The 72,089-nt window shown below is 43.7% G+C and overlaps 2 protein-coding genes and 1 pseudogene across 2 annotated transcripts; 1 reads left to right on the top strand and 2 right to left on the bottom strand.

Annotated features, from left to right (window-relative positions):
* The first annotated feature begins 24,408 nt into the window (after window positions 1–24,408).
* On the top strand, window positions 24,409–26,801 carry LOC127332993 (L-type lectin-domain containing receptor kinase IX.1-like). The gene has a single exon (XM_051359309.2). It carries the CDS (start codon window positions 24,417–24,419, stop codon window positions 26,583–26,585), a length of 2,169 nt encoding a protein of 722 aa, XP_051215269.1. The 5' UTR covers window positions 24,409–24,416; the 3' UTR covers window positions 26,586–26,801.
* Window positions 26,802–28,040: 1,239 nt separating this feature from the next.
* Window positions 28,041–50,620, bottom strand: LOC127332992 (insulin-degrading enzyme-like 1, peroxisomal). The gene is made up of 26 exons (XM_051359308.1): window positions 50,322–50,620; window positions 50,145–50,220; window positions 49,211–49,278; window positions 48,492–48,583; window positions 48,325–48,398; window positions 48,202–48,245; window positions 46,039–46,090; window positions 45,156–45,278; window positions 44,954–45,066; window positions 44,693–44,855; window positions 43,662–43,754; window positions 43,486–43,571; window positions 42,567–42,653; window positions 40,802–40,905; window positions 39,744–39,846; window positions 39,549–39,644; window positions 39,239–39,428; window positions 38,607–38,668; window positions 35,488–35,592; window positions 34,482–34,683; window positions 32,476–32,687; window positions 29,530–29,654; window positions 29,382–29,433; window positions 29,225–29,311; window positions 28,993–29,115; window positions 28,041–28,437 (listed from the first exon to the last, which is right to left on the bottom strand). Exons 1-26 carry the CDS (start codon window positions 50,502–50,504, stop codon window positions 28,186–28,188), a joined length of 2,967 nt encoding a protein of 988 aa, XP_051215268.1. The 5' UTR covers window positions 50,505–50,620; the 3' UTR covers window positions 28,041–28,185.
* Window positions 50,621–52,277: 1,657 nt separating this feature from the next.
* Window positions 52,278–53,911, bottom strand: LOC127330078 (myricetin 3-O-rhamnoside 1,2-glucosyltransferase UGT709G2-like; annotated as a pseudogene).
* Window positions 53,912–72,089: the final 18,178 nt, after the last annotated feature.

Here is a 72,089-nt window from a genome sequence, read left to right as displayed (position 1 = left end):
TGCACGAGAAGAATTTCTCTCAATACAAGGCTAGGCTAGCAAGGTTGTTTGAAGCAAACTCAAGTATAAAAGGTGCAGCAAAGCTCACATATGAACATATTGTAACTATTATAAGACTTTACATTGTCTCCTTGTTGTTCAAACACCTTAACCGTAAAAATATCTAGACTCTAGAGATCAATCATGCAAACCAAATTTTAACAAGCTCTATGTAGTTCTTCATTAATGGGTACAAGGTACATGATGCAAGAGCTTAAACATGATATATATGAGCACAACAATTGCCAAGTATCACATTATTCAAGACATTATACCATTTACCACATGCGGCATTTTCTGTTTCCAACCATATAACAATGAATGAAACAGTCCAACTTTCGCAATGAACATTAAAGATAAAGCTAAGAACATATGTGTTCATACGAAACAGTAGAGCGTGTCTCTCTCCCAAACAAAGAATGCTAGGATCCGAATTTATTCAAATAAAAACAAAAACAAAAACAAACAGACGCTCCAAGTAAAGCACATAAGATGTGACGGAATAAAAATATAGTTTCACTAGAGGTGACCTGATAAGTTGTCGATGAAGAAGGGATGCCTTGGGCATCCCCAAGCTTAGATACTTGGGTCTTCTTAAAATATGCAGGGATGAACCACGGGGGCATCCCCAAGCTTTGACTTTTCACTCTTCTTGATCATATTGTATCATCCTCCTCTCTTGACCCTTGAAAACTTCCTCCACACCAAACTCAAAACAAACTATTAGAGGGTCAGTGCATAATTCATATATTCAGAGGTGACATAATCATTTTTAACACTTCTGGACATTGCACAAAGCTACTGAAAGTTAATGGAACAAAGAAATCCATCAAACATAGCAAAACAGACATGCGAAATAAAAGGCAGAATCTGTCAAAACAGAACAGTCCGTAAGGACGAATTTTTTTGAGGCACCAGACTTGCTCAGATAAAAATGCCCAAATTGAATGAAAGTTGCGTACATATCTGAGGATCACGCACGTAAATTGGCAGATTTTTCTGAGTTACCTACAGAGATCCATGCCCAAATTCGTTACAGCAAGAAATCTATTTCTGCGCAGTAATCCAAATCTAGTATTGACTTTACTATCAAAGACTTTACTTGGCACAACAATGCAATAAAATAAAGATAAGGAGAGGTTGCTACAGTAATAACAACTTCCAAGACTCAAATATAAAACAAAAGTGCAGAAGTAAAATAATGGGTTGTCTCCCATAAGCGCTTTTCTTTGACGTCTTTCAGCTAGGCGCAGAAAGTGTGAATCAAGTATTATCAAGAGATGAAGCATCAATATTACCTCGGGCTTTATGCCTACCCTTCTTATTCTTTTTCTTACTCTTTGGTTTAGGGAATACATGTCTACCTCCCGGTGTAGAGGTGAATTTTAGGGTGCCTTCTCCCACGTCTATGACTGCTCCCAATAGTTTCAGCAGGGATCTTCCAAGTGTGATTTGTCCTGTTCCTACACATTCAATAACAAGATAATCAGTGGATACTGTTCTTCCAAGAATGGTTGTATGCACACCCTCAGCTATTCCCTTAGGAATTATAACAGAGTTATCAATAAGAGTTATTCCTTCTCCCCCTTCAACGAGTCCCCAAAGTGTCAAAGATTCATAAATACTCTTAGGCATAAGGCAAAATTCAGACATAATATCACAATGGGCATGAAAAGTTTCACCACCAATAACAACTTTAATAGTAGGGTCCCATATTGAAGGTTCAGAGTTCACTAAAACTTGATCAAGACGGTTACAAAAATAACTATAATTTTCTTTCAAGCAAGATGCACTTATCTCAAGAGTGTTTAATCTATTATAAATGCTAATAAGAGCTGAATCAAAGTTATTAGCTGAACTATGTGATGCAACCAATTTTTTTATGGCATTAAAAGCTTGATCCCCGTTGCAATGAAGGAAATCTCCTCCTACTATAGCATCCAAGGCATATCTGCATAAGCCCAAAATAAAAATTACTAAGGAGCAGGCTTAGAGTCATTTGAGGTTCAGCTTTACGATAAGAATCAAAAATTCTAGACCAAGCGTCTTTAAAACTCTCCTCATCCCCTTGTTTAAAAGTAAAGACTAATTCCTCAGGTGAAGAAGTAACAGGTACAGAGCTAGACATGATAACAAAAGTAAAAATGCAAGTAACTGATTTTTTTGTGTTTTTTTGATATAGAGAACAAGACAGTAAATAAAGTAAAACTAGCAACTAATTTTTTTGTGTTTTGTTTTAGTGCAGCAAACAAAGTAGTAAATAAAATAAAGTAAAGCAAGACAAAAACAAAGTAAAGAGATTGGATGTGGGAGACTCCCCTTGCAGCGTGTCTTGATCTCCCCGGCAACGGCGCCAGAAAATATGCTTGATGCGTGCAGTTAACACACGTCCGTTGGGAACCCCAAGAGAAAGGTATGATGCGTACAGTAGCAAGTTTTCCCTCAGAAAGAAACCAAGGTTTATCGAACCAGTAGGAGCCAAGAAACACGTTGAAGGTTGTTGGTGACGGAGTGTAGTGCGGCGCAACACCAGGGATTCCGGCGCCAACGTGGAACCTGCACAACACAATCAAAGTACTTTGCCCCAATGTAACAGTGAGATTGTCAATCTCACCGGCTTGCTGTAAACAAAGGATTAATTGTATAGTGTGGATGATGATGATTGTTTGCGAAGAACAGTAAAGAACAATTGCAGTAGATTGTATTTCAGATGTAAAGAATAGGACCGGGGTCCACAGTTCAATAGTGGTGTCTCTCCCATAAGATAAACAGATGTTGGGTGAACGAATTACAGTTGGGCAATTGACAAATAAAGAAGGCATAACAATGCACATACATATATCATGATGAGTACTATGAGATTTAATCAGGGCATTACGACAAAGTACATAGACCGCTATCCAGCATGCATCTATGCCTAAAAAGTCCACCTTCAGGTTATCATCCGAACCCCCTCCAGTATTAAGTTGCAAACAACAGACAATTGCATTAAGTATGGTGCGTAATGTAATCAACACAAATATCCTTAGACAAAGCATCGATGTTTTATCCCTAGTGGCAACAGCACATCCACAACCTTAGAACTTTATGTCACTGTCCCAGATTTAATGGATGCATGAACCCACTATCGAGCATAAATACTCCCTCTTGGAATCACAAGTATCAACTTGGCCAGAGCCTCTACTAGCAACGGAGAGCATGCAAGAACATAAATAACATATATGATAGATTGATAATCAACTTGACATAGTATTCAATATTCATCGGATCCCAACAAACACAACATGTAGCATTACAAATAGATGATCTTGATCATGATAGGCAGCTCACAAGATCTAACATGATAGCACAATGAGGAGAAGACAACCATCTAGCTACTGCTATGGACCCATAGTCCAGGGGTGGACTACTCACACATCGATCCGGAGGCGATCATGGCGATGTTATAGGCTTTGACACCACGTACATGAAAGAAAAGCTACCATGAAGGCTAAAACTGCATTTTTTTTTTTGGGAACATAGAGGAGACAAACCTGAACACCAAACGGTGGAAGGAAAACTGCAGCACTGCCAGACCGCTCCTTAGACGCACTGAATAGATACTTTAACTTGCAAATTTCTCTGTCGTGTCAAATTTTGATTGGAAGGAAAGCTACCATGGACAGTACCCAAAATTATAAGATTTTAGTAAAGTGGATCAGCTTTAATATATGTTTTTTGGGAACATAGAGGAGACAAACCTGAACACCAAACGGTGGAAGGAAAAGCAAGATCGCTGCACCGCTTTGACCGCTCCTTAGACGCATTGAATAGATACTTTAACTTGCAAATTTCTCTGTCGTGTCAAATTTTGATTGGAAGGAAAGCTACCATGAACAGTACCCAAAATTCTAAGATTTTAGTAAAGTGGATCAGCTTTAATATATGTAATGTAATAATGTACCGATTACGATAGGACCTTACACTTATCCCATTAATTTTATTGTCATAGATATGTCAATTGATTCTCATTGTCCGATTATTTTTGGAAGAACATTTCTAAACACTGCAGGAGCTAATATTGATTGTAGGAAAGAAATTATCTCCCTTTAGTTTGGGGAGGAAGTAATGAGTTTCCATTTCTCAAATTTTGTTCATAGACCAATAATCGAAGATTTTGAAGAGGGGGAACCTGAGGAGGAAGGTAATCTCGCCGATCTCTCCGTAATACTTTATGATACTTCTGGAGATGATTTGGATGCAAGTTTACTTGGAAATGAGGATGCTATGAGAGAATTACATAAAAAATGATATCGATAAATATTTAGAAACCTCTCCTATGGTTGATAGTTCAACTAATGAGAATTATGAGACACCTGAAAGAAAGGGAGATGAAGATTTACCACCTCCAGAACTGAACATGTCCCACTAGATTTAAAGTATAGGTTCCTAGATGAAACAAATAAATATCTTGTTATTGTGAGCACTAACCTTTCAAAAAAGGAAGAAGAACACTTAATGATGGTGCTTAAAATTCACTGTAAGGCCTTTGGGTATTCCTTGGATGACTTGAAAGAGATCAGTCCCTCAATAGCCACTCCAGAATATTTATGGAAGATGGAGCCCAAGCTGTGGCTGATTTTCAAAGGAGACTTAAACCTGAGATGAAGGAAGTGGTGAGAAAAGAAATCTTATGCCTCCTTGATGCAGGTATCATTTATCATGCATGTCAAAGAAAGTGATTGGGTAAGTCATCATCATGTCCCTAAGAAAGGAGGATTTATTGATGTACCCAATAAACACAATGAAATGTCCCTACTAGAACTGTTGTAGGATATATAATGTGCATTGATTTCAGAAAATTAAATATAGATACTAGAAAGAATCATTATCCACTAGTCCACTACCCTTTATAGATCAAACTTTGGAAAGGCTTGCTAGACATTCTTATTTCTGTTATCTTGATGGATATTCTGGATTGTCTCAAATAGTGTTCATTCGGAAGATCAGTTGAAAACAACTTTCACTTGTCATTTTGGATTATATGCTTATCGTAGAATGCCTTTTGGTTTGTACAATGCAACAACTACCTTTCAGAGATGCATGACCTCCATATTTGTTGATTATATCGAGCACATAATGAAAGTATTCATGGACGACTTTTCTGTCTATGGAACTTCATTTAACCATTGCTTACGGAATTTTCATAAGGTTTTGCAGAGATGCAAAGATACTAATCTAGTCTTGAATTGGGAAAAATGTCACATCATGGTTCAAGAAGGGATAGTAATTGGTCACAAGATCTCGGAAGAGGCATAGAGGTTGACAAATCGAAAGTGGATGCTATAGAGAAAATACCACCTCCACGAGATATAAAAGGTATAAGAAGCTTCCTTGGTCACGCTGGATTTTATAGGAAGTATATTAGAAAGTTTTCCAAAATAGCAAGACCTCTGACTAATTTATTACAAAGTTGTATTAATGCTTTCAATATTCTTAAACAAGCTCTCCTTAAAGCTCATATGATAAAACCACCTGATTGGAGAAAACCATTTGAGTTACTTTGTGAGGCAACCATGAGTTTGTCAGAGTTGCTTTGTGTCAGCGGGATGGTGATGAACTTAATATCATTAATCATGCTAGTCGTACTCTCAACAATGCACAAATAAACTATCCTTTGATAGAAAAATAATTCTTCGCAATTGTGTTTGCATGTGAGATATTTAGATCTTATATCACTGACTCAAAAGTAAGAGTCTACATTGAACGTACATGCTTAAAAGAAATCCTAGAAAGGACGAATGTTAAGAGTATAATGATTCGTTGGATTTTTTTTTTGCAAGAATTTAATTTGCAGATTATACAGAGAAGTGAAGAACAACTTGAAGATCGAGAGTCTGTGGCTGAAGAAGTACTGCCGCGTAATCTATCCATAGTCTTTGTACCCCAGGTACTCTTCGTTGTCATGAAGATGTTTCTCTTATTCTTTGTGATGGTGCTAGCAAGCACTTGCTACCCACCATATACAGAGGAAAAGAGGGAGCAATATGAGAATCAATGAGTTAATAAAACCTTACTCAAAACCATTGTAAATAATTTTGAGATAATATTATTCTTATGAATTCGAAGTCTCCAGTTTTTCGTCTGTTTGTATGCATTTTCGGGCTCTTTACATTTTTATGAGTTAAAAGAAGGTTTTCCAACCCCGGTATGGGTGGGCGGTACGACCGCACGCGCCTGTACAGGTAACCAGCTAGCAAGGGCTCACACGAGCAGAGTCAAAATGAGATATGTAAGGCCACCAAACGTGCACGAAAATCTCCCACGAACAACCAAACAACTTGCATGTCACCACGAGCAATGAGCTATGTAAGGCCCGGACCTTATTTGTAACTGGCTGAGAGCCATGGAGCCTGCCCCAAAAAAGCCTTATAATCGTCTCAGACTACCAAACACGTCTCTAAGGGCATCTCTACCGTTCCAACGCAAACGAAACAAACATATCTGTTTGCGTCTACGTAGATAAAAAGAAATGGGTCTACCTCCAGCCAAACGGCTAAACACATAATGACTAGCATGTTTATGCCGACACATTTCTGGACCAAATCCGGGTCACGTTCCACGCATCTGTGTGGCCATCACATGGTCTGCTTGACCCCTCTCTCTCCTCCTTAAATTAATGTATGGCTTATTGCTAATCACACAAAAGACATCTCGCTCTCTTATTTATGCATTGGCTGTACTAGCAAACGGATCAAAACGAACATAAATCTTTACTATTAAATTGCAATAGGTGGCTGCCTGGTGTCACAAACGGGCTAGATATTATTTTTTTCGGCAGGATTAATGAGCGCACCACACCTGCAGTCGATCTGACACCGGCCGATCAACACATCGATGTTGCTAGCTGCTCCGTGTGATGGCTTGAAAACGAAGTGGGCTACCGGCTACGCATGTTTTTTTGCATGAAAAACTCCGCACCTACGTACTCGATCGCATCCATCCTAGCTCGCCGTTGCGCCAACTTCGCCGAACGGCAGAGGAATCCCGGGGCCGTTATTTTAGGCACTGTAGTCTAGCTAGCTCGGGGCGTCTGAATGATACAACTGAAACATAATAACCTGACCCTGCCCTTAGATACAGCTGAAATATGTTAGAGCATCCCCAATCAGAGGATCCAAATCGTGTTCTGAATTCTAACACATTTTAGCCGGACATCACCTGGAGATTGCCGGACAGGCTTTTGCAAATGGGGGACGGTCTTCCAGCGGCACCCCAGATAGAAACTCGTACGTCACAAAGTCCCATGGCCGGGAGCTACCCCGACCTCGTGCACGCACTCTCGTAGTCCCGTCGGCCTCGAACAAGCGACCGCGGCCACCATCCATGCGACGCGCGTGTTGAAGGTGTAGGCTCCTCGCGGCCCAGAGTGAAGCGCAGCAACGACTGATGCGTGCAATTAACACACGTCCGTTGGGAACCCCAAGAGGAAGGTGTGATGTGTACAGTAGCAAGTTTTCCCTCAGAAATAAACCAAGGTTTATCGAACCAGTAGGAGCCAAGAAGCACGTTGAAGGTTGTTGGTGACGGAGTGTAGTGCGGCGCAACACCAGGGATTCCGGCGCCAACGTGGAACCTGCACAACACAATCAAAGTATTTTGCCCCAATGTTACAGTGAGGTTGTCAATCTCACCGGCTTGCTGTAAACAAAGGATTAATTGTATAGTGTGGATGATGATGATTGTTTGCGAAGAACAGTAAAGAACAATTGCAGTAGATTGTATTTCAGATGTAAAGAATAGGATCGGGGTCCACAGTTCACTAGTGGTGTCTCTCCCATAAGATAAACAGATGTTGGGTGAACGAATTACAGTTGGGCAATTGACAATAAAGAAGGCATAACAATGCACATACATATATCATGATGAGTACTATGAGATTTAATCAGGGCATTACGACAAAGTACATAGACCGCTATCCAGCATGCATCTATGCCTAAAAAGTCCACCTTCAGGTTATCATCCGAACCCCCTCCAGTATTAAGTTGCAAACAACAGACAATTGCATTAAGTATGGTGCGTAATGTAATCAACACAAATATCCTTAGATAAAGCATCGATGTTTTATCCCTAGTGGCAACAGCATATCCACAACCTTAGAACTTTCTGTCACTGTCCCAGATTTAATGGAGGCATGAACCCACTTTCGAGCATAAATACTCCATCTTGGAGTCACAAGTATCAACTTGGCCAGAGCCTCTACTAGCAACGGAGAGCATGCAAGAACATAAATAACATATATGATAGATTGATAATCAACTTGACATAGTATTCAATATTCATCGGATCCCAACAAACACAACATGTAGCATTACAAATAGATGATCTTGATCATGATAGGCAGCTCACAAGATCTAACATGATAGCACAATGAGGAAAAGACAACCATCTAGCTACTGCTATGGACCCATAGTCCAGGGGTGGACTACTCACACATCGATCCGGAGGCGATCATGGCGATGAAGAGACCTCCGGGAGATGATTCCCCTCTCCGGCAGGGTGCCGGAGGCGATCTCCTGAATCCCCCGAGATGGGATTGGCGGCGGCGGTGTCTCTAGAAGGTTTTCCGTATCGTGGCTCTCGGTACTGGGGTTTCCGCGACGAAGGCTTTAAGTAGGCGGAAGGGCAGGTCAGGGGGCGTCACGAGGGGCCCACACAATAGGCCGGCGCGGCCAGGGCTTGGGTCGCGCCGCGCTAGTGTGTCGCCACCTCGTGGCCCCACTTCGTTTCCTCTTCGGACTTCTGGAAGCTTCGTGGAAAAATAGGACCCTGGGCGTTGATTTCGTCCAATTCCGAGAATATTTCCTTACTAGGATTTCTGAAACCAAAAACAGCAGAAAACAGCAACTGGCTCTTCGGCATCTCGTCAATAGGTTAGTGCCGGAAAATGCATAATAATGACAGATAATGTGTATAAAACATGTGAGTATCATCAATAAAGTTGCATGGAACATAAGAAATTATAGATACGTTTGAGACGTATCAAGCATCCCCAAGCTTAGTTCCTACTCGCCCTCGAGTAGGTAAACGATAACAAAGATAATTTCTGAAGTGACATGCTATCATAATCTTGATCATACTATTGTAAAGCATATGAGATGAATGCAGCGATTCGAAGCAATGATGAAGATAATGAGTAAACAAATGAATCATATAGCAAAGACTTTTCATGAATAATACTTTCAAGACAAGCATCAATAAGACTTGCATAAGAGTTACTCATAAAGCAATAAATTCAAAGTAAAGGCATTGAAGCAACACAAAGGAAGATATAAGTTTCAGCAGTTGCTTTCAACTTCAACATATTTATCTCATGGATAAGCATTCAACAACAGTTAATATTCTCATAAGCGGTTGAGGATTGATTGTCCGAACTGAAACTTCCACCATGAATCATGGCTTTAGTTAGCGGCCCAATGTTCTTCTCTAACATTATGCATACTCAAACCATTTGATCATGAAAATCGCCCTTATTTCAGACAAGACGAACATGCATAGCAACTCACATGATATTCAACAAAGGTAATAGTTGATGGCGTCCCCAGAAACATGGTTACCGCTCAACAAGCAACTTATTAAGAAATAAAACACATAAGTACATATTCTTCACCACAATAGTTTTTAAGGCTACTTTTCCCATGAGCTATATATTGCAAAGGCAAAGAATAGAATTTTTAAAGGTAGCACTCAAGTAATGTACTTTGGAATGGCAGAGAAATACCATGTGGTAGGTAGGTATGGTGGACACAAATGGTATAGTTTTTGGCTCAAGGATTTGGATGCACGAGAAGAATTTCTCTCAATACAAGGCTAGGCTAGCAAGGTTGTTTGAAGCAAACTCAAGTATAAAAGGTGCAGCAAAGCTCACATATGAACATATTGTAACTATTATAAGACTTTACATTGTCTCCTTGTTGTTCAAACACCTTAACCAGAAAATATCTAGACTCTAGAGATCAATCATGCAAACCAAATTTTAACAAGCTCTATGTAGTTCTTCATTAATGGGTACAAGGTACATGATGCAAGAGCTTAAACATGATATATATGAGCACAACAATTGCCAAGTATCACATTATTCAAGACATTATACCATTTACCACATGCGGTATTTTCCGTTTCCAACCATATAACAATGAATGAAACAGTCCAACTTTCGCAATGAACATTAAAGATAAAGCTAAGAACATATGTGTTCATACGAAACAGCAGAGCGTGTCTCTCTCCCAAACAAAGAATGCTAGGATCCGAATTTATTCAAACAAAAACAAAAACAAAAACAAACAGACGCTCCAAGTAAAGCACATAAGATGTGACGGAATAAAAATATAGTTTCACTAGAGGTGACCTGATAAGTTGTCGATGAAGAAGGGATGCCTTGGGCATCCCCAAGCTTAGACACTTGGGTCTTCTTAAAATATGCAGGGATGAACCACGGGGGCATCCCCAAGCTTTGACTTTTCACTCTTCTTGATCATATTGTATCATCCTCCTCTCTTGACCCTTGAAAACTTCCTCCACACCAAACTCAAAACAAACTATTAGAGGGTCAGTGCATAATTCATATATTCAGAGGTGACATAATCATTTTTAACACTTCTGGACATTGCACAAAGCTACTGAAAGTTAATGGAACAAAGAAATCCATCAAACATAGCAAAACAGACAGTGCGAAATAAAAGGCAGAATCTGTCAAAACAGAACAGTCCGTAAGGACGAATTTTTTTGAGGCACCAGACTTGCTCAGATAAAAATGCCCAAATTGAATGAAAGTTGCGTACATATCTGAGGATCACGCACGTAAATTGGCAGATTTTTCTGAGTTACCTACAGAGATCCATGCCCAAATTCGTTACAGCAAGAAATCTATTTCTGCGCAGTAATCCAAATCTAGTATTGACTTTACTATCAAAGACTTTACTTGGCACAACAATGCAATAAAATAAAGATAAGGAGAGGTTGCTACAGTAATAACAACTTCCAAGACTCAAATATAAAACAAAAGTGCAGAAGTAAAATAATGGGTTGTCTCCCATAAGCGCTTTTCTTTGACGTCTTTCAGCTAGGCGCAGAAAGTGTGAATCAAGTATTATCAAGAGATGAAGCATCAACATTACCTCGGGCTTTATGCCTACCCTTCTTATTCTTTTTCTTACTCTTTGGTTTAGGGAATACATGTCTACCTCCCGGTGTAGAGGTGAATTTTAGGGTGCCTTCTCCCACGTCTATGACTGCTCCCAATAGTTTCAGCAGGGATCTTCCAAGTGTGATTTGTCCTGTTCCTACACATTCAATAACAAGATAATCAGTGGATACTGTTCTTCCAAGAATGGTTGTATGCACACCCTCAGCTATTCCCTTAGGAATTATAACAGAGTTATCAATAAGAGTTATTCCTTCTCCCCCTTCAACGAGTCCCCAAAGTGTCAAAGATTCATAAATACTCTTAGGCATAAGGCAAAATTCAGACATAATATCACAATGGGCATGAAAAGTTTCACCACCAATAACAACTTTAATAGTAGGGTCCCATATTGAAGGTTCAGAGTTCACTAAAACTTGATCAAGACGGTTACAAAAATAACTATAATTTTCTTTCAAGCAAGATGCACTTATCTCAAGAGTGTTTAATCTATTATAAATGCTAATAAGAGCTGAATCAAAGTTATTAGCTGAACTATGTGATGCAACCAATTTTTATGGCATTAAAAGCTTGATCCCGTTGCAATGAAGGAAATCTCCTCCTACTATAGCATCCAAGGCATATCTGCATAAGCCCAAAATAAAAATTACTAAGGAGCAGGCTTAGAGTCATTTGAGGTTCAGCTTTACGATAAGAATCAAAAATTCTAGACCAAGCGTCTTTAAAACTCTCCTCATCCCCTTGTTTAAAAGTAAAGACTAATTCCTCAGGTGAAGAAGTAACAGGTACAGAGCTAGACATGATAACAAAAGTAAAAATGCAAGTAACTAATTTTTTTGTGTTTTTTCGATATAGAGAACAAGACAGTAAATAAAGTAAAACTAGCAACTAATTTTTTTGTGTTTTGTTTTAGTGCAGCAAACAAAGTAGTAAATAAAATAAAGTAAAGCAAGACAAAAACAAAGTAAAGAGATTGGATGTGGGAGACTCCCCTTGCAGCGTGTCTTGATCTCCCCGGCAACGGCGCCAGAAAATATGCTTGATGCGTGCAGTTAACACACATCCGTTGGGAACCCCAAGAGAAAGGTATGATGCGTACAGTAGCAAGTTTTCCCTCAGAAAGAAACCAAGGTTTATCGAACCAGTAGGAGCCAAGAAACACGTTGAAGGTTGTTGGTGACGGAGTGTAGTGCGGCGCAACACCAGGGATTCCGGCGCCAACGTGGAACCTGCACAACACAATCAAAGTACTTTACCCCAATGTAACAGTGAGATTGTCAATCTCACCGCTTCTTGTAAACAAAGGATTAATTGTATAGTGTGGATGATGATGATTGTTTGCGAAGAACAAGAAAGAACAATTGCGGTAGATTGTATTTCAGATGTAAAGAATAGGACCGGGGTCCACAGTTCAATAGTGGTGTCTCTCCCATAAGATAAACAGATGTTGGGTGAACGAATTACAGTTGGGCAATTGACAAATAAAGAAGGCATAACAATGCACATACATATATCATGATGAGTACTATGAGATTTAATCAGGGCATTACGACAAAGTACATAGACCGCTATCCAGCATGCATCTATGCCTAAAAAGTCCACCTTCAGGTTATCATCCGAACCCCCTCCAGTATTAAGTTGCAAACAACAGACAATTGCATTAAGTATGGTGCGTAATGTAATCAACACAAATATCCTTAGACAAAGCATCGATGTTTTATCCCTAGTGGCAACAGCACATCCACAACCTTAGAACTTTATGTCACTGTCCCAGATTTAATGGATGCATGAACCCACTATCGAGCATAAATACTCCCTCTTGGAATCACAAGTATCAACTTGGCCAGAGCCTCTACTAGCAACGGAGAGCATGCAAGAACATAAATAACATATATGATAGATTGATAATCAACTTGACATAGTATTCAATATTCATCGGATCCCAACAAACACAACATGTAGCATTACAAATAGATGATCTTGATCATGATAGGCAGCTCACAAGATCTAACATGATAGCACAATGAGGAGAAGACAACCATCTAGCTACTGCTATGGACCCATAGTCCAGGGGTGGACTACTCACACATCGATCCGGAGGCGATCATGGCGATGAAGAGACCTCCGGGAGATGATTCCCCTCTCCGGCAGGGTGCCGGAGGCGATCTCCTGAATCCCCCGAGATGGGATTGGCGGCGGCGGCGTCTCTGGAAGGTTTTCCGTATCGTGGCTCTCGGTACAGGGGTTTCCGCGACGAAGGCTTTAAGTAGGCGGAAGGGCAGGTCAGGGGGCGTCACGAGGGGCCCACACAACAGGCCGGCGCGGCCAGGGCTTGGGCCGCGCCGCCCTAGTGTGTCGCCACCTCGTGGCCCCACTTCATTTCCTCTTCGGACTTCTGGAAGCTTTGTGGAAAAATAGGACCCTGGGCGTTGATTTCGTCCAATTCCGAGAATATTTCCTTACTAGGATTTCTGAAACCAAAAACAGCAGAAAACGGCAACTGGCTCTTCGGCATCTCGTCAATAGGTTAGTGACGGAAAATGCATAATAATGACATATAATGTGTATAAAACATGTGAGTATCATCAATAAAGTTGCATGGAACATAAGAAATTATAGATACGTTTGAGACGTATCAACGACAACCAGCATCGAGTAGGCGTGAGAACATGGAGGAGCACATCAGTGGCGGAGCTAGAACGAAATCTTTGGACGGGCCAAACAAAATATAATCAGAAATTTTTAATCGACTAACTAAGAATTTGGAAAAATTTGAACGAAAAATCATGCTATTAAACCACTGACTAAGAAATTGGGAAAAGAGAGAAATTTACACATGCTAGACTAGGGAAGATACATGATCTAACAAATATAACTGTTTGTTACCAGTAGCATTTTTTTTAGGGTACGTGTCTCCTTTTATTACTCGATCGACATTGTTACAATAGAAGTATCTGGAATATTTAGGAGCCACCACTGGTGACCATGATCTAGAGAAATAAAATTACGAGCAAGATTATGAGCATGAATATTATGGGCACTTCTCTTATGACTAAAAGTAACTGAATCAAAAGAGGATTTGCGTTAGGGAATCTCACACAAAAAATCAGCGAGCAGCCAGAGGCCTGAGCAGCGCCATATGTCTTCTTGGACCATTTTTGTATTGGGCTTCCCCTTACAGCCCAAGATAGCAGGCAATTGGAGGTCATTGTATGTGAATCTCTACGAGCCTGCCTGGTTTTTGTACCGGTTCTAGCAGATTGGGCCAACAATACATAGATATATAGGCTTTTGGCGAAAATCCTGGGCGGGCCACGGTCCAGGTCGGCCCCTACATAGCTCCGCCAGTGGAGCACATACGTGTGGAAGAGGTGCAGACTAGAGATGCAGGTGGTACACCCTCTACCTTTTTAGTCCAAAAAATTTAAATCTTTTGTCCATGATATTATCATTTTAGACAAACTTCGTTCGTTTTTTTAGACTGAAGAGGGTGGAGGATACCCTTATGATCGGCCACTTGCATATATAGTGTAGACTTCACGCAACGATGACCACCATCCAGCGGAGGCGCACGAGCTTGAGGCGAGTAGCATGGAGGCGATGGGGGGCGCCTCCAGCTTCGGGCTCGACCATGAACGCCACCCCTCATCGAGCTCGAGCGTCGTCCAGCCGTGGAGATGCCCTTGGCGAGGTGGGTGCGCGCCTCGGTGAGGTCCCTGCAGTGGCGTGTGGAGGGAGGGCGGTAGGTGGAGAATATGTGGAGGAGGGAGGAAGCTATGTCAAAGAAAGAGAGAGAAAAGAAGAGAGAGAGAGAGAGAGAGAGAGAGAGAGAGAGAGGAATGTCAATGTTAGGTGGCCCTAACCTGACGTGGTCGAGAGTGGAGGTATGTCTAACACCCCCAATCGAGACCTAATACACCAGGGTAGGGTTGAGACGCCAGACAATATTTTTTTTCGATAAAGGGAATATATTAATATCAAGAAGATACCAATTACACCCAGCCTCTGCAACAACGCACCGCCCTAATGGCACTACGGATGCACACAGCCAAAAACAAGAAAAGAAAACTAAGAAACAAAAGTCCCGCTACAGTATCCCGGGCCTAACAACAACAATACATCCACCGCCAAGACAACACCTGAATTACAGACTCCCCAAAAACGACGCCTCCAAGAAGGGAACAGTGCTCAAACACCGCCGTCGCCCGACCAAAGATCTTAGGTTTTCACCCTGAAGATAGTCCCCGCTCTCAAAACAATGCCTCCACCAAGGTCATTGCCAGGCACAACCAATTAAGGCCAGACCTTGGGTTTTCACCCTGAAAGGTAGGACTCTGCACTTCACCTGTGTTGTCGCCCCCACTTTCATACCGCTGCTGTGAAGCCCGGAACACCAAGCAAGTCCCTCAACAGCGCGGAGACTTGAACCTCCTTAGCTAGTCCTCCCCTCTGGCCTTCATGAAATTCTCTTCTTCCGACTTTCATCATGGATCCATAGTCACTTGATGTCAACACAGAAAAAGAGCTTCGCGCCGCTCCCTCCAGAACCAATCGGTCGGAATAAAAGCATGGGTGCGCACGACCGAATACCTCCGATCCAGCAAACTCCAGGCAAAGCACTGTTACATTCACCGGCGGAGCTTTCTGGAACTCAACCCCCCGGCCAGATCACGAGTTCAGGCCTCCGGTAGGTCCTCCTCTTCACGCAAGAGAGGCCCTAGGACCGCCGTCTTTATTCAGGTCGGACCCCCACGTCGGCGACCATCCCGGGCTGGCGAAACCAACCCTCCACCGGCGACACCATCGCCGGCTTCCATGCACCTCCATCTCGCCGCCGGATCGCGGTGATAGATCAAAAGATCCACCACCATCAACCGCAAGCCGACCCTCTCCGGCGAAGAAGAGGGTCACCTCCTCCGTCGAACCCAAGGCTGCTGCCCCGGGCGCCCTCGTGTCGCGGAAGAAGCCCGAGATCGCCTCCTCGCACCGATGAGAGGCGGGGGGGAGGGCATGGCGCAGACCGAGGGCCTGGCCGCCGCCCACCACCAGCCCCTACCGGTGTGCTGCGGGTGGAAGCCTTCGGGAGGGAAGGGGGACCGCAGCAAGAGCCGCCGCCGCCCATCACCATCCGCCGCCGCCGCCGTATGCGTCGAGGAGGGGAGAGCCCGTCCGCCGTCCCCCACGACGGCGAGGAAAGGCCCCCGCCGCCGCCACGCCCCGAGGGTCTTTGCCCCGGCGGCGCTACCGGCGGCGGCGGCGGTTAGGGTTGGGGAGGGGTCGGGAGGAGGAGGGGTTGGGGAGGGGTCAGACAATATTTAAATTCACGTCACACAAGTTATATTCCCTTGAATTCGTTTGAGGGAGCCCTTAAGGCATGTGATTGTGATGCTCTTAGATATGATTTCTCCGTGCTGTAGAGGAGCACGGACAATGTGCTAGTTATACGTAGTATTCAAAATACGTTGGAGATACCCTAATTGCTGGCTTCCGTGCGAAGTCGTTATTTCCTGTACAGAAATCCAGGGACGCACGTACGGTGCTAGCCACGGGTGCGAGGTTGTGGACTTGCGGTGAGGAATCGGTGCTACCTAATCTAGGGATCTGAAAGTGGTCTGTGTCGTTGTCTTTAATCTGCCGGTGATTGCTCGTGTGGGGTTTGCGCCGCTTGACCCCGATCGAGAGCGGTCGTCGCCTACGCTAGCCGCTCACGGCAACCAACCATGCATGCAAGTGGTTGGACGCACACGCAATTGACTTTTTTTTGTTTGAACGGGTACGCTCAATTGACTTGATGACCAGTTCCGTGAGCTCACGTGGGACTGTACGAACTATGGTAGTCGGGACACTGACCCGTGAGAAAACTAGTTGAAAGGTGCACGGACTACTACATACACTGTACAAAACACGTAGACGGTTGTGCTGCGCTAGGGGTCGGTTGCCCGATCCACGAGCCCCGGATCGTACCCGTTGATCTGTTATTGTGCGGTAGGAAATCAATTTATTTCTTGCTCACGCGGTCTGGTCTCTCCCGGGTTCTGCGCTGTGTCAGGTCAGAGGAAGTCATGTCGCTTTCATTGTCTGGTTCCTGTGTTGCCTTCTGCCCCACTGGTTGAGGTGACGTGGACATTGTGTGTGGAGTCCGCCATGGATTGAGCTACTTTGCCGGTCCACAAAGTCACTGACTTTGAGTACCTGACCTCACTTGTAAGTGACACAAAGTCAGTGACTTTGTGGGATGGCAAAGTCACTGAAGCTCAATCCGTCCGCCATGAGGTGCATTCCATCTCTCTCCTATGTAATACAGGGAAATGTTACTACTTTATCCTATTCATATTATTTACCGCTAAAAAGGATGTATCTACATTGAATCTGAGGCACTATATATTACTACCTCCATTCCAAAGTTTAAGGATTATATTTTTTTTAAGTCAAACTAAGTAAAGTTTGACCAAAATTTTAGAACAATCTATCAACGAATATAATAGTTTATAGATACCATATGAAAATATATTTTATTATCTATTTAGTAATATTAATTTTGTATTTTGTATGTTAATGATTTTTTGGTAAAAGCGTAGTCAAACTTGACATAGTTTCGCACATGGGACCAAGTCCCCGACGTTGCCGCCAGCGGCCGTTGTTTGAGATCCAGTCAGAGCATCGGTGGAGATGAAGAACATTATCGCTTTTCAGTTTTCCCACATGGGGTCCTTGTTGTAAAGTATGAGGATCAATGTGTCTTTCTTGTAATAGTTAGGGTCCTCTACGTAATTTTACCCATCGCTTAGTGGAGCTTCTGGGGATCTTCGGGCCTCTTTCCGTTCAAAGAAAACATAAAAAAATCTAGGAGAACACACAAACTTATAGCATACACTATAAAACCTAGCAACATATCGCGCTTGCTTTCACAACAAAATTTACATATGATTTTGTTACATTTTCAATGCATGTAAGCAACATTTAAAAATTCGCTAATATCATCGTCCATGGCGGCCCGACAACATAAAAAATTCTATAATTACTATAAGTATAGCAACATGATAGAAAATTAATAACAAGAAGTTAACTACTAAATGAGCCTCGCAATTAACATATAGGGTGAGGTTATTAAGCCTCGCAATTAACCATGTCTCAGGATGTAGTACGTAAAATACTATAGTGTACAGTGCAGGCAAAAAAAATAACATTGTTCATGCCCCAGGCGAGCATGCAATAAAAGACAGGAACATCCGACAAAAGGAGCAGACGAGCATGCAAGGAAAAAACTGCGGGCAGGGGCACGATAGAATATCAGCAGGCGCGCGCAGTGTGAGGTTGGGGGCAACCAGACAGAAAGAGAGTTGTTAGCATATCACATTTCTTGCTAAATGTTGATTTTGGTACACTTTGTGATTTGGAGTTAAAAACTACCACATTTGCCGATATTTTTGTAAATCAATCTTCAAAATTTCCGGTAAGAGCCTACTGCTTTGGCCTCCGGTGGTATATTATTATTTCTAAAAATTTGTAAATTGATGTATTCTTTTTAAAATTCAATAAAAAATATTTAAAAATTTCCTCAGTGATCATCTTGATGACAGGTCAGAAGATAAGAGGAGATCAGATAAGCCTCACACGTGCAATTGCGTATGTGCACGCAATTGCATATGGATATGTAATTACATATTTGTGTAATTTTAAACTTTATATACTCTTTTTGAGATTTTTTTTTTATGGATTTGCTACCTTAGGACTCAGTAGACTTTCTAACGCTAAATTATGCATGAAGATTCGTGCGAACTTTTCTTTTCCTTGTGTTGTTTTGCGTGGGCTTCAAACAGTGCTGAGTCCTGACCGGCCTAGTAAAATAAGAGGGTAAAGGGTTTGTTAAATAGTTGATCAAGCATCACTATAATATAAAGTGTCGCATTTTTTTCCATGTTTTACACTTTTTTATTTTCATTTTTTGTTTTGTGCATAATTAACTACTTAAGTTTGATGCGACATATAGAGTAATGACTTTTTTTCCAGTTGCAAATGTGGTTGCAACTGAGATTTTCTTATGCAGTTACAATTGAAGTTGCAACTGAGAGTTTTTCTAGTTGCAAGTGTCGCTGCAACTGTGACTTTTTTCAGTTGCAAGTGTGGTTGCAACTGAGACATTTTTCAGTTACATGTATGCTTTTCAACCAAGATTTTCTCTAATTGCAAGCGGGGTTGCACCTGTAATTTTTTCAGTTGCAAACGAGGTTGTAACTAATATCTTTGAGTTGCAAGTGAGGTTGCAACTGATTTTTTTTCTATTTATCAATTGTGTCGCGACTGATATTTTCAGTTGCAACTGTGATTTTATCCCATTACCAATGAAGTTTCAACTAATTTTTTTAACAAGAAATGATTTTTTCGTTAATAAGCTGGTTGTAACTATTTTTTTTGTACTTTGCGACGGGATCGACCGCTGAGATTTTCCTTGCAGAAAGAACTTGAAGCCATGATTTTTTCCAATGCAAAGCGGAAAAGAATCATTGGACGAGATCGGAATAACCGTTTCTGGATCAGATGAAACGTATTAAATGTTGCACCCACCATTTAAATACGCTACTCCATTGATCGGAGTATCTCTCTGCCCTTCCATTTGCTAGCCTAGACCTGGTGCATGCGTACAAGATTCCCAACCATTTTTGCAGCAAAAAATAAAGATTGCCAACCATTTAAACAGGCTATCTCTCTGTCCTCCTACTACGTACTGCATTTGCTACCTAGTGGCCGGCCTGGTGTATGCCGCATGCGCACAAGATTTCCGTCCGGGATCGCTAAGCAGCCCCGGCCCTGAGGGGGGGGGGGGGGGGGCAGGCGGGGCGGCCGCCTCGGGTCCCCAAACTCAAGGGGCCCCAAGTCCCGGTTAGCTAAGGCATAGGCATAGGCATACGCACCAGCGGGCAGCGGCGGAAGTTCATCTGGCGGCGCCATTAGACCATCTCCAGACGCTTCTCCCAAAGCGTCCCTCAAAGCAATTTGGGGCGCGTCGGATAAAAAATGCGTTCCAGCTGCGTTTCCCAAAGCCCATTTTTGTCCGACGCGCCCCGATACGGTGTCCAGCCCCGAGCCCGTCCCCGTCCCACCGGGGACGCACCGGGAACGCACCGGGGACGCCGGACGCACCGAAAAGCGAGGCTTAGCGACGCGGGCCCGACCCGTCAGCGGCACAATAAATTTTAACCTAACCGTCGCCTACCTCGCGACGGAAGTTATTGGCGCGCAGCGACGGTTCCAACTATGTATTAGTTTATGGAAACCACGTACCCAATTATGTATTAGTTTGTGGAAATTGAAATAAAAATGCCAAAAAAGTATTTTAAATGTTTGGGGGAGGCGTTTGGGGGACGTGGCTGGGGAGCGACGTCCCCCAAAGGCGACACGAACAAAACACGTCCCCCAAACGCTCAATCCGGCGCGGTCTGGGGGACGCGGCTGGAGATGAGCATGTCACTCTCGTGCCGTTCAGAGGAGGAGGACGAAGCGTTATTCTATCTAGTGGGCTGGAAATTCTTTTCCCTGGTACGTTGGGCTTTTTCCCCACTTGATCACTTTAGGCCTTTTCGCATTAATTAGCAATGAGGGGATTGAGTGGGTGTGGCCTGTCGAGGTAAATCAACACTTTGCATGGAGGATATAGCATGTTATACACGCACATCACACATAGATATCAGTTTCAGAAATCACGCTAAGTAATCACTTTTTGAAGTGAAGGATTCTGTTTCTAGCATGAGAAAACGAGGGTCAACAAGGGCGTATGCTTGCTCTAAAATCCCTATATGATGATGTAGGTCCTCATACTTGGCTAGTAATGGCGTAAATTATTATCATTAGTGTCTTTTAAAATAAAATTATCATTATTTCAATCAAAAGATCATTATATTAACATATATATTATTGGCATACCATAATTTGTGACTTTATAAATCTACTTCCTTCGATTCATATTAAGTATCATTAATTCAGTATAAAGTTATGCTAAATCAGCGAGACGTAGAAACATTGGATTGGATTCTTTAAGACAACAAATATAAATTTAATATAAAATTTTCTTCTGTAGAATTTAAATGTTTATCATTATGATTTCATATGTATATATGTGTGTATAAATTATTCTTTGAGATTTCTAGGGCCCTATATTTTTGTTTCGCCCCAGGTCCATGAAATTTTAGGACCGGCCCTGTCGCTAAGCCAAGTCAACAGCCGGTGTCATGCAGGATGAGTTTAGTGATGCGACTGGTACATGGACGGGTGGCTGACGTCATCTACTAGAATTTAGCTTAATTCTCAGCTAGGGCATGTACAATGGTTATATCTTAGCAGTGCCACGTAGGATAAACGCTGATGTGCAGGAAAGAGAAAGATGAAAAAAGACTTTGACTTCTCTTAGCTAAGAGATGATCTCTTACCCAATATCTCTCACCACAAATTTAGGATGTCTCGTTACTAAAGATAAGACTAAAAAACAACCCATTGTACATCATATTTTATTGTTATATCTAGATTACGTGGCAGAGTTAAGATAAGACAGTCTTATCAACCATTGCACATGTAAGACTAAGACAGACCCTTTATTTTATCATAACTTGTAACTGGTCTAGAAGTTATTTTATTTTTGATTTTGTTATTGGGCTTCTAATTACACACTGGAAAAAGTCTAAAAAGGAAGAAGCTCTGGATCTCTCATCAATCGATGATGACGTAATTAGAGTTCTTTTACGGTACACTTTACTAGTCCTATAGACTAGTAGTATTTTGGTTAATTTACATGGTAAGAAAATCATGATAGAGATTTGAGTGTATTTGTTACCATCTAAATGCAATTACGCCAGGCTCAGAGTTTGTTATCGCGATGCTACCTCCCACGCATGCAGGTAACACGATTTGAGCCATCACTATTTGCTTGTCCACTAGTAGATTTTAACCGACTCACACCTAGCACATGGAGCATATTTTAGGTTCAAGGTTATTCTTGTATTAAGCATCAGGCATCTCCAACGGAACGATACAAACGGATGCTTTACGACTGTTTGCGACCGCGCGATTAAAAATGCGTCGGGGACCAGACCAAGCGGCTCGATGAATAGTGATCGGGCCTCGGATGCGTCCCCGTGGACGTTGCACGGTCGCGCCAAGTGTCCGCGTGCTTTTCTCACGGGCCCGCATAGCAGCGACCTGTTTCGAACGCATCGCTTCCACGGCCGTTGCATCGGCGGTCATTGCTTCCGCGTCTGCGCTGCAGCCTTCGCCATCAATGGCGGCGCTTCCCCTTCTGCACCAGGACTGGTAGACAGCGGCTGGACTTCTGCGCCGACATCAATGGCATCGTCTCCCACGCGCGCCCGTCCTTTAAAATGCAAGGGGCATTGTCCCTGCCATTGCCCATATCACCGACACGTCTGCCCACCACTGCCCGCCGCCACATCCAAAGGAAAAGCACGACTCTGAGGCGTCCGGCTGCGGCAGAGGACACACAGGCAAACAGGATGCCGCTCCTCATCGATATGGCGCGGGTGCTGCATGCCAACTGATTGACGTGCAATCGATGGAGGGACGTGCACCTTCCTGGCGGCGGCTAGCGGCTCAGCTACCGCCGGGTGCCTGTCCCACCGATGCCGCGTCGCGAGCCGAAGAGGAGCACCGAGATCCTACGTAGGCGGGCTTACCTGCCACCGGGCCTCCACGACGATCCAGCCTTCGTCGTCAGCTCAAAGCATTGGCACACCTGGCGTCGTACCGAGACTTCCCATTCGCGCACCCATCGCCGCCTCGTCATCGAACACGGCACCCACCCGCGCCTCCACAGGACGACGATGCCGAGGAGGATGAGGACGACGCTGCAGAACTCGACCCCGCACCCGCCGCCGCCTCCGTCTCCGTCGTTCAACCCATGGGGTCCTCGACCTACAATAGGCGATGCAGAACTCGGCCCCGCACCCGCCGCCGCCTCCACCTCCATGGTTCAACCCATGGGGTCCTCGACCTCCACCTCCACCACCGGCAACACCGGCGTACGTTCCGCCATTTGCCAACTGGCCGTTGCAGGTACCGGACTTTGTCGTGCTTGACGATGATGTGGAGGAGTAGGCTAGGGCTTTAAGTTTTTATATTTTATATTTTCTTTTTTATCACTATGTAAATTATGTTTAAACAATGCGAACCCAAAAAAAATCATCGTGCCGCCTACACAAATTGATACACGGTCAGTTTCGACCATTTCGATCGATGCAAATGGATACGCACGGACAATTTAGACGTCTGTTTTGCTTATCCCGTTGGAGATGCCCTCAGGCAGCCAAAGATGTGCAAGCAATCTGCAATTACGTTGAATTTTTTTCGCATGAATTTACTAGTACTGTTTTCACTAGGCTGCAACTGAATTATTAATTATACTTGCTTTGAAAATTTGAGGAAATTTCATGTAATGTTTTTAAAATTGACCAAGTTCTTGGTCGTTATTTTGGCACTCTATTTCTACTTTCTCTATTCCTGTTGGCGATATATATATTTCTCTATATTAAATGTAATTAGATTCAAATTCTCTAGCACATGCACGGAATGTTTGTAAAGGAATAAAATAAAGAAGATATCATAAGCTTCCCTAAAAAGAAAATCTATTATAAGAAATGCTAAGCAAAGGAAAGTTTTTTTTGTTTGATGTGTGCCTACCAAATTAGCTCTTGGGTGGGAAAATACTACTCTTGGAAACGAGTAGTATTGAGTAAATTGGACCATCGGATCTACTGATTGGACGGCTAATATTTTCTAGTCCCTACCGTAAAAAGCCCCCGTAATTAACTGAGAACTAGCATAATTTCCGGCCGATCGGAGACTAGGCGTGTCCTAATATTGTTTCTGAAAATTTGTAAATCGGCGTATTACTTCTAAATTTGAGAATATTACTGGTTGTCCTGATGAGTGATGACACAGGTCAAATCAGGTAGGAGGGATTGATGTGTGTGGTCAACAAGGGGGACAAGTAGCTGCATACATTTCCACTATACCTATCAAGTAGCTACACGCATCTACTCCCGGTCTGAAAAAATCGACGCGGAGCAGCTATCGCTAGCGTATAAAGGTACCGGCTGCGTCGATTAAATACGACCCGAGGTACTAGCGTATAAAGGTACCGGCTGCTTCTTGCTCCTGGCTGGCGCGCGCCATTTGTGTTTCGTCCCCAATGGTAGTGGCAATGAATGCCCTGAGCTCAACAGTCCATGCAGTTGTACTCCTCACCTCGCTCTTGTTCATCTCCACGCTACCTCGCTGTAGACCAGTGTCATTCAGCTACAACTCCTCCGATTTCGATCGTTCCAACATCGCACTTGACGGAAGCGCGACTCCTTCTCAACGAGATGGCCTCATCGAGCTCACCCAGAATCCTGACCCAAAAGCGGAAGGAATTTTCAACACGATGGGCCGGGCGTCATACAGCAAGCCGGTGCTCCTCTGGGACAAGGCCACCGGCGAGGTGACAAGTTTCACCACGCGCTTCTCCTTCGCCATCAAGGCATCAAGCCAGGGCATGTACGCACCCGGCGACGGGATCGCCTTCTTCCTCTCGCCCTACCCGTCGAAAATACCACCCGAGGATGGTGGTGGTGGACCTGGTGGTGGCTACCTCGGCCTCTTCGTCAACAACAGCACCGCCTCCACTCCGGTCGTGGTGGCGGTGGAATTCGACACGTACCAAAATGGTTGGGACCCGAGCACCGATCACATCGGGATCGATGTTAACTCCATAAACTCGACGGCGGTGAAGGTGCTGCCGAATGGCATTCTCGCTAATTGTACGGAGCCGATGATTGCATTGGTGAGCTACAACAGCAGCACAAGATTGCTCGCCGTCGCCCTACAGCTCGACATGAGAGATGGAGGCATGAGGTACGAGATGAACAGCACAGTTGACCTCAGGAGTTTGCTCCCCGCGGAGGTGGCCATCGGGTTTTCTGCTGCTAGCGGGTGGTCCAGCAATCTGCACCGGGTGCTCACCTGGTCCTTCAACTCAACGTTGGTGGAGACGGTGCCTGTGGTGGTAGAAGAACCGAAAGGAAATGAAGGGGCGCGCAATAAGGCGGTCCAGACATTCCCCTCAAAAGGTATGGTCTTGCCGGTAGCCGGAGCGGCTAGTGCCGTGTTTACTGTCGCCTGTGTGGGTTCATTGATCTGGTTTCTGATGATGAGGCGCCGGCGGCGGATGAGCGGGGAGCAAGAGCACGAGATGGAGGACCTCGAGGTTAGCAGCATGGACAACGAGTTCGAGAGCGGCACCGGCCCGAGGCGATTTAGCTATGGCGAACTGGCCGCCGCGACGAACCACTTCTCCGAGGACGGGAAGCTCGGAGAAGGTGGCTTCGGATCGGTGTACAGGGGGTCCTTGAGCGATCTGGGCCTTGAAGTCGCCGTGAAGAGGATATCCAAGAGCTCCCAGCAAGGGAGGAAGGAGTACGTCTCCGAGGTCACCATCATAAGCCGCCTAAGGCACAGGAACCTAGTCGAGCTGGTCGGCTGGTGTCATCGCAGCGGCGAGTTCCTGCTCGTCTACGAGCTGGTGCCCAACGGCAGCCTCGAGGCTCACCTCTACGGCAGTGGCAAGGCGTTGACGTGGCCGAGCAGGTACAAGATTGTACTCGGGCTCGGCTCGGCACTGCTCTACCTGCACGAGCAGTGCAAGAAATGCGTGGTGCACAGGGACGTGAAGCCCAGCAACGTCATGCTGGACGCCTCCTTCGCCGCCAAGCTCGGCGACTTCGGGCTGGCCAAGCTCCTCGACCACGGCAGCAGCTTGGAGACGGCGTTTCTAGCAGGGACCATGGGGTACATGGACCCGGAGTACGCCGCCACCGGCAGAGCGAGCACCCCGTCTGACGTCTACAGCTTCGGCATCGTGCTGCTGGAGATCTGCTGCGGCAGAAGGCCGCGGCTGCCCCGAGACGAATCCATCAAGTCGTCCCTCCTCGAGTGGGTCTGGGACCTCTACAGCCGGGAAGAAACTCTCGAGGCAGCCGACAAGAGGCTGGACGGCGACTTCGACGACACGCAGATCCAGCGCGTGCTAGTCGTCGGGCTCTGGTGCGCGCACCCGGACCGAAGTGCGCGGCCGTCCATCAAGCAAGCGCTAGCCGTGCTTCAGTTCGAGGCTCCATTGCCTCCTCTCCCTCCGACGATGCCCGTGCCGACATACACGACGAGCGTTGCAGGTTCGTGGAGCGGTGATTCATCCAGTGCCGGAGTTCTTTCTTCCAGTGGGGGCGAACTTTGGACGACGACGAGTTCCTCCACAACTCCCCTGGTTGGCCATCCAACGGTTCTCCTCGCGCCACTTAAGCCCCAAACTGCTGCCGCCTAAGTCGTAACCATCATGGTGTTGGATATCAGAATTTCTCCCTTTCCAAACTCAATAATGAGGTTGCAGCTTGTTTTCAGATCTTGTTTTTTATTTGTTTCCTTCCGCAAGCGTGATGCAGATTTATTAAGATTTATGTAGCTCTGGTGTGGGGTGGTGTACTGGTGTAGCCATTCCGTCATGGATTTTCTTATACTCCGTATATATTCTATAAATATGATACCCTCTTCAAGGACATGTATATTCTATAAAGAAAACAGCATAAATTGTGAGGCGTGTAAGCGCTTAAGAGATTAAAATGGGTAAATTCTAATCACTTATCATCTCGTCAGTTGCATCTGGCAGTGTACTGTTTCGAGCAATGTGGTTTAGTACTACCTCAGTTCTAATAAATAAGGCTTATATATTTATTAAAAAGTCAAGTTAAGTACAGTTTCTACGGTTGATGATTAGTAATAGATCGGTGGAATTTTCGCGAAGTTAAGTACAGTTTAATCAAATTTGTACGAAAAACAATCAACAACTATAAAATTATATAGACATCATTGAAAAATATATTTCATGATGTATCTAACGATATTGATTTTGTATTGTACATGCTAATATTTTTTCTATAAACTTGACCAACCAAAACTCTATATAGGTTTAAAAAAATTGAGAATACACTCTAGAAGGTGTATTAGATATATAGAAAAAAGGGCAAAGAAGCCCGAGGCGACGCCTCAAGTGGCAAGTTCATGATGCCGACATGGGGCGACAACTCCCAACACTAAGCCTACTCTCCTAACTGCCACCACAACTTCACCGGTTCTAGAAAGCCAAAGCTATCAGTACGAAAAAAGCCTACCTAGACGTCACCGCTCGAACTCCTCCTTGATCTTCTTCTTCAAAAAAAACACATCCTTGATCTCCGTCTTGATCACCAGGATGGTTGGGTTAGCAGCATTGAAGACCACATCGTTCATGTACCTCCAAATGAACTAGAAGACCAAAATAATCGTAGTCCAAAGATCCCGCTGCGCAATGCCCTTGCGGCTTTGTCTCGAGGTCCACCAACTGACCAGATCAGAATTTTCCACCACAACCACTAGCGAACTAACCTTGTGGCTCGCCACCGAGACTAGCAGGCACATAGTCAGTTTAACTTTTAGAAAAAGTATAAGTCTTATTCATTGAAGTTCATCGAAGTGGAGGTAGTATTATTTTTCTAAACAACGGCTTATATTTTAGAACAGAGGTAATATTGCATTAGCAGATTCAGGGTTAATCGCCGCGGGACTCCCCGTACATATACTTAGCGCTACCTACCCTTCACGTCAATTTAATCAGACCAGAGGAAGTACTTCTGACTTGTACTTGACGGGTTGCTAACTAGAACCTCTGATTCATGATATAAATAGTTTTCAAAATTATGTCGTTCAAACACTTAGGTTTCACCATCAGTATAGGAAAAAAATATTAACTATAAAATGTCAAATTGATATTGCTAGAGTTGTTATGAAATGTATTCACACTAGCCAAAGGCAACAACATTTCTCCCACTGAATATTTTCTTTAGGAAAATTACAAGTTACATGTAAAGATGACTCCAAACAAAGTTGTCCTATAGTTTCATTTGGCCAGCACCTCCTTTGAATGAACCATATAAAGGTCTCGACCTCCTGAAGCTGAATATATCAGTTATTCCATGCCAATGAGGTGGTGGAGCATCATGAAGTATCTTTTCGTAATCGGAGGAATGAAGACAACCGTAGACTTGTATGCTAAGGATCTTCTTTTCTGGTGCGCCAACCTTGACATGATTATCGAAGAACTCTATGAGCTCTTCCTTCTTAAGCTCCCGCAGCGCAGCAACCTGCAATTGCAGAAAGATCAAAGCGTTAAAAAGGACACTCCAAAGCACGCACTGAAGAAAGGAAAAAAGGGTCTACTTGACCCCCTAAGGTTTGGCTGCGCCACAACATGACCCCATGTACGTCAAAACCAGGTGACCAGCCCCCTAACGTTTGCAAAATGGTCAAAATACCCCATCAGTCCACTATATCCTAAGCTGTTTCACAGGGTGGTTTTGCACACATGGTATGAAAGGTTGCGCAGTATGCCATTTGTCAGTCTTCCTCCACGGCATGTTTCCACGGCCAACTTGCCACAACGCCTGTCTTGGATGACGGTGTGCCACACCACGACCATTTGAATCGCATCACCCAGGCCATTTCATTTTTGCCATCCCCCTCCTTAACCTCTGTCAAGCTCCAGTAAGCTAGCAATGATGCTCTCCTTCCATGCTCCGTATCTCTAAAGGACCGGGGGTGACTGATTACCTTCTTTCATAATTCAGAGGGTTATATGTTGTTGTTGCATAAAACAGCAAGGGTAAAGTAGAACTTTTCCTCGAACAAATACGACATACCTCTGCTTCCTTTCTGTCAAATTTCAGTGTTCCTTCAGAAATCTCCCCCCAAAAGAATGCTGATTCCTCCCTTATATTCTTGTATTTCTCCAGTTTCATGTCAATGAGAGCATTGACATTACTCTGCAGGTTGGACCATATGATGTTTAAGATAAATGTATAGACCAATCAAATAGAGCTACAGCATGCTGTAACAGATATCAATGAGTACTAATGCCAGGGTTCATCTAACCTTGAACTCTGCATCAGGCATTTGGTGCAGAGTGACTTCAAACATCTTGAGGAAAGCTTCAACCCTGGCATCCAGATTGAATGGATCCTGTCAAGCAAATTTATTAGCAGAGGACAATAGCTACATGAAAGGAATTATGACGAGAAGATATATGTACCTTCACAGTTGACTGGATTATAAACTGCAACCCCCGGACTCCCGAATCATTTCTGGGTAGACAGAATTGTGTGGCAACTAGAATAAAACATTTATCTCCAAAACCAAAGCAACGAGCATAGTACATTATTAGACTAAGGACACCATACCTCTGTCTAAGCAGTGCTATATAGCCAAGTTGCTCAACCGAACGTAATTGGTGAAAAGCTGGTTGCTTGGCAACAAGAGCAAGCAACTGAAGTAGGACATTTTGTTTGAGATCGTCCTGATGAATCTGCAGCGATGGAACCATAGTTATAGCATTTGTAGTGTGTCCTGTGTTGGTCTAGTCTTTTCAAGGAAAGACTAGATTTGAGGTAATACAAAACAAATTTATATCACAAAAGAACTGAAGTTCGGGGAGTAAAAATAAAAAGAGAAGTCACAAATTCAAGAGTAAATTACACTTTCAACCGGTTAAGTGACAGACTCGGCTCTTTGCCCAGCTGTTGCAAAAAACAGGCACATAGCACCAGCGGGTCAAGGATAACATTGCCTAACAGAACAGGTTTGCTTACATTCTGTGGCAAGGGATATTCCGATTCGGAAGAGCTAGGGTCGCATAAAGGAAAGCGCATCGGCCCATTTGCCAGAGCGCTAGGTCTCTTAGTTCAAGGCTGCCACTCATCAACCTTGATCAGAGGTGCACTATGTTGCCACCACTGGTCTGAGCTGTAGTTCTAGAGCACCTATGAGTCATTGCCGCGACGATGTCATAGGCCCTATGTTACTGCCACCTGTGCAGTGTTGGTCACTTTGGGTGGCTCACAAGCATGTGGCAGCACCAGAGTTGCCAGTAACCGGTTAACCTACTTGCTTTGGCAAGGGTGGCAAAACGTCCAACTCGAACCATGGCTGACTACTCAACGAGCTCCTCGTCTGTCTTGGTTCAGCTTCCCATGGTAGCAGCGGGACCAGCAGAGCCCTATCAGCTGTTCTGCCACTACAGATAGATTCATCGATGCCCAATAGGGACAGCCATCCATCGCTACACACTGCGGAGCTACTCAGGGGCCAAACCGGGCCGTGGCATGCCCAGCATTTGTGCAAAAATATCTATATCTAAGCATAATCAGTGGTCCAGTTCATTGGCAGTAGCAGACGAGCAAGCAGGCCAGCAACCTCGCAGCGAGCACCGAGAGCTCCTAGGTACTCAGAAGAAAGCCCATGTTGCGTTCACTGCTTGTTTGTTTTTCTCTGATAAAATTATTGTCGTTCATATCTAAAAGCTACGTAGCTAGCTTTGTTAGTCAATTCTAAAAAAAAAAGCTAGCGGTTAGTCAATTTAGGAGATCATTAATCTTGGCTAGAACGATTTTTTTTCTTCTTTCAAATTCTTAGTTACTTATTTGATGGGAAAATTAATATTTTACAGAAATTTACTTTGCATTTACCAAAAGAACACATTTTAAATTGTTAAAAAATTCCAAAAAAAAATTGCGCTTCCAGCTCCACATTCTATATGCTCACATAAATTTTCATGAAAAAACGATATTTGTTGGTCCGTCTAAAAAGAAAAAAAATATGTCTCGGCCTTATTTTAGAACAGAAAATTGTTTCTTTCTACAGAGCCACGAAAAGTCGATTTGTTGTGAAACAACTTTGTGCGCCAATAATGCAGAAATGTAAAAGGCCTTATTTTAGCACCGAAAATTGTTTCTTTCTACAGAGCCACGAAAAGTCGATTTGTTGTGAAACGACTTTGTGCGCCAATAATGCAGAAATGTAAGCGCCAATATTTTTTCGGAATTTTTGACATTTCAAAAGGTGTTTAAAACGCAGACCATATGCATCTAAGAGCCAGAACTCGCCGCGTCCAATGTTTCACTCTATTTTCTCCAAAAATTGCTAGTCAATAAAATGTGCTATCCTTTAGTTGGCCCGCCCAGCTATTTCTTTGAAGCTCTGCCACTGTCGCTACCCCTTAGTGAAGAACTGGAGCTGGATCCTTGATTGGGCAGCTACCACACATGCTAGCGGATTTGTTGACTGCAACAAAGATCAAAACCAATTCTTTCTTCCCACAACCGTTATCTCTCCAGAGGCTCATCATGGCCCGAGGATACCAGCCAGCTTGGCGAACTCAATGCCTACAGCCATAGGCAAAGAACTTGTCGTGGTAGGATGAGCAGCTTTCGAGCGAGGCAGCCGTAGCTTACCATAAGATATAGATGCAAACGCCGGTTGCTACAGCTTGCTAGCGACACCAACCTCGACTTGTGACCCAAACGGACACGTCGATGACATGTTTGCAAGAGTCCAAGTTGTCTGTTGTATCTCATTATGGTGTCTCTATAACTCTAGAAATAGATTTTATCATTTTGATGGTTTTACGATTTGTTAACGTCGGATACTAGAGGGGCATTGTCATTGCATGAATAGGGAGACTTTAACTTCACAATGTCCATATGTAAACCGATAGTGTCATGACATTAGGCTCTCCCACCTAGAAGCTGTCTGGGTAATTGACTTGCATGACCACCCAAAGGACGATGCCGACAAAGGTTGATGTTGGAGATTTGTCTAAATTCGGATGTATCTATACACTAAAAAGTGTCTACATACAACTAAATTTAGAAAAACTCACGACAATCTTTTATAGACAGGTAGTATTATAAACCTTGCTTCTCTTAATGGAAATCATGAACATAATGTAGTCTTCTTCAGCAGTAGTAAGTCTTTCACTCTAATCTCTTCCTGTTTTAATTTAATGCGCTCACACTATGTTTGAACTTTCAACAATCATATTCCCTCCATTCCATATTTATTGTCGCAGATTTGTCTAGATACGCAGGTGTCTAGACACGTTTTAGTGTGTAGATATATGTGAACAGAGATACTATTTTATTTTGCTTCTGCCACTTCTGCCCAGCCACAAAACCGGCACATCTTTAGAGACATGAAGTCCCATATTTGTTATTTTATGCTACAACAGAAACCAATGAACAGTGCTTTACCACGTGAAGCAGCAGTTTGAACTAATATTAACCTAAATGTGCATGAAATTAGATTAAAAGAAATAACTTCAAAGAGCAAGCAGGTGCAAGAAAGTATACCTGAATATACTGCAGAAGCGAAGAATTTTTTTCGTCCTGGTGATTTAAGCACATTGCTGGATAATAATACTTCAAACCCCTTTCAAGCTTCACAATTCGCTTTGTAAGATGCTGTGATGGTGCTAATGATTTGCAAACACTGATGGACGAATTAAATAAGGTGCCTTCAATATGCTGGACAACACTTTTTGCTTCGCTTGGTTCAATATTCCCTATAATCGGTTACATATGCAATTAATAGGCAATACAGAAGTGCAGATTATTCTTTTTAGTAAAAATACTACATTTCAAAAAAGAGAGTGGATTTGGTAACCACGTGTATACGTGAGCACGCATCCATTAGCGTTGGATTTGCTTTAAGATGCGTGCCTCACAAGTCACAAACGGAACCAAACGGCGCGGGGCAAACAAACTATCTCTTCCGCTCCTCCCCTGGCAACCACCACGTGAATGCTCTCACCTAATCCCCTGGTCGCTAGCCTTATCCACGCTGAGTTGCTATGAACAAGAAGCGCCGCGCCGGAGAAGCACGTGAGGAGGATACTGTAGCCGTCGGACGCGCAGCGGGGATTCCGCCGCCAACGACCGCATGGAGGCGTGCGCGCGAGGAGGTGGCGTCAAGGACGCCGCAGACAAGCACAGGGAACCGTGCACGCGAGGAGAATGCGTTGAGTCCGCCGCTGCCGAGCTCAAGGACGCGTGCACGCAAAGGAGGAGGCCTCTGCATGACGAGCGCCTGGAGGCGTGCTCAGAAGAGGAGCCATTGAGGTCGCCGCCGCTGACGAGTTAAAGGAGGCCGCCGCGCAAGCAAGCGCCGTTCCGGCCGCCGCGGCAGGAGCTCCGACGACCTCCATCCCACCATAGCCGCCGCCGAGGGAGCTCAACCTCCATCCCGCCATGGACGCTGCCCAGGGAACTCCGGCCTCCCTCCCCCTCCGAGACGCCACCTAGCGAGCTCTTGTAGCCGCCAGCTACACGGAAGGGTTCGCCGCTGGTGCCTAATTTCTGCTCGAGTTCTTCGTGAAGGTCTGGCAGCTAGTGAAGCAGCCGATTTGAGAGCGAGCGGCGGTCGATTCGTGGCTTCATCGATCTGGGAGAGGCATTGGAGTCCACCCATGCTGAAGGCGACTCAATCTCTGCTCCATCTCTTCACCAAGCGAGTCAATCGCTGAAGGCTGTGCTCAAACGAATCGGACGAGGACACCACGGTTGGGCGGTTGCGTGACTGAAGATGAGGATAAGGCCACCGCGCGTGACGCCTGCCTCCGGTGGCTGAGCTGATCTCCCAGAAGGTAGGTGTTTGTGCTAAGAACGGGATGGGCACCGGCGGCGTGGATGGTCCCATGGGTGGCGCGGCCGTGCTGAAGCGCTGCATCTGGTGGAAGGGGGAAGGGGATAAAGTGAGCCGCTTTATTTTAGGACCACACGCTCGTTCCATCTGTCACAGATTCGCACAGATTTCACAGACTAACGGTAGAGCAAACGACGTTAGACACGTGTCAAGCAAGAAACGCGTGCTCACGTATGTAAGGCTCATTTCAAAATGTAAGGCTCGTTTTGAAAGAACATAGATTAAGAAGACATAAGTTGGCAGGATGAAAGACAATGCTGCCTTTTAACACAAATGACATTGTTTTCTGCATATATATATGCTTTCGAGTTAATAACAAGAGAGGTGAAACAAAAGAGGGGTGGGTTGATTGGCATGGGGATGTGAACAAAACGGTCAGATGTGATGGGATTAAGGACTGCTGTGTGGTGGGAATAGGAACCATCTTTCGTAGTTAAGAGTAGAAAGAAAATATAATTAGAATGGTAAAAACAGAAGCAAATGCTAAAAGCTGCTTGGGATGTTCTGTGTGTCCTACAAGTTAAAAGACTAGAAAGTGTGCCAACAATATAATGGAGAACTAAAGAAAGCTGGAGAGAGCAACAAAGGCACCAGCAGAATTATCAAATAAGTTAATGAGAAAGTACAAAAACATTCAAGCCTAGTATTGACAAACCTGCAAAATAGCACTCTATAAATGTCTTTGCTAGCATATGAGGCAGGAAATTCTCAAGATCACTAACTTCAAGATTAGAAAGTGCAGCAAGTTCTTCATCCCAAGGCCAAGTTTGCTCCTCTAATATCAATCTGCAATAGTACATCGCTTGCTGATATGGCTGCTGAAATTTAAAATTCTCATACCCCTTTGCCATAGTTTCCTGACAACAGCAACAAAAGACAAACCCTTTCACATCATACAAAATACATATAATTCTAGCTTGCATTGCAAGCAAACAGTAAAAATTCACAAGATGAACAAAATAATGTCTGAGGGCTCATTTGTTGCTCTTTTAGAACATCCTAGACTAACCAAAATTATGGCATGCCTAATCAAGTTTAAAAAATCTACGGAATATCAGGTACACATATATGATTGGGAGCACTATTATTTCCTTCTCCTGCTCATAGCTACCCAGTTCTGTATTATTTGAGTGGAAATATGGTTAACACAGAAACACATGTGCCCATCTATATGCCACTAATTGTATTGCATATATACTCAGTTTTGGCCACCAAATTACAACCTTGAATCAAAATAACAGCGTCAGTTGATAAGTATTGTTTTCATCTTTGTAAGATCAAATAATGCACCAGATATAGCAGTAAGAGGATTAAGTAAAATCCACATGTTCACGGTAGTGTAATATTTTTGAGGATTGGTCAAATACTGCATTCACTCTCAGCTAGAACAGTTTCTATACGGAAGGCTTCGAAGACAATACATGGTTTTTTCCCAAGTCCACTTTGCCGAAGTATTAACAATAATACACAGCACGACAATATTATACATCTCATTACTGCATTTTCCACAACAGAAGTAATTTTGGCATGAATTAGGGAATCACGTACATGTTCTCCAATTTCCCTACCCAGCCAAATAACTAAGAACGGAAGTTACTTCCAGAGGAAACCTAACAAACAAGAGTTAGAGAACAACTTCATAGTGTAGCGCTGGCCATTACCTTTATCACAGAAAAACGGTCAACCTTAACTTCAAAATTTGCGATTTTGCCAATAACAGTCTCCAAAAGGGTTGTCATTTTGTCATTATAGCCAACCATAGTAACCTATAATCAAACAGAAATATTGGATGATCAGAAAACAATAATAGTTTAAGTAAGGCACATCTCATATCATGTCATGAGTTCTGACCCCTGTCCACAAGATGAAAGTTGAACAATAAATGCTGAAACCATTATCAACTTCTACGGACAGGCAATAGTGTGGGCTTGAAACACACATGACAAGTGAAGAAAAAAAAAAGGTGCCCAGAAAATATTATATCTTTGTTATCAAGAAACAAAGCTGTCTCTAGTGACCGATCGTTTGCTCTCGCTCTTCAGCTTTGTAAATATAATAACATTTATAATTCACAAGCAATCATCACAAAATGGAGCCTCTTGTAACATACACAAAATATTATATAGTGTGCATCTTGTAAATTAAGATCCAATACCAATGAGGCCTTAAAAAACAATCCCCAGTCAAAATTTCAGTATAGCACATCCAGTTAAAAGAAATCCATCTGAGTCATTGTGTGGCAGTTAGAAGGAAAATATTTTGTCCGTACTTTAGGAGGTGTTTGTTTGGGCTTTTTTCAGCTTTCCAAAAGCAAAAGCCAGCAAATCCAAACAAACGGGTAGCTTTGAGAGGTAGCTTTGCCAAAGCCAAAGCACCTAATAGGCAAAGATGGAGAAGCACGTTTTGAGGTGCTTTAAGGTGCTTCCCGCAGCTTTTCCACTAACAGGCGAACCGTTATTTGCATTTATCCATTTCGTTTGGAGTATTTACGGATGATTGCCACCTACAGACCGAATCGTTTTTTCAGCACAGAAGAGAGAGCCGCCCAAGGGTTTGACCCGTACGCGCCGCCAACCCCAAATTAGGCCGCCCCGCTGCCAACCCCAAATTAGGCCGCCGCCGGCCGCCACCACAGCGCCCGCGACCCTCCGCCTCCGATGTTCCCCTCCGTTTCCGGCTCGTTCTCACTGTCCTTGTCTCATTCCCGGCCTCCCAGATCGAGCGCGCCAAGCATGGAACCAGAGCGAGCCAAGCAGCAGGCAGGCAGCCGGCGGTTGGCGCAAGCGGCAGGCACGGGAGCAGCAGAAAGCGGTGGCCAGAGCATTCGCTGGATGCGTGCTCTTCCTGGGAGAAATCCATATTTTGTCGTTGGCGCGGATCTCTAATTCCTTTTACATAGTTATTTTCACTTGCTTGGATGAAACGAACTAGCAAAGCTAGCTACCTACGGCAGCCTCTGAATACGAGCCTGGCGTTGTGCTTGCTGTTTGTCTCTGTGCTAACGAGTGTGCGCACATGATTTGATTGATATACAAACAAGGAACAGTGTAAATCTGGTATTAGACCGTCCTAACCAAATATGATTTTCAAATATGATTTTCTATAAACTGATTCGTTGCCGAAAATTAAGTAAAACTCGTATATGTTTTATATAGTAACAAAAAATAGTAATGTTCTTCGAGTTGTGGGTATTTCAGACAATTCATCTGTCATAGCCAAACAGCCAGCCAGACTACCAAACACTAAAATTTGAAACAGCAGCTTTCCCTGCGCAGCAGCTTTTCCTGCACAGCAGCTTTCTCTGCACAGCCAGCCAGCCACAGCCCAAACAAACAGGCCCTTAGACACTTTAGACCAGAGAGATGCTGCACTAGGTCCATTTCAAGCATCCACAAGCAATATCAAGCAAGAATTCAACTGCAAATTGTTTTAACATGAAGCATCTTCTAATGCATAACGTTATATCTTATTAGCCCAAATATGCAATTACAGCACATGCTTTAGGAGAAATTTAAATCTACACAGATCAGCACTGCTGGTCCTGAAACACCTCAAAGGCAGAGCTCAGCCCACATCAAGAATGATATTTGGAATGCACACTTGCTATCATGCAGGGAGGCCTCTTTACAAAATCATACCATCAGTCCGTAACTAGTACCAGCACAAATTAATACACAAGCATACATATATTGGTTAGTGAAAACATGATTTATGCCAACAAACATGATCTCTAATAAAGTAAGTGGAGCAAGATTGTACCATTGATGCAAACATGCAGTATGTTCCACAATAACACAAACTATGACACATGTCAAAATAATCTTGATTAAACATGGGATCCGTAACCGAATGATGGTTCACCATACCCAGAAGCCCCAGGCCACTATTGACTCTTACAGAGAGACAGTGATAGCAATTCATACATGACGAGTCATCTAGTCCATACAAACTGAATTCTGGACAGTTTTCAGGCAACAATAGACCTGAACCCAGAAATAAGTAACTTCCATTATTGTTTCCTGGGATTTATAACATATTGAGTCCATTTTTTCCAACTTAAATTGGGTCAGTTTTGATATCTATTTGCGTACTTCGGAAACAGGACATGTGGTATATGTCTGTCATCACCACCAACTACTTTAAACCCTAAACCATAAGCTAAAGAGTTCGTTATCTCCATCCTGCATCGAACTCGAAGTGCTAAGCACATTGGAATTTGCATCTCACCAGAACGTGATACGAATAACAAGAGTGAAGTGACTCCGGGGATTGGCTAGACTGCATTCATTCACAGGCTATAAGGTAGGGGATAATACCAAGATGGGTTTAGGGTTAGGGTTCCATTATAGCCTCTGGGCCTATGTCACATAATACTGATAACAGTAGTACAAGTATCGATTTTCTGTCAAATACTGCAAAGATACAGAAAAAGAAGTCTTCTGATTGGTTTGTAGCCCAGTATATAAATAGACATGGATGTGAGAACTAGGAGAACAGAGGAGAGAAACATTTTTATTGTTTATTTCATATATGGATACACTGCTATCCATTTTATATGGATCAGTATGCTTGACAAGCTAAGAAATGATCTGCAAGAGAAATTAAGCCCAACCAACAAGGAAACTGACTCAAATGCCCAACTAAATCTATACCAGCAGCCTAGTTAACAATGTCATATTGTTGCTACAACACCTAACAGTAACTGTTGCACCATATTATTATCTGGATCAGCAATGAAGGAACAAATAATTTCTTCTACAAATTGAATAGCATAACTAACCTGAAAACCAGTGTCGTTTGGCACAACAGCATAATACAGGCCAGCAACTTCAGCATCATAAGCTGAAAGCAAAACAAAAAATAGTGGGTAACTGCAACAGGAGAATGAACCAAAGACAAATTAATCAGGAGATGGCTCTGCAGAACATGAAGCAAGCAGTCACAAAGTGACTATGTGATTTACACATTAAGATTTCACTATATACATAACAGTCTTGATATGTAACTGACATATAAGGATATGGATCAAACAGCTTCTAGGCTGTAGGTACAAAACAAATCTCATCTCCACTTGTCCCTGTCTCCTCCCACAATTTTTATACTTCCTGCACTCTCACTTGTAAGATAAGAGTGGATGATGGGCATAGAGTGAAAACTAGCTAGCATGAGCTGCAGTTTGGCGCAATAGGAAATATAAAGCTACCACAGAGAAACAAAAGAAAAAAAATCCCTAGTTAACCGGAGTCTTATAGATTAGTATAGTTGTATATGCCCTATCTGAAATTAAATATATGCATATCGACATGAGATCCTCGTATAAATAGAAATCAAGAAATTACTGTTGATCAACTGTAACAACTTAATCAATTGTGGCATAAGAATCATGCAAAAACCTCAATTATTGATACATACCATAATCATTCAAATAATCCATCAGTAACCTAGTAAATACACCAGTAAGAACTGATGATTCAGGAGAGCTATGGGACAGAGGACAATGGAAATCCATCTTGATGTAGACCTTGGGTGTGAAAAACAGTGTGTCGGGCTTGTACCATAATCTGGAAAAGGGTGTTTTCCTCAGCATGCAAGGGAAAGTTGTCTGGACAAGCCAAAGAGATGAGTGATCAGTTTAGGGCATACCCAGTGCTGAAAGCTCCCACACATGAGTGATCAGTTCACAATACCAAAATTAGGTAGAGACTTTGCTGAAAGTAAATACCTTTTCCTCAACTTTTTTCAATGAAAGATCAGTTGGAATGAAAATATTAGGTTTTGGCAGGTGTAAATCTTCGTCGGGAGCCTTTTCTACCCATTTCTGTAATACAAATCTTTACCATAAGAAATTGCATATTTTTCTGGATCTAGGAATTGATGAAGAATAAGCAAAATAAGTGCATAACATCGAAAGTTGTACCTGCATAGTGGAAGGAGGCACTGCTTCAACACAATATGACGTACCATACCATGGTTCTGTTAGGTTTGTTTGCCCTTCAAATGATTTTGATTCCCAGAATATTCTGAAGGGAGATACGGAAGATGGTCAATTAAATAAATCCCATAAGAAAATATATAATTGGACAGGGAAAATAAGAAAAGCAAAATAAAAGGAGTAGATTCATGTTGCGGAAAAGGAGAGAAGAAAAGCACATGACCCTCAGCCGGATCAAAGAAGATTTGGGACTCTCATGGATTTTTACAATTAAATAACAACATTCTGTTCACTTTTTTGTGAGCATAAACATCAAACTTATGGTAATTGGAAATCATCTTCATTGCATCATCTTTCTGGCTATAGTTTCTCTTGCTACAAGAAGGCCATACCAACATAAAAAGACGTTTTTTAATGTTCATTCTGTCAAGAATAATCATGAATCTTGACAAAAGCTACATGTAATAATCTCCTATATTGTTTGTCAAAAGCTGGAACCCAACAGTTGAAGAATAACGCGAAGAGAAATACAGGACCTAGTTGTTGTTGAGTGTTGACCACTGAAATGTGCAATTGAATCACAGTGGCTGGTATCCAGTTCCTCCGAAACGTATTTATGCATCAGACTATCGTCATGAACCAGTATAACTGACATGTAAGTTATAACTGGCACACTTTATTTTAGTTCAGCTACTGATTCGAAAGTTTCTATTGGATATTGGCTACAAGATGTGCTTTCATGTGTGCTCTCAATAAGCCTCGGAAAGTATATCCTTTGTATACAGGAAAAAAAGGATCTTTAGACATGGAGATGGGGTACCCTTTCAAATCATCAAACACAAACGATTTTATGAATAAGGAATTATGAGGCCAATGAGCTCCAAAAGATAAAAGGGAGAAAAAATTAAGGACGTGGTTTGGCATAATACTGAGGATAAGAGCATTTGACTGGAGAATAACCAACTTACGAAAATATCAATAACTGGAAATACGAATTCAAACAGGAGAACCTGATATGGCACAAAAATGCACTCATGCACTACCTAACATTATCTGGAGTCAATTCGTTTAGCACCCTCTGAATAGCATCTGGCGAGAACTTTGATGGTACAGATGACGCAATCAGCCAATCTTCTGGTGGAAAAATCTATAATAGAAGAATGAGGAAATAACATGAGAAATGGCAAAAGCAAGTAAAATTCATGTCATATAAGGAATAATTAGAACGGAATTAAAAAATCCACTTCAAAATAATATCACGATGCCTGACATTCTGCACAATTTTGTTATGTGCAACACTGCAAGAGTGCCTACAAACATAACTCAAGAAAGAGCTTCAACATTATTTATCGTGTGCCTACACTGCGAACGCCATATGAACCGGAACCTAAATGTGTAGCACATGCCACTAGATTATTTCCCAGTAAAGGCCATCCAACAAAGAGCTTCAACCAAATGATGGGTGGGTTTGCACTATGTTCTTTCCGCACATAAACACGCGACTGACAAAACAGAATGGTATGGTACAAACTGGTAGTAGAAAGAATGAGAAAGGCATATTGAAGCAAATGGAAAAAATTGAGCGAGGTTTTCTCTGGGAGAGACGTGCCACTGCCAATGGCGGCAGTTGCTATGTGAACTGGGACATCCATGGCACCCAAACAAGGGACATCCTCAGTGGGCCAGGGACATCCATGGCACCCTCGGTGTCCATGAGGTGGGGCAGAAAATCCACCTATGGCAAGTGATTGAACACACTCAATTGAGCATAGATGACGACAAGCTGCTCTGGAACTGGCATGGTACCGGCAACTATACGGCGAAATCTGCCTACCTGGCGACATTCCAAGGTTCTACCAACTGCGCCTCCTGGAAACTAATTTGCAAAAGTTGGGCCCCAAACAAGGTCAGGTTCTTCCACTGGCTTGCCAACATGGACAGATGCTGGACATCGGAAAGGCTGGCTAGGCGCAGGCTTCAACACCATCCCAGGTGCCTGCTGTGTGATCAGGCAATGGAGACCATCCACCACCTGTTCATCACCTGCCTGTTCTCCCGGCAAATCTGGCATGAGACCCTGTCTTGGCTTCACATGACCTGCAACACACCCTCTGTTGAAAACCGTCTGGTCGACTGGTGGCATGCAGCCAAGCAGAACACTCCAAGGCGATGCAAAAAAGGACTGGCCACTGCGACGCTGCTGGTGCCCTGGATGATCTGGAAGCATCGCAACGCTTGTGTCTTCGAAGGAGCGTCGCCGTCCGCCCGAGACCTAAGTGCCAAGATCAAGGAAGAGGCAAGGTCTTGGGCCACGGCAGGAACAAAGGGGGCTCAAGGATGTTCTGCCTGTAACCTGGGATGTTCACTAATTTCAGACCCTGTAATATCACTATGTAAACCTCTTAGAAGGCGTGTAACAACTTCTATCTTTTCAATGATTGCGCTTTCTAGAAAGAAGAATGAGAAACGCATCAATCTGTATATGCATTAGCATTCTCATGGAATTAGCAAAGCCCAAATCCATCTGATTAGAATATATCCAAGTAATAAGGATTTGAGTGAGTCACTTATCTTGCAGTCACAGAATGACCACACTCTTAAGGTGGAACTGTTTACCCGAAGACAAGAAAGAAGATATCTAGTGCCCATGTGCACCCAGCAAGAAATATGAAATTGAATAGCCAATACACAATGGAATTTGATTGTGTCAATTTCTAACTCTGTACATGCACATATGAAGGGTGTAGGGGAGATGAAAATTATGACAACCAGGCAACGGACATGACCATGGAAATAACTGGAATATACCTGCATGTTTGAGGAAATGCTGGCAACATAATTCATTGGAGGGCTCTTGTCTCGATAGTTGAATCCTGTCTCACAGATGGCTAGAAGCTTCACAGTTACAAAGAAAGTAAGACAGTTAATAAGCATCAGGCTGAGCAGAATCTTTTTAATCTATGTGATGTCTAAAATCTGTTAAGTAATTAGTATTTACCAGTAAAATGTTTCATGTTTTCTCTTTTGCTAAAAGTTTAAATAGTAGCAACACAAAATAAAATGTTTGAAGGCAGCATACATGTTTCATTAGAGTAACACGAGAAGTCGAGAAGAGGTGCAACTTGTATTACCAGGAGGCCAAAGGCCACAATATATGGTACTCCCTCCTTGCCAAAATGTAGTGCATATAAGATAAGATTTTTTAAAAGTCTAACGATGTAAAGTTTGACTGAGTTTATGGAGAAAAATATCAACACCTAGAATACCAAATCAATACCATTAGTTTCATCATGGTGTATATTTTCATAAGGTATAAATTTGATAGTTTTCTCAATGAACTAGGTCAAACTTGACATCATTTGACTTTTGGAAAATCTAATACGCACTACATTTTGGCAAGGAGGGAGTGTACATCTAACTTGAGGTACAAGGGTAATAAATCTAGACAAATACAGACTCCTAGAGACCTAGACCAGTACGAATACTCCTTAACAAGTATATCATCAGTCCAAAGGTGCTTGTACAGCAAGGCCAACAGCAAATAATTAGGAGCTACTCACTATACACCTAAGTGTACGCAGCAGCTAAGTAATACTGGGACTTATTCACTAGCAATTGATTGTGCTCTATTCCCATGGGCAGCAGCCTGTTTACCATACTTACAAAGCTTATCCTGATATCACATACATGCAATAATAAAAAATACATAATCCGAAATTAAATTCACCTCATCAAAAATCCACTTTGGAGTTCCAGAGGTCTGAAGCAATGTAATGTATCTGAACAGCAATCCAATGACATCCTCCATGTGCTCTATTGTCAATGATACCAATTATCAAATGTTGATATGACATGCATTTCAAAATATTAATATCAGATGGCCTTTCTTGAACGAGAACTCACCATGGCCTACATCTGTCAGCTGTATAACAACACTGAAGAAAGAGAACTCATAACTCCAGTCCCCTTCCCCTGATTCCAAACTCATAGCCCATCCTGGAGAATTTAATAGGATACGAAGTTAATTTGGGCAACCACTATGGAACTAAGTTGAGAATAACACCAACGGATGGATTATATAACAGTAGCTCCAAATTTAGGGTTTCCCTATTCACGTGTGCCTGTGTTGCATGTTGATTGAAAAAAATGTAATTTTACTTTCAATTCTGACACTAAAACACCACATTAGTCCCTTAAAATCTGATGAAGTAAACAGTAGTACAGAACTTATGACTTGATATGCTGACACCAGATAACAAATACAACCTCCGTTCCATAATAAGTGTCTCAGATTTGTCTAGAATTGCATGTATCTACACACTAAAACGCGTCTAGATACATGCGTATCTAGACAAATCTGAGACACTTATTATGGAATAGAGAGGGTAGTAATCAATACAGGAGAGAAAATTAGATTTGTAATTGAAAAAAAGGGGGTTCTATATATATCGGGAGACCGGAGAAATTATATAAAACTGCGCAGCAGCATGCACAAATGGAAAAGAGCCAAACTATGACATTAACCAAGCCTAATTAGAAATCAGTCATTGCACAACTGAAAGATTAAGACTTCCTTGAAACCAAATTGCATCAGTGCATCCAAACATTCCATTAAGGGAATAGGCATTAGTATAAGCAATAAATGAAAGACAGAAATTTGAACTCCCAGTAAAACCCTGCTGCAGGATGACAATAAGGCTTGATAGTCTTAGGCTTCCTGGATTATAATAATCCCGTTTGGCCACCAGCTTTGCCTATTTTTGTGTTTGTTTGACCCAAGTTTGCCTACTTTGGTACTTTTAAGGCTAATTTCTACAGCAGATTATAATATAAGCACAACAAAGTTCAGCAACCGCAAACTAAGCATTACTATCAAAGCAGCTTTGAAAATAAGAAGTACAAATCTCGTCACATCAAATAGACAAGAGACTTACCCAACTTTTTTAGAATGTAAAAGAGAGATCCTTCTCCTTCATGGCCAATTAGATGGCTCACATACCTACAAGGACCTTCCTTGTAATGCCTAATATTTGGAGTGATTGGCCACAGTACTCGCAATGTATGACCTTGTTTAATGGGAACCACCTTAACAAGGATCTGCAAGTTATCAACTATCAGATAAATATGCGTGCAATTGTCTTTAACACTGCCAAGTGGTGCATTTGAATTATCAACTCATTCTAAGCAAATAAAACCTGAAGATCTTTGCTTGAACATGGATGACCAGGAAAAGAAAATTGCTTCCTCCCAACATTCTTGATATCACAGAACTTACTTTCGACAAGGGTCTGAATGTTGTCCAGACTCTCTGCAAATACAGACAATGTTAGGGGAAATGGAAAATATGGAGAATCTGTAACGAAATGGAAAAAGTTGTAACATGGTCTGATGAAAAACCTTTTCCATACACAACAAGCTGCATCAAGTTGGCTGAGTAGTGTGAATCATAGAAATTGATAAGCTCGAGCCTTGTGTCTAATCCTTTCTCTTTTGGTTTAACCTCCAAAGTGTTCCAATTTCCTACATGATGCATGAGCAGAAACTTCTTCATAAAATAACTAGTGTTCACCCATTCTCCCAAGTAACGAAAATTGTTCATCTCACGTCATAACTTCCACGACTTATGATAAAAGGGTCAAGGAGAAAAATAGAATATCCTGTGTGTAAAATTAATCACGTCATAATTTCCATGTGCATAAGTGCTGTCTTCAACTTTGACATGGTCTCCAGGTTACAGCTTTGATTATAATATTAAAGTAATTGTTTAGTTTCGGTGACAATTCTACAGAATCAATGTTTGTATGACTGCACTAAATACTTTTGCATAAGTTTGTGGCAAAAAAATCACAGTTTAACCGCTATGTCATACTGAACCAACACTTGCTTTAGGGACAGCGGGAGTACCACTGGCGATAACAAATGATGGCATTGTACACCCACCGAAAGCAATGGAAGACAAGTTATTATCAAGGTATAAGTAGTTGAGTACCTTTTTCCTTTGCTATGGACAAGGTTAACATATTGCACTATTGAAGTGATAGCTACGACAACATTGATCCGTTTCGTGCGGCATTACAAGATTTTATAAATGAAACAGAGGTAAAATCCAATGTATTCTTGAAAAACTTCTCATGTACTAATTGTAACACTAACATTAAGATATGTAAAGATAAAGATAAACATTAAAAGATTTAGTTGTAGGAAAGCAATATAGTTGCAGCGTCTCATGGATGTTCATAAAAATTAGACTGTACATTGATATGAGGGCTAAAATACCCACCAGTGCTGAACTTGTGGTATGGATGGTTATTCGAGCAAAGATGCTTCTGGAGCTGAAAGCAAAAGAGTACAGATGAATAATAGAAAACGGAAAAAAAAAAACAGCGAATGACATGAAATACAACTGCATGCTCTAAATTAGGAAGGATTACTTAGTGCCAACAATAATGGGATGAAGTGGTCACAACAATGTAATCACATCAAAAATGATAGTGGTGTTTGGCTGTGCTAGTAACAGGCACTAGGCAAGTGATGCTTAAAATGGTTTAAAATTAGGACAATTTACTTCAGACGGGTCATTTAAGTACGTGAGATGGGTGTATTATAGTTATCTAAAATTCGACTGAGAAGATGGAATTCGGGTATTAATCCTCAAGAAAATATTGTATCTCTTAATACTAGGCTGGATGACTGTTTTGTTTTAGTATAAATGCATAGCACACCTTTCCCCACCAGCTTGAGCTTTTGTGTGAACTGCTTCGGTGCATGCAGTTCTACATAATATCAGAGCCAAGAGGTCTTGATTTCAAGACCCAGATAGTGCAATTTTAAACAAAAATTGCAGTCCACTAGGCCCGAGGGAGCCACACGTGAGGGGGGCAGTGTTGAAGCATAAATGCATAGCCCACTTTTCCCCATCAGCTTGAGCTTTTGGGTGAACTGGTTTGGTGCATGCAATTCTGCAGTTGCTATATTAATTCTTCTACCAGATGTATGATTCTCAGAGATTGTGTACCTTTATCCTCGTGGCTATCTCAGACTGGAGCCTAAATATTTATTAGGAACTTTTTTTTGAGGGATTGTAGGAGCCTTAATGAACTTAGATCCGAGGAAGCTATTTGAGTTCAGTATTAAATGAGCCCAGGAAGCTATTTGAGTTCAACACATAAAATGATGCACAATCTTAGTAACGAAAATGAAATATGTACGAGTAGTAGAGGAAACATAGCAATTTGCTTGTCACATCGCATAGCAAAGCAAATACAGAAGTTCGTTGTATTTCTCGCGGGAAGGCAAACTAAAGATCGATCTCCATGATCTCTCCTGGGAGCAGCACATACAACTTGTAGATTTGAGGAATTTTCTTCAGTCAATTTAGATTTATTTTTTCTCTTCCATTTTGGTTTATCACATATCGGTTTTGCGTCGCCCGTCACCGTTCGCCTTCTACCACATGCCTCTACACTACTCGGTGTCAGTCCACAACACGTCCTCTTACTCCAACGATATGGTCACTACATCGATGATGCACTGTTTGTATCGTCAACCCGGCCGCTCCGTGCGTCTGTAGGCAACACATTGGCCGCCGCTTTTGTGATTTGCATGCAACCCATTTTGATTGATCACATATCGGTTTTGCGCCGCCCGTCACCGTTCGCCTTCTACCACATGCCTCTACACTACTCGGTGTCAGTCCACAACACGTCATCTTACTCGATATGGTCACTACATCGATGATGCACTGTTTGGATCGTCAACCCGGCCGCTCCATGCGTTGTAGGCAACACATTGGCCGCCGCTTTTGTGATTTGCATGCAACCCAACAGTAAACGAACTCGGTCCAACTAGTTAAGATGGAAATTGCAGCGCCCAAAATCTTTGCACCTGCATCGATCCCACGTCTAAGGTCTGGCAGATCCTAGATGTGAGGAGTGTTGAGATATATCGCCTGCATCAGTTCGGACTTTTGGTTCTACTGGTTGGTGCATGGAACTTAATAAAAAACAGCCTAATAAGTGAGAAAGAATTAAAAAAATTGATCTAACCTCTAATTATTTAGTTATTACCATTACTTTGTTGATGGGAATTTTGATAATCATGGGTCACAACCCTTAAGATGGTAGCCAATGTTGCAGGTTCAACCAAGCTAATAATTAAATTTCTCCAATCAAATGTTTCTGGAAAGATCTTCGCAATGATAGGCTAGCAAGATATTCGTCCTTTATGGCATGCAAAACAACAAGAAAATAATTGAATTGCAATATGATACTTCTAAGACATTTATTAGTATGAAAAGGCCCAAAATAAAAAAGAATGATTTCTTATTTAGCAAAAACCATCGCCGCAACTCAAAATTATCAGATTTAATACCATCCAACTTTAGCAGAATAAGATTTCCATCAGAAAGCTGTTAATTCAACATGAGCCTGAAAACTAAAAGTACCTGACTCATTCGCCATGGATCTGACAATAGATTTTTCTGATTTTCTGCCAGTGAGAAATTTTGAAAATTAGAAGCTGGTCCACTCGGTAGAATCAGTAGCAACAGGTAAGGAACAATATATACCAGAGTCAACGGCTTTTATTTCCCTAAGAGTTGCATCGGGGGACATCAATGGCTTTATAAAAAATTGTGCAAACCTGAAATGAAGACAAGATGTAACTGGAATCAGCTTTTGCAGAACAAGGATAAGAAGATAGATAGATAGATAGATAGAAAGAAACAGAACGTACCTATCTAAAGCATCATCCAGGCAGTCATTGTTCACATCAAAATAGAAGTTTGTGTGTTCAGAAGTTGTATAGGCATTGGTCGAACCACCATGCTGCAAGAAACACACATATTATCCAACAACTATATTGATTATTAACAGAGGATCCACTTAAAATTGGTAATATAATTGTAGGAACTATGAATGAGGAAGACAGTTAGCCTCCAAGCAGAGTCCACACAGAAGCTTTCCTACTTAGTATTCTTAATGGTTTAGAAGTCTTGAGCACTGCCTGGCAAACTACCAGTGGTACCTTACCCTGTGTTCGGAACATGTTTAGGCACTGCCACAACAGCTATTTTTCACAGTTTACCCAATAACATAACATGGTGGGCACATATCTGAGATAAAAACTATATGCTGCGCCAACCAGGACCCTATGAAGACAAAAGAAGACAATGTCCCATGAACAAACAGCTACTAGACTATCAGCCAAATGGTAGTCTATTCTAATGCTTGCTGTGAATGGAAAGATGTTTTGCAAGGATTGCACTATGCTCAGAGTCCTGCTGCTGTTTTTCTGGGCAACCTAGTTTTTTAAAGCATTTTCACTATCTTTTGAAATCAGCTCCAGCTTAATCCAATAAATTACTAACGCAATACCTAGATCAATTACAGAGAACCCATACTAATGATTAGAAAACAAGAAAGGTGAAAATTTTACTCTGGCAAACTACATACCTCAGCAATGTACTTTGAGTAACTATCTTCTATAGGATATTTCTCACTCGCATAGAAAAGCATATGCTCTGTCGAAGTGAAGCCAGGAAAAGGCATATTAGGGATTAAAAAATGCAGAAACACGCAGAAAGTAGTACTGGAACATATACATGTCATGGAAGCTTTTCAAATGCAAAAGTACAATCTATCTAACAAGATGAAAAACAACGCGATGCTGCACTGAAAAATAAAATCCTAGAGACAGAGGGATATGTAAAACAAGTAAAGTTACAAATATAGAAAGAACAATATATACACAAGAAAATTATGGCTTACTTTATCTATCCAAGTAAACATGTGCACCGTATTAAATTAGTCTCGGTGTTTGGCCTGAAGCCCTTGGCTCTTGTAGTTTGGTTCTACTAATGGAATCGGGGCAATGCCCTTTAACCACAAGGAGAATTTGCAAAACTCCAAACAGCCAAGAGACCAGGAAGCAAAAGAAAGAGACGAGTGGAATGCTGCTATAGTGTGGAGCTCAGAATCCGGTCTCTTTATCCCTGTGTTTTTATGGTAGATGAGGGCTGTGAAAATAATATGTACATCCAAGATGTTGACCTCCTGTATTTACCTATTCCATGATCAGTGTAGTCCTAATGATTACTCACTGAACATGCCGAAAGGGCACCCAGCTAAAGATATCAGGACATTCTATAACAGGCATCCCAATTAAAAATAGCCTTTAATACTAGAAGCCAGCAAATTGCAGTGCTGGGCACACAGGCCTAAAATCGTAACAAGAGCAATACCACGGTAGCGGAGATATTAATTTATTAGGTCGCAACTGCACTAAGATTTTCATCACTAGGATCATGTAAAACGATCACTGAGTACAGAAAAAAAAAACAGCAGTATCTAGCATTGCCCCCTTAGAAATTCAGAGAAGAGCGGTCACCGAGGAAGTGAGCGAGCCCCTCCAGCCCATCGGGGTCGCAGAAGTACCCCACCGAAACATTCATCGACGCCGCCGCCTGCAAACAACGAACCACGAATTCAAAATCGAGGCTAAACCCAGCAGATAATACAAAACCCCCGGCCCCGCCCTGATCGAAGAGCGATCGACGGAGTTGACCTTATCGGTGTCGGGGTCGCTGATGAGGAGGCACTCGAGAGCGTTGGGGAGCACCACGCGGCGGTACCCGCGCTTGTCGTTGCGGGGCTTGGTGACCTCGACCTCAACCATCGCGATGGCTGGCGCAGCAGCGCCGTCGGCCGCCTCGCTGAGGGAGTCTACCTCGCGCGGCCTCGAATCCATCGCGTCGCCGCCCGGTCGTCGTCGTCGCTGGGGCAGGCGAAGTCCGCAAGCTTCGCAGGGGAGTTGGGAACTACTGGCTGCTCGGGTCGGGTTGGTTTCTGAGGGTTTGCTCTTGGATCTGCTGAGGGAGTCTACGTGTGGCAGGAAGTAAAGGGGCCGGGCCGGGCGGCGCAGCATCTGCGTGCACTTGGACTGTTGGACATGTGCGAGTCTTTTCCTATACATACATGGATCAGGTCGACGCAGCATGGTATGGGCCGGCTCAGTTAGGTGCTGGTCTTTTCTTTAATCATATTTTTTGTGTTTCTCTATGTTTTCTGTTTCTTTTTATTTAAAAATGAAAAATGTTTAAATTTTAAAATGTTCATATTTAAAAAAATGCAGATTTAAATTGTTGGCGCAATAGATGTTGGCGCCCCCGCCGTTCGTCGACCTCGTCTCCGATTAGGTGCAAACAAGCTTACTTGTAAAATATTTGTGGTCGAAACTCCAAATGAGGGAAACAATCAAGCTACTTTAGACCAAATGTGAAACACAATAGAAAATCTTTTAAGCTTGGCACCCACTAATATTATTGTAGATCCACCATTGAGTGTTATTACCAGAGAAAGAACCACTTCATCGAATGGCGAAAAGAGCCACTTAGTATTGCAGAACTAAATAATTGTTCTGTTAGAGAAATAAAACAAGTGATCCCTTCCATTCATATTAGAGCATCTTCACCGGCGCACCTCATAGCGGTCCTGATAGCGTTTTGGGGCCAGCAGCAAAAATAGGCTCACACCGACGCGCCTCGAATAGCGTTGGCGTTTTTTCGAGTCCAATAGAAGCGCCGGTAACCCCGTGTCGGTTCCTACGCAAAGGGCGTGTCGGAGCCTCGCGAGGCGAAATTTTTTGGGCGTGGGAGCCGCCTATCAGCCACACATCCCAAAATTATACATCTTTTCCACCAAAACCCCACCCCTTCGCTGCTCATTTCTTTCGCCCGCCGCTCCATCTCCCATCCATCCTCCAACCTGAAAAACCCCGCCGCAGCCATGCTTCCGAATAAAAAGGCTCCGGCGAAGGCAGCGAAGCCGCTGACGAAAGCGCCGCCAAAGCCGCGCACCGTGATGCCGAATGAGAAGCTGGAAAACATGTCACAGGAGGAGTGGGAGGGGGAGAAACACCGCTGCTCCTTTGCGACAGCCAACCGCAAAAGGCGCTGAGTCGCCGCTCTCGACACAGCGAAAGCGGTGGCTGCTGCGAAAGTGTGCCTCGGCTTGGGCGGCGGCTAGCCCGAATGGAGCCAGCAGCCCGCCGACCGCAACTTCTCGAGATCACCGTCGTCGTCGAGGTACTACGTGGGATACTACGCGGAGGTGTCGTCGCTCTCGCAGATGCGGCTGTCGCAGATGGACAGCCGCACCCGCAACTTATTCGAATTTCTATGGTTTTGTTTAAATTTTTAATTCAAATCATCTATCGGGGCTGTCGTATGAGGCGCGCCGATGTGGGAGCACCTCCCCCAAATGGAGGACGATGTGCCGGCGCCCCCCCCCCCCGCCCCCCTCCCCTCCCACATACGATAGTGCCGGCGCCCCTGCTGGCGACTATTTGGGGCGCGCCGGTGAAGATGCTCTTACTTGTCGTTAACATGGATATATATATTTAAAACTAAAATGTGGCTAGTGGCAACTAATATGGATCGAAAGAAGAAGTATTATATGCATAGATTAAATTGCAGATACAACCGGGATTACTTGTAGGATCTACATACATAAATTTAAGTACTAACAAAGGTGGTACGTACCAAACAGCACACTTATTTCACCTGCAAGTAAATTTGTAGGCTGTCCAGCTTTTGCTAGTCTTCGTTAATTCTGAATCGACCTCCGGCCGGACTTGATGCTGAGCTCCCTGATGTAGCGGACGAGCCGCTCCAACTCCGATGACGACGATCCGCCCTCGGCGATGTCAAGCCTCAACTGCTGCGCCATCGTTTGGGCCGCTGCCCTGATCTCCCCGGACACCATGACCTCCTTCACCATCCTCTCCACGATGGCCCTGTCGCACACGTCCTTCATGTCCAGCCCCGTCTTCCACACGGCGCCGACGACGCGGCTGTTGGTCTTCATGGCCAGCACACCATCGGCACTCCCTCGGCGGCGCACTCGAGCGTCGAGTTCCAACCGGCGTGTGTGAGAACTGAGAAAGCAGCCCACCGCTGGGTGCCGCAACACATCCAACTGAGGTGCCCACTCCACGATTCGGGCCTTACCGGCTTCCGCTGCCCCGACGGCTTCTTGGAAGAGCGTTGAGCTAGTCACCTGGACCATGCCAGGCCGGAGCACAAAGAGGAAAGCGTAGCCGGTGACCGTGAGGCCGGAGAGGAACTCGGTGAACTGATCTTGCGAGATCACGGCGAGGCTTCCCAGGCTCACATACACGACGGACCGGTCCTCGTGGCCATCCAGCCACGCCATGCACCCGTTGTCCTCCCGCCACAGGCTTGCGCCGGCAGCCGACGTCGACCTGGCGTGGAGCGGGCCTATGGTGAAGACGTCGCGTGTGCGCGACGCGATGTGGGCGACCGCTGGCCGCTCCATGGACGCGGCGGTGTTGAGTATCAGCGCACGTGCCTTGCAGCTACGAGCGATGACCTCGGCATACTTGAGCACCATGGGATCCACGTGGCCTTGTTCAGTAGCTGGAGGAGAAGATCATTGGGGTCAGCTCTACAGGTTATGTTATGGTCTTCCAGTAATGAGCTAAGTGAAAGACCAAATTGGTGAAGGTTTTATGAAATCCGTTGGGTTAGTATATACCAGCTCCGCCACTGTGTCCACGGGGAAGATCTCGTGGCCGGAGGAAGCCCTTCATCCCCAGAACGCCGGTCACTGGATCATCTGCCCGGGAGGGGATCTGGCCTTGCTCGACGAGCTTGGGCACGGCCAGCATGGCCAGGTGGCTAAATGCGCTGAACGGGCCGAAGGCGAGCGCCGGGATGCCGAGCTCCTCGGCGATCTCGATGGCGAACGGCATCAAGCAATCGGCGACAACGCATGTCACCGGCGTAGCGGCAGCAGACCGTAGAGACAAGAGCAGGGCACGGTACGCGGCGCTGCCAGTCGTGCACATAGATTCCAGCAGCTCCATGGAGGTGCGGGGATGGTCGTCGGGAAGACCGTCGGGGACAGAAAGCAAACGTAGCCGCAGCGGAGGCGTCCTGGTGATGAGCCGGAGGTTGTGCTCGGTGTGGAGGAAGGTGACGTGGATGCCGGAGTCGACGAGGGCGGTGGCGAAATGGAGCATGGGGTTGATGAGTCCCTGCCGTGGCCAAGGGAACAGGAGAACGTGCACTCCAGAATCCATCGCTGGCGCTGTGAGGCAAACGGCTGGCAAGTCTACCGCGCAAATATATGATAGTAGCTCGGACCGGCGCACAAACTGAAGGGAACTTCAAATCACACCGAACAAATCGTAGTTAAAAGAAGAGTGAAATGCACCAGCAGTCCTAAAGTTACCGGCTATATCTAAAACAGTCCTTGAATTTAGAATTTGCCTTACTTCAGTCCCCCAACTTGCTTTGAATGTCCATATACGGTCCAAAATACAGAGATCCACCGTATGCTCCTAAGAGCAGGTCTAACAGACCCCGTAAAATGGGCAAACCCGTATAATAACCGCCGATTTGAGGGTTTCGGCTCTACCCGGCCGTCTAGCACGCCCCGTAAAAACGGCCCCCGTATGGTTTTTTGCTGTTTTGGATTACGGGGCGGGTCGTCGCCCCCTACTTGTACGGGGTGGGAAGGGGAATACAGGGCCAAACCATCATTCTCTCATCCACTGCGCGCGAAGGATTTCAGGAAACCCAACTGCCACCGCCGCCCGCCCGATCTCCTCCGCACCGCACCACCGGCGATGTCTGCGACGGCCATCCGCTCCGGCGAGCTCCTTGCGTTTCCCGCCTCCGCCAGGCGGGGCGCGCCCGTGGCTCCCGGACGACGCCGAGGTCCGGCTCACCTTCGCCGTCAGTACGGCCGTCGCCGCGGGGTTCGCGGACTGGATGCGCGGCGTCGATCGCGCCGACATGCCGCTGGACTACAGCACGGCGACTCTGTTGGACTGGAGCCGCCTCGGGTTCGATGAGGTGGACTACGGCTTCGGCGTGTTCGGGTACGTATGCCCTCACGACGAGCAGGTCAACTTCACCGCGACGCTCCTATTCGTCAGGCCGCTGGCGCCCAGGCGCGAGGGGATCCAGGTGCTGAGCCGCATGGAGCTCATCGCCAATTACTCCAACAGCCACGCATGGAGCTCCGTCCGTGGCAAGCAAATCGAGATCTCCCTCAAGTCACTCGCCAAGACGGATTTGATTTTGCCACGCGAACTGCATTGGTTAACTGTATGTTCCATGGCTGCAGTTTGTGTGTCTTTAATTTTTCAGCTTGTTGATACATTTATTTTTACTGCTGATTATGTGGCCTCTGAATTTGACTGTCAATTGTGTGTTCCGGGGATGGATGCTTCTTCGTTCCTGATATGAGGCAGAAGTAATGTTGTCTATGGTCAAGACTGAATAATAGGTGGGACTTGGGTGAGTGTGTGTGTTGAACAACTGCCACCCATGCTGGCAGGAATACCTGTGTATTTATCTGCTATGTTTGATCAAACTATGATGAATAGTTGTCTGAAATTGTTGTCAAAAACACTGTTTTGAGGGGTTGGAAACTCGTCCGAGCTAGCGGACACCGTATCCCCACCCTCCGTATGATTCTGTTTTACGGGGTGAGGATACGGGGTCTGCTAGCTCGGACGAGTTTTCGGTCGGCGAAAAGTGAATACAGGGCCCTCTACTCGCGTTTTAAGGGGCGAAAAAATACGGGGCCTGTTAGACATGCTCTAAGGTGGCATGGAATCGGGTCCACAGTGGAGCCCAATTGGTGGATCCCACGCGAGCGAACCAGTACAACTCAATCTGCTTTGGGTTACAGACTAGGACGTTAAGTCTTTATTATTTCTTATTTAGTTTGTGTGGTACTTTTAACGTTCTCAAGCTATTGACCATCTTCCAGCCATTCGTTTTTTGAAAATTGTATGCACGTCTATCACCTAGAATAAATGAATCCCCTCAAAAACATACGTCCACTTGTTCTCAGTACTTTTAAAACTAAGATTTTGCAATTGGATTATGTGTTTCCCAATACAATACCTGCACCTTTACCGTATTATTCTTAAAATGATTTTGATTATACACAAATAGTACATTTGTTTGAGCTCCAAAGAAATGGTTACTGGATATAAATTTTTCTTGAATAGTTTTTTTTGCGGGTAAAAATAGACCTTTATTATGAAGTAGGAATTACAGATAGCTCAAGCTGAAGCTCCTGAATGACAACACCAGGGCCTGAACCGCGCCAAACGACAGTTCTCTCCTCTGCCCTCGCAAGATTTGCGAGACAGTGACTAATCCTAACCTTTGAATGGTCTACTTTTACAAACTTACACAATCTATCTTGATTAGATAAAAGCCTAATATCAGAAATGATGTTTAGAAACGGTGAGCGAAGTAACACGAATGACCTGGGAGCAATCCGACTCCACTATCACAGGTAACGGACTATGTTCCAAGGCTAGCTCCAAGCCCTTCTTACAAGCCCACAGCTCTGCTTCAACAGCTTCAACACAACGCGGCAAAAAACGACACGCAGAAATAATGATATTCCCATCGGTACCTCTAAGCACCATATGTGCAGATCCTGTACTAAGGAGATACTAGCTTTAACATCTAAGCTGTGCAATTTTTTAAATAATATTTTTTTATTAAATTTTAGAAATAACACACTTTTTGGGGAAATTACAAAAATCATACGACATCTTGGCACACGCTGATAAGTACTTATTGGCGCCGGTATCAGCGAAGCCTATAAGTGCCTAGCGGCAGGCCAGCTGGTCACCTATTTTGGGAGCCTTTCGGCGCCGGCTAGGCCGATAAGTACTTATTGGCGTCGGCGTGGGCCACGCCAATGCCATATTATTTTTGAAATTTCCTGAACGTGTATTATTTCTGAAATTTAATGAAAAATGTATGGTTTAAAAAATAGATCTAAGTTGTTATATATTTCGTAGATTTTCAAACATGCTATCCTTAAATCAACACATGGAAGTATGTCGATTTTCAAATGTAATTTAACAAGTCGTCTATTATTCATGTACAGTAATTACTATCGTCGTTATTATTTTTTGAACTTGTTGTCGCTAAGCAAATGCAATGAAGTTTATTGACTTTTGTCGTTTAATAAAGTAGCGTTCCTGTTTGTAACATCAAGCGAATAGCTGTGTTGATGCAATCGTCTTTAGGAATGTGGGCCGGAGTATACGGAGTTTGAAACTTCGAATCATCTCCCAGCGGCTGTAGTTTTATAGTTCCACCATTGATTAGTGGGACCCACGTGTAAGGAAGATTAAGTGCTGTTGTGGGCCGGCCTGGAACGTTGGGCCTGATTCAGTCTCTGTATTTTGGACCGTAGATGAACATTGAGAGCAAGTTGGAGGAGTGCATTGAGGCAAATCCTAAGTTTGAGGACTGTTTTAGACATAGCCGGTAAGTTCGAGGACTGCTGATGCATATCACTCTTACAAGAAGATACTGAAGGAATCTCCAACAGGTAGCATCTCTCGCACCTCGCGCTTGCTTGCGCCACTCGGTCGACTTTTTGTACCACGTGCACTACGACCATTGCCACGCACGGACAGTATGTCCATATGGTCCTCATTTGTTCTTATTGGTCATTGTATTGCCAATATTTCACCTATTCAGTGTAAATTAATTTTAGATAGTGGGATGGTCTGACATTTTTGGACTTAAAAAGATTCCTTGTGTTTTTAAAACAAAAATAATTTGAAATCCTGATAAAATACATGTTATAATATGTGTTAGTCCATTTCGACCTTTGAATATAGTTGTTATACGCTAAAATTACTTGTTTCACATGCATATACCTACAATTTGAGCGTTAGACACATGAGATGTTGAGATATTTCTCGAATATGTGCCTGAGTAGTGCTAAAATTAGATTTGTAGTGTGTTACGTTACGTGTTGGAGTTAAACTCTCGTAGCGTGGGTAGCTAGACACATTTAAGTTGTAAGTTAGACACAAGATCGAGCTTTCGGTGACGGTCCAGTGCCGGTGAGAGAGGTGCTGGACCGATGTGGTGTCTCTATCATCTAGACGGGCTTGTCATTGACAGTACTACGATAGTACACGCAAAGGAGCACCCATTAAGCATGACCCGTGGCTGTAGGCATTGATAGCTTAATCATCGAAGATACATTATATAAAATACTAAATTGTTTTCTATAAAAAATAAAGCTTGCCTTTTTACGCATTTTTTTGGAATGAATGCATCATTCAGTTCAATAGACAGAGTGCTAAAGATTCAATCCTAATATCGTGTTGTGATTGTTTTGTTTGCCCTCGATAGATGGATTCAGGGCATCTCCAACGGCCCGTAAACGGACATAGAGCGACAGTTTGCGACTGGGCGGTTAAAAATGCGCCTATACCCATGTCTAGCGGTCCGACGCATAGTGACTGGGTTGTACGCGAAGATGCAAACGTGGCCCAAACATGCGCCTTGGAAGCATTTCGGCGAACGCTATGTGTGTGTGACCCCTGACAACTAGGGTGCCATGGACCTACAGTTGTTGGGCCCATAGTGGCTACTCGAAAGCAATCACTCGAGGAGGCTATTCCCGAGTGAGGCTTCACGAGGCGTAAAACCCTCATGGAGACACACAGCTTGAGCGGAAGACAAGCTCGGGGAGGAACTCCCTCGCGGAGGTCCCCGAGCCACCAGCCTCTCCACGTCAAAGATCCCCTTTGGAGACGATAATATCAACCAAGGAAGCATCGGATGCCACCTTCACGGGCCCCGCCCGCAAGGACGAGGAGAACGTGCTACCGGAGCTACGGGACAAACCCGTCGGACGCTGATGACGCCGAGGCTGGGCCCAATGCTCCATCCCGAGGAGACGGTCCGCTTTTACCACTTTGGTGCAACGACCGGCTGGTCGAGGACCAAGCTACCAAGGCCCTATCTTTGCCACTTTGGTGTAAAGACGAGATGGACGGCACAAGCTGCCAAAGAAGGCGTCACCGCCTCCCTCACCCTCTATCATGGACCGATGCTTTAATCGACCATGGACTAGGTCTATCGTGTAAAGGGCGGGGGTATTTCCCACCCTTAGTTTGGAGATGTGGAAACCCTTCCCCCTCAAGATATTTTGGGGGAAGAGGACCAACTCCCCTATATAAAGGCTAGCCCTGCTAGTGTAGAAGGGGTCGATCCTTAGCGATCTCAAACCCTAGAACTTCTGTACGGTCATCTTCTCCATAGAGACCTGCAATACAACCACCAAAGCAGGAAGTAGAGGTTTTACCTCTCAAAGGGCCCTGAACCTGGGTAACTGTTGTGTCTCTATCTCCAGTACCACCGTTGGGAAGGCGTCGACGTGATCCTGAGTCCCCAGTGTTTGAACCTCTTGGGTTCAGTGACACATGTGTTCCTTCGTGGACACGAATCTCCGGCATTTGGTGTGCCAGGTAGGGGACTCAAGCACGCCAACGTTCTTCTCCAACACCTTCATCAACATGGTCAGTCACGACGGACCGCTCGACGGGGGCCCGCCACGTCGTGACCTCGTGCTAGGGGTTGCGATCTTGGTGGCGCAAGAGCTCCTGCGCACCCACCCCCTCGGCACCAGCCTCGACCAATGGCTCTCCTACATCGAAGGGCTTACGCACGCCCTGGCCAGAGCACCCGTGGCTGGCGTCGATGATGCGCCTGCACCGCCGTCGGCTCTACTCCTGAACCAGGAGCCCGAGCCACCAGCGCCGCACCTCTTTGTTGGCCGCGCCGGCTGCGCCCTTCACAGGGACGCGCCCGCGATCGGAACAATCAACAGGCGCGACAGGGGCTGGGCCATCCAGACGTCGCAACGGACGCGCCCTCCGAGGAGCCGCTCCACTAGGTGTCTGTGAACGCCTAGCCACCTTACGGACCCTCTATGTTGTGCGTCAGCGTGCGGCGAGGGGCTCCGTTCATACGTCCGGCGTTTCGAGTCAGTTGCTCGGCGGATCAACGGGCTCCCCGACATCACCCTCTACAACGCCTTCATGGTGGGGCTCAACCACGTCCGGCTGCGTGACGCCCTCAACGCCTTACCCATGAGCGGTATCATGATGGGAAGGCTCTTCTCGCTGGACAACAAGTACGCCACCCGAGATGAGGCGGCCGCCGCCGCTCGCTGCAACATCGCTTGCCTCCTCAGTGGAGCAAGCACTCCAGGGCCTGCCGGGCACCCGTGGCAGGACCCCCGAGTGGTCGCTACCGCAGTGCCTGCTGGATGTGCACCACGCCTCAAGTGGTCGCAGCAGACCATCTCCTTCGGTTTTCGGGATCGTCCCAGGACCACCGACCTGGTGGGGGCACTTCCTATGGTTTGCTACCCCATCATCTACGGCTCCACAGTCTTCCGGACTCTCATCGACGGTTGCATGGGCTTGAACGTCCTCTCTGTCGAAGCCTTTGACAAGTTGGGCATGCCCCGCGACCGCCTGAGAGCTACGAAGCCTTTCTCTTGGGTCACGGACAGCACCACCACGCCCATCGGGTAGGTGTGGCTCCCTGTCATGTTCGGTATCCCAGGGAGCTACCGCACCGAGCACATCGACTTTGACGTCGCCTACATCAACCTACCATACAACGCCGTCTTCGGCTACCCTGCCTTGGCGCAGTTCATGGCGGCAACCCATCACGCCTACAACGTCTTCAAGATGCCGGGGGCCGGAGGTGACATCATCACCATCCACTGCGACGAGCGGGACGCCGCACTCACCCTAGAGCCAGAGGTGACAAGAGCCTAATGGTCCAACCATTGTCCTCACAGTCGCAAGAAACAACATTTTTTAAGTAAATACAGACCAAAGCCTTAAGCTAGATGATTGTGCTATGATCCCGAATGAATCACTAAACATGTATTTGTACTTTCCCCTTTGTCACTGAGGTTTCGCGATAGCACACTGATACATCTCTGACGTATCGATAATTTCTTATGTTCCATGCCACATTATTGATGATATCTACATGTTTTATGTATACTTTATGTCATTATTATGCATTTTCTGGAACTAACCTATTGACGAGATGCCGAAGGGCCAGTTCCTGTTTTCTGCTGTTTTTGGTTTCAGAAATCCTAGTAAGGAAATATTCTCGGAATCGGACGAAATCAACGCCCAGCATCCTATTTTTCCACGAAGCTTCCAGAACACCCGAGAGTCGCCAGAGGGGGGGCCTGGTGGGCCCAGGAGGGTGGCTGGCGCGGCCCAGGCCCTGGCCGCGCCGCCTTACCCCCTCACCGCCTCTTCGACCCTCCGACTCCGCCTCTTCGCCTATAAAAAGGTCCCTGACCTAAAACATCGATACGGAAAAAGCCACGGTACGAGAAACCTTCCAGAGCCGCCGCCATCGCGAAGCCAAGATCTGGGGGACAGGAGTCTCTGTTCCGGCACGCCGCCGGGACGGGGAAGTGCCCCCGGAAGGCTTCTCCATCAACACCGCTGCCATCTCCACCGCCATCTTCATCAACGCTGCTGTCTCCCATGAGGAGGGAGTAGTTCTCCATCGAGGCTAAGGGCTATACCGGTAGCTATGTGGTTAATCTCTCTCCTATGTACTTCAATACAATGATCTCATGAGCTGCCTTACATGATTGAGATTCATATGAGTTTTATATCACTACTATTCTATGTGCTACTCTAGTGATGTTATTAAAGTAGTTTATTCCTCCTGCACGGTGTAAAGGTGACAGTGTGTGCATCGTGTTAGTACTTGGCGTAGGCTATGATTGTGATCTCTTGTAGATTATGAAGTTAACTATTGCTATGATGGTATTGATGTGATCTATGCCTCCTTTCGTAGCGTGAAGGTGACAGTGTGCATGTTATGTTAGTACTTGGTTTGGTTATGTTGATCTGTCATGCACTCTAAGGTTATTTAAATATGAACATCGAATATTGTGGAGCTTGTTAACTCCGGCATTGAGGGTTCGTGTAATCCTACGCAGTTAGTTGTGTTCATCATCCAACAAGAGGGTGTAGAGTCTAGCATCTATCTATTTATTCTGTTATGTGATCAATGTTGAGAGTGTCCACTAGTGAAAGTATGATCCCTAGGCCTTGTTCGCAAATACTGCTATCGCTGCTTGTTTACTGTTTTACTGCGTTTCTACTGCCTGCAATATTACCACCATCAACTACACGCCAGCAAGCACTTTTCTGGCGCCGTTGCTACTGCTCATACTTATTCATACCACCTGTATTTCACTATCTCTTCGCTGAACTAGTGCACCTATTAGGTGTGTTGGGGACACAAGAGACTTCTTGCTTTGTGGTTGCAGGGTTGCATGAGAGGGATATCTTTGACCTCTTCCTCCCTGAGATCGATAAACCTTGGGTGATCCACTTAAGGGAAACTTGCTGCTGTTCTACAAACCTCTGCTCTTGGAGGCCCAACACTGTCTACAAGAATAGAAGCTCCCGTAGACATCAAGCACTTTTCTGGCGCCGTTGCCGGGGAGGAAAGGTAAAAGGCACTCATACTTCGGTTCCGGTAATGTGATGCTTTTACGGCGCCGTTGTGTTTGTGCTCGAAGCTATTTCCTTTAGATCCTGCAATTGCATCTTTTTGTTTCTTGTTTACACTAGTTAGGCATAATGGAAAACAACAAAAATATGAGAGATCTTTATGAACTTTATCTTGAATTAGGACATGATGTGTTTGAAGAGAGAATTAAAAAACCCATGGAACTTTATATGCATGCTAATGGGAATGTTATTAATATGAATGCTTTGAACACTACTGTTGCTAATGCTATGGAAAATTCTAAGCTTGGGGAAGCTGGTTTTGACGAGCATGATATTTTTAGTCCCCCGGGCATTGAGGAGGAAATTTTCTTTGATGATACTTTGCCTCCTATTTATGATGATTATAATGATAATAGCCTTTTGGTGTGATACGTCTCCGACGTATCGATAATTTCTTATGTTCCATGCCACATTATTGATGTTATCTACATGTTTTATGCACACTTTATGTCATATTCGTGCATTTTCTGGAACTAACCTATTAACAAGATGCCGAAGTGCCGATTCTTTGTTCTGCTGTTTTTGGTTTCAGAAATCCTAGTAACGAAATATTCTCGGAATTGGACGAAATCAACGCCCAGGGTCCTATTTTGCCACGAAGCTTCCAGAAGTCCGAAGAAGAGACGAAGAGGGGCCACGAGGGGGCCACACCCTAGGGCGGCGCGGCCCCCCCTTGGCCGCGCGGCCCTGTGGTGTGTGGCCCTCGTGCCGCCTCTTGACCTGCCCTTCCGCCTACTTAAAGCCTCCGTGACGAAAACCCGATGCGAGAGCCACGATACGGAAAACCTTCCAGAGACGCCGCCGCCGCCGATCCCATCTCGGGGGATCCAGGAGATCGCCTCCGGCACCCTGCCGGAGAGGGGAATCATCTCCCGGAGGACTCTACGCCGCCATGGTCGCCTCCGGTGTGATGTGTGAGTAGTCTACCCCTGGACTATGGGTCCATAGCAGTAGCTAGATGGTTGTCTTCTAACCATTGTGCTATCATTGTCAGATCTTGTGAGCTGCCTAACATGATCAAGATCATCTATCTGTAATTCTATATGTTGCGTTTGTTGGGATCCGATGAATAGAGAATACTTGTTATGTTGATTATCAAAGTTATATCTATGTGTTGTTTATGATCTTGCATGCTCTCCGTTATTAGTAGATGCTCTGGCCAAGTTGATGCTAGTAACTCCAAGAGGGAGTATTTATGCTCGATAGTGGGTTCATGTCTCCGTGAATCTGGAGGGGTGACAAGAACCTCTAAGGTTATGGATGTGCTGTTGCCACTAGGGATAAAACATTGGTGCTATGTTCAAGGATGTAGTCACTAGTTACATTACGCGCAATACTTAATGCAATTGTCTGTTGTTAGCAACTTAATACTGGAGGGGGTTCGGATGATAACCTGAAGGTGGACTTTTTAGGCATAGATGCAGTTGGATGGCGGTCTATGTACTTTGTCGTAATGCCCAATTAAATCTCACTATACTCATCATGATATGTATGTGCATGGTCATGCTGTCATTAATTGTCAATTGCCCAACTGTAATTTGTTCACCCAACATCCAGTTTATCTTATGGGAGAGACACCTCTAGTGAGCTGTGGACCCCGGTCCAATTCTCTTTCTTGAAATACAATCTACTGCAATACGTGTTCCTCTTGTTTTCTGCAAACAATCATCTTCCACACAATACGGTTAATCCTTTGTTACAGCAAGCCGGTGAGATTGACAACCTCACTGTTTCGTTGGGGCAAAGTACTTTGGTTGTGTTGTGCAGGTTCCACGTTGGCGCCGAAATCCCTGGTGTTGCGCCGCACTACATCCCGCCGCCATCAACCTTCAACGTGCTTCTTGGCTCCTACTGGTTCGATAACCTTGGTTTCATACTGAGGGAAACTTGCCGCTGTACGCATCACACCTTCCTCTTGGGGTTCCCAACGGACGCGTGTTGAACGCGTATCAAGCGACTTTTCTGCGCCGTTGCCGGGGAGATCAAGACACGCTGCAAGGGGAGTCTCCACTTCTCAATCTCTTTACTTTGTTTTTGTCTTGCTTAGTTTTATTTACTACTTTGTTTGCTGCACTAAATCAAAATACAAAAAAATTAGTTGCTAGTTTTACTTTACTTGTTATCCTGTTTGCTATATCGAAAACACAAAAAAATTAGTTACTTGCATTTACTTTATCTAGTTTGCTTTATTTACTGTTGCTAAAATGGCCAACCCTGAAAATACTAAGTTGTGTGACTTCACAACCACAAATAATAATGATTTCTTATGCACACCTATTGCTCCACCTGCTACTACAAAGCAGAATTCTTTGAAATTAAACACCTTTCTTGAATCTTGTTATGCGAGAGCAATTTTCTGGTGTTAGTTCTGATGATGCTGCTGCCCATCTTAATAATTTTGTTGAATTGTGTGAAATGCAAAAATATAAAGATGTAGATGGTGATATTATTAAACTAAAATTGTTCCCTTTCTCATTAAGAGGAAGAGCTAAAGATTGGTTGCTATCTCTGCCTAAGAATAGTATTGATTCATGGACTAAATGCAAGGATGCTTTTATTGGTAGATATTATCCCCCTGCTAAAATTATATCTTTGAGGAGTAGCATAATGAATTTTAAACAATTAGATACTGAACATGTTGCTCAAGCTTGGGAAAGAATGAAATCTCTGGTTAAAAATTGCCCAACCCATGGACTGACTACTTGGATGATCATCCAAACCTTCTATGCAGGACTAAATTTTTCTTCGCGGAATTTATTGGATTCAGCTGCTGGAGGTACCTTTATGTCCATCACTCTTGGTGAAGCAACAAAGCTTCTTGATAATATGATGATCAACTACTCTGAATGGCACACGGAAAGAGCTCCACAAGGTAAGAAGGTAAATTCTGTCGAAGAAACCTCTTCCTTGAGTGATAAGATTGATGCTATTATGTCTATGCTTGTGAATGGTAGGCCTAATGTTAATTCTAATAATGTTCCGTTAGCGTCATTGGTTGCTCAAAGAGAATATGTTGATGTGAATTTCATTAAAAATAATGATTCTAGGCCATATCCTGCTAATGGTAACTCTTATGGTAGATATGCTTCATCTAATGAAGAAAAGATGCTAGAAATTGAAAGATCCACCAAGAGCTTTATGCAATCACAATATGAACAAAATAAATTGTTTACTAAAACTATGAATGAGCAATCTACCTTGTTGAAGAATATAGGGAATCAACTTGAAAATCTGAATAAGGAGATCTCGGGGTTGCAAACTAAACTTGCTAATGCTGAAAACCGAATCTCATACATGTCTGCATCACAATCTTCTTTAATTAATAAAATGGCTGCTAAACCTGAGGATTTAGATGACAAAATTACTACTACAGCAAATGCCATCCAAGTTAGAATTAATGAGAATATAAGATTAATGGCTGAACTGCGTGCTAGGTGGGATAGAGAAGAAAATGAAAAACTAGCTAAAGAGAAGAATGTAGCTAAAGTTTGGACTATTACCACCACTAATAATGCTAATGCTACACATGTTGCTGCACCTCCTACTAATAATAATAAAAGAATTGGTGTTAGCAATGTTTCCACTTCTAATGCAAAGCGCGAGAAAGCCTCGAAACCGCTAAAGCTATTAAACTGCTCGTGATAAAGTCGCTGAAATTTTTTCCAACATTGGGGATGATGATCCCATTGCTTTAGATTATAATGGTTTGAATTTTGATGATTGCCACATCTCTGAAGTTATAAAGTTCTTGCAAAAACTTGCTAAAAGTCCTAATGCTAGTGCTATAAATTTGGCTTTCACACATCATATTACAAATGCTCTCATAAAAGCTAGAGAAGATAAACTAGAGCGCGAAGCCTCTATTCCTAAAAAGCTAGAGGATGGTTGGGAGCCCATCATTAAGATGAAGGTTAAAGATTTTGATTGTAATGCTTTATGTGATCTTGGTGCAAGTATTTCTGTTATGCCTAAGAAAATTTATAATATGCTTGACTTGCCACCGCTGAAAAATTGTTATTTGGATGTTAATCTTGCTGATCATTCTACAAAGAAACCTTTGGGAAAAGTTGATAATGTTCGCATTACCGTTAACAATAACCTTGTCCCCGTTGATTTTGTTGTCTTGGATATTGAATGCAATGCATCTTGTCCCATTATATTGGGAAGACCTTTTCTTCGAACTGTTGGTGCTATCATTGATATGAAGGAAGGTAATATAAAATATCAATTTCCTCTCAAGAAAGGTATGGAACACTTCCCTAGAAAGAGAATGAAGTTACCCTTTGATTTTATTATGAGAACAAATTATGATGTTGACACTTCGTCTCTAGATAATACTTGATACACACTTTCTGCGCCTAGCTGAAAGGCGTTAAAGAAAAGCGCTTATGGGAGACAACCCATGTTTTTACCTACAGTACTTTGTTTTTATTTTGTGTTTTGGAAGTTGTTTACTACTGTAGCAACCTCTCCTTATCTTAGTTTTGTGTTTTGTTGTGCCAAGTAAAGTCGTTGATAGAAAAGTTCATACTAGATTTGAATTACTGCGCAGAAACAGATTTCTTTGCTGTCACGAATCTGGGCTGTTTTCTCTGTAGGTAACTCAGAAAATTATGCCAATTTACGTGAGTGATCCTCAGATATGTATGCAACTTTCATTCAATTTGGGAATTTTCATTTGAGCAAGTCTGATGCCATTTTAAAATTCGTCAATACGAACTGTTCTGTTTTGACAGATTCTGCCTTTTATTTCGCATTGCCTCTTTTGCTATGTTGGATGAATTTCTTTGATCCATTAATGTCCAGTAGCTTTATGCAATGTCCAGAAGTGTTAAGAATGATTGTGTCACCTCTGAATATGTTAATTTTTATTGTGCACTAACCCTCTAATGAGTTGTTTCGAGTTTGGTGTGGAGGAAGTTTTCAAGGATCAAGAGAGGAGTATGATGCAACATGATCAAGGAGAGTGAAAGCTCTAAGCTTGGGGATGCCCCGGTGGTTCACCCCTGCATATATCAAGAAGACTCAAGCGTCTAAGCTTGGGGATGCCCAAGGCATCCCCTTCTTCATCGACAACATTATCAGGTTCCTCCCCTGAAACTATATTTTTATTCCATCACATCTTATGTGCTTTTCTTGGAGCGTCGGTTTGTTTTTGTTTTTTGTTTTGTTTGAATAAAATGGATCCTAGCATTCACTTTATGGGAGAGAGACACGCTCCGCTGTAGCATATGGACAAGTATGTCCTTGGTTTCTACTCATAGTATTCATGGCGAAGTTTCTCCTTCGTTAAATTGTTATATGGTTGGAATTGGAAAATGATACATGTAGTAATTGCTATAAATGTCTTGGGTAATGTGATACTTGGCAATTGTTGTGCTCATGTTTAAGCTCTTGCATCATATGCTTTGCACCCATTAATGAAGAAATACATAGAGCATGCTAAAATTTGGTTTCTCTAAGGTCTAGATAATTTCTAGTATTGAGTTTGAACAACAAGGAAGACGGTGTAGAGTCTTATAATGCTTTCAATATGTCTTTTATGTGAGTTTTTCTGCACCGGTTCATCCTTGTGTTTGTTTCAAATAAGCCTTGCTAGCCTAAACCTTGTATCGAGAGGGAATACTTCTCATGCATCCAAAATACTTGAGCCAACCACTATGCCATTTGTGTCCACCATACCTACCTACTACATGGTATTTTCCGCCATTCCAAAGTAAATTGCTTGAGTGCTACCTTTAAAATTCCATCATTCGCCTTACAATATATAGCTCATGGGACAAATAGCTTAAAAACTATTGTGGTATTGAATATGTAATTATGCACTTTATCTCTTATTAAGTTGCTTGTTGTGCGATAACCATGTTTACTAGGGACGCCATCAACTACTCTTTGTTGAATTTCATATGAGTTGCTATGCATGTTCGTCTTGTCTGAAGTAAGAGTGATCTACCACCTTATGGTTAAGCATGCATATTGTTAGAGAAGAACATTGGGCCGCTAACTAAAGCCATGATCCATGGTGGAAGTTTCAGTTTTGGACATATATCCTCAATCTCAAATGAGAAAATTATTAATTGTTGTTACATGCTTATGCATAAAAGAGGAGTCCATTATCTGTTGTCTATGTTGTCCCGGTATGGATGTCTAAGTTGAAGAATAATCAATAGCGAGAAATCCAATGCGAGCTTTCTCCTTAGACCTTTGTACAGGCGGCATAGAGGTACCCCTTTGTGACACTTGGTTGAAACATGTGCATTGTGATGATCCGGTAGTCCAAGCTAATTAGGACAAGGTGCGGGCACTATTAGTACACTATGCATGAGGCTTGCAACTTGTAAGATATAATTTACATGATACATATGCTTTATTACTACCGTTGACAAAATTGTTTCATGTTTTCAAAATCAAAGCTCTAGCACAAATATAGCAATCGATGCTTTTCCTCTATGGAGGACAATTCTTTTACTTTCAATGTTGAGTCAGTTCACCTATTTCTCTCCACCTCAAGAAGCAAACACTTGTGTGAACTGTGCATTGATTCCTACATACTTGCTTATTGCACTTATTATATTACTCTATGTTGACAATATCCATGAGATATACATGTTATAAGTTGAAAGCAACCGCTGAAACTTAATCTTCTTTTGTGTTGCTTCAATGCCTTTACTTTGAATTATTGCTTTATGAGTTAACTCTTATGCAAGACTTATTGATGCTTGTCTTGAAGTGCTATTCATGAAAAGTCTTTGCTTTATGATTCACTTGTTTACTCATGTCATATACATTGTTTTGATCGCTGCATTCACTACATATGCTTTACAAATAGTATGATCAAGGTTATGATGGCATGTCACTCCAGAAATTATACGTGTTATCGTTTTACCTTCGGGACGAGACGAGAGTAACTAAGCTTGGGGATGCTGATACGTCTCCGACGTAACTAAAATTTCTTATGTTACATGCCACATTATTGATTTTATCTACATGTTTTATGCACACTTTATGTCATATTCGTGCATTTTAAGGAACTAACCTATTAACAAGATGCCGTAGTGCCGATTCTTTGTTCTGCTGTTTTTGGTTTCAGAAATCCTAGTAACGAAATATTCTCGGAATTGGACGAAATCAACGCCCAGGGTCCTATTTTGCCACGAAACTTCCAGAAGTCCGAAGAAGAGACGAAGAGGGGCCACGAGGGGGCCACACCCTAGGGCGGCGCGCCCCCCCCCTTGGCCGCGCGGCCCTGTGGTGTGGGGCCCTCGTGCCGCCTCTTGACCTGCCCTTCCGCCTACTTAAAGCCTCCGTGACGAAAACCCGATCAGAGAGCCACGATACGGAAAACCTTCCAGAGACGCCGCCGCCGCCGATCCCATCTCGGGGGATCCAGGAGATCGCCTCCGGCACCCTGCCGGAGAGGGGAATCATCTCCCGGAGGACTCTACGCCGCCATGGTCGCCTCCGGTGTGATGTGTGAGTAGTCTACCCCTGGACTATGGGTCCATAGCAGTAGCTAGATGGTTGTCTTCTCCCCATTGTGCTATCATTGTCGGATCTTGTGAGCTGCCTAACATGATCAAGATCATCTATCTGTAATTCTATATGTTGCGTTTGTTGGGATCCGATGAATAGAAAATACTTGTTATGTTGATTATCAAAGTTATATCTATGTGTTGTTTATGATCTTGCATGCTCTCCGTTATTAGTAGATGCTCTGGCCAAGTTGATGCTAGTAACTCCAAGAGGGAGTATTTATGCTCGATAGTGGGTTCATGTCTCCGTGAATCTGGAGGGGTGACAAGAACCTCTAAGGTTATGGATGTGCTGTTGCCACTAGGGATAAAACATTGGTGCTATGTTCAAGGATGTAGTCACTAGTTACATTACGCGCAATACTTAATGCAATTGTCTGTTGTTAGCATCTTAATACTGGAGGGGGTTCGGATGATAACCTGAAGGTGGACTTTTTAGGCATAGATGCAGTTGGATGGCGGTCTATGTACTTTGTCGTAATACCCAATTAAATCGCACTATACTCATCATGATATGTATGTGCATGGTCATGCTCTCTTTATTTGTCAATTGCCCAACTGTAATTTGTTCACCCAACATGCTGTTTATCTTATGGGAGAGACACCTCTAGTGAACTGTGGACCCCGGTCCAATTCTCTTTACTGAAATACAATCTCTTTGCAATACTTGTTCTCTTGTTTTCGCAAACAATCATCTTCCACACAATACGGTTAATCCTTTGTTACAGCAAGCCGGTGAGATTGACAACCTCACTGTTTCGTTGGGGCAAAGTACTTTGGTTGTGTTGTGCAGGTTCCACGTTGGCGCCGGAATCCCTGGTGTTGCGCCGCACTACATCCCGCCGCCATCAACCTTCAACGTGCTTCTTGGCTCCTACTGGTTCGATAACCTTGGTTTCATACTGAGGGAAACTTGCCGCTGTACGCATCACACCTTCCTCTTGGGGTTCCCAACGGACGCGTGTTGAACGCGTATCATGGTGCCACCTACTATGGAGAGTACATTTTATGATGATTATACTATGCCTCCTACACTTGATGAGAATAATAATGATAGCTACTTTGTTAAATTTGCTCCCACTACAACTAATAAAATTGATTATGCTTATGTGGAGAGTAATAATTTTATGCATGAGACTCATGATAAGAATGCTTTATGTGATAGTTATATTGTTGAGTTTGCTCATGTTGCTACTGAAAGTTATTATGAGAGAGGAAAATATGGTTGTAGAAATTTTCATGTTACTAAAACACCTCTCTATGTGCTGAAATTTTTGAAGCTGCACTTGTTTTATCTTTCTATGCTTGTTGCATTATGCTTCTTGAACTTGTTTATTTACAAGATTCCTTTTCATAGGAAGCATGTTAGGCTTAAATGTGTTTTGAATTTGCCTTTTGATGCTCTCTTTTGCTTCAAATACTATTTCTTGCGAGTGCATCATTAAAACTGTTGAGCCCATCTTAATGGCTAAAAAGAAAGAACTTCTTGGGAGATAACCCATGTGTTTATTTTGCTACAGTAATTTTGTTTTATATTTGTGTCTTGGAAGTTATTACTACTGTAGCAACCTCTCCTTATCTTATTTTATTGCATTGTTGTGCCAAGTAAAGTCTTTGATAGTAAGGTTCATACTAGATTTGGATTACTGCGCAGAAACAGATTTCTTTGCTGTCACGAATCTGGGCAAAATTCTCTGTAGGTAACTCATAAAATTATGCCAATTTATGTGAGTGATCCTCAGATATGTACGCAACTTTCATTCAATTTGAGCATTTTCATTTGAGCAAGTCTGGTGCCTCTTTAAAATTCGTCTTTACGGACTGTTCTGTTTTGACAGATTCTGCCTTTTATTTCGCATTGCTTCTTTTGCTATGTGGGATGAATTTCTTTGTTCCATTGACTTCCAGTAGCTTTGAGCAATGTCCAGAAGTGTTAAGAATGATTGTGTCACCTCTGAACATGTGAGTTTTTGACTATGCACTAACCCTCTAATGAGTTTGTTTCGAGTTTGGTGTGAAGGAAGTTTTCAAGGGTCAAGAGAGGAGGATGATACAATATGATCATGGAGAGTGAAAGCTCTAAGCTTGGGGATGCCCCGGTGGTTCACCCCTGAATATATCAAGAAGACTCAAACGTCTAAGCTTGGGGATGCCCAAGGCATCCCCTTCTTCATCGACAACATTATCAGGTTCCTCCCCTGAAACTATATTTTTATTCCATCACATCTTATGTACTTTACTTGGAGCGTCTGTTTGTTTTTGTTTTTGTTTTTGTTTGAATAAATGATTGTGTGGGAGAGAGACACGCTCCGCTGGTTCATATGAACACATGTGTTCTTAGCTTTTAATGTTCATGGCGAAG

This window comes from Lolium perenne, chromosome 2, assembly GCF_019359855.2.
Source record: "Lolium perenne isolate Kyuss_39 chromosome 2, Kyuss_2.0, whole genome shotgun sequence".
Classification (NCBI taxonomy): Eukaryota; Viridiplantae; Streptophyta; class Magnoliopsida; order Poales; family Poaceae; genus Lolium; species Lolium perenne.
This window is presented reverse-complemented; position numbering and strand designations above follow the sequence as displayed.

Bases quoted from the DNA above. Each gene is read 5' to 3' on its own strand.
- LOC127332992 (XM_051359308.1), bottom strand. From the start codon at position 50,504: ATGGATTCGAGGCCGCGCGAGGTAGACTCCCTCAGCGAGGCGGCCGAC. The intron at 48,246-48,324 runs GTATATATTGTT...TCTCACTGGCAG, and splicing joins AATAAAAGCCGTTGACTCTG to AAAATCAGAAAAATCTATTG. The intron at 29,312-29,381 runs GTACATATATCT...TTTGCTTGACAG, and splicing joins TAATCCAGTCAACTGTGAAG to GATCCATTCAATCTGGATGC.
- LOC127332993 (XM_051359309.2), top strand. From the start codon at position 24,417: ATGGTAGTGGCAATGAATGCCCTGAGCTCAACAGTCCATGCAGTTGTA.